This window comes from Cololabis saira, chromosome 24 (genome assembly GCF_033807715.1).
Source record: "Cololabis saira isolate AMF1-May2022 chromosome 24, fColSai1.1, whole genome shotgun sequence".
NCBI classification, from domain to species: domain Eukaryota; kingdom Metazoa; phylum Chordata; class Actinopteri; order Beloniformes; family Belonidae; genus Cololabis; species Cololabis saira.
This window is the reverse complement of record NC_084610.1, coordinates 8,547,269-8,617,571: the sequence shown is the minus strand read 5'-3', so window position 1 is coordinate 8,617,571 and position 70,303 is coordinate 8,547,269. Positions and strand designations below refer to the sequence as shown.

Here is a 70,303-nt window from a genome sequence, read left to right as displayed (position 1 = left end):
AATATAGCAAACAGCACTATATAGATTTAGTTCTTTCATCAATCACTCTATTCCTTTGTGAGAGAAGAAAGTACATGTTAGAATATATTTTTTGCAATATTGTCTGATTTAATTGTAACACCTGCAAATCACTGAATTACTAAGCATTTAAACAGGATTTAACATATCTCATGACTTCTGTGTTTGCTGAAATAGGGTCCGTAACTTGAAAAATCTTTACTTTACAAATCACAGACGCGGCACATTTGCACTGGATTAAAATCACAGACGTCCCCTGAAACACCGGTGATGCTAGTCCTCTGCAAATACGGCAGGACTTGAAGCTAAATCTAAAAAGTGACTGACTCTGTATCCACAAATAATGCTTAATATGAGGAATATTATCCTTTTTTGGATTGAAACAAAGTTGTACTCACATATTAGCAAAGCCTATTAAGAGGTGATTGAAAACAACAGATGTTGCTTATCCCAACAGATGTTGCATGCGTGATGCATCACACGGCTCCCGGGAATTAGAGCCCAACAAAATGTCAGAAATATAATAAAAACTGACAAAAATTACAAATGACAATCATAATCTAATAAAGAGAAGAATTATTTCAAGTGTTGGCTGTGAAAGGTGATTCTACACGCTGCTAAATCATGGGGTGTACTTACTTTTTCACACTTTGCTTTGATATTTTGGCTTCATTTTGATTTGTTAATTAAATGAAGACACAGAAGACCATAAAGAAAAACAGTAGGCTTAATTGGGCAAACCAGCAAGCCACTTTAGCTTCTTAAAAACTGCTCAAAGTTTTTTAGTATTTTCACAAAATACCAGGGAATCATGCCATGGAAAAAGCAGAAACCCCCTGTTAGCAGTGTTCTTGTTGTAAAGTCATCATCATGTGATCTGGTTCAAAGACCTCCACCTCAGTTTCACCCAGTGTACCGCTCATAGTTAATGAAAAGTGCAAAAATCCTGGTGTTTTTGCAGAATTTGGACGTTAAGGTCACCCCACTCAACCCCACTCACTCAGTAATGGGTAATAATGTGTTGATGGTCAACTCATATGCGCACATACCCATATAAATACAAAAAATACACATGCACGATGCAGATCAGGACCCGGTCAGGCAATGTCCATGTGCATTGTGTGGGTTTATAATTAACGCTGTGTGTACCAGGGTTTGCACCCTCTTATGTGTATGCATGTGTGTGGCAGAGGCATGGTGGGATCGTCCCAGTTGGAAAACATCCAACAGCTAGGTTTTTTGGACCATAACAGGATCTTTGGTTTCGTGCCAGGTCATGTCCTCAAAGCAGCAGACTGAAACGAGCATTAACGAGCAATGTGTTAGAGGACGGTAACGAGACGACATGACAACTCTGTGACACTGACCGAGAACATGAAGAGCAGAGGATGACTCAGGACTTTTAAAATTGATGAAAAATCTAAATGGAAGGTGCTTTTATTTGTACTTGTTAAGTGTATGACACCAATGCTCAAGTCAAAGAATGATGTTATGTCTTTAATCTTCTAATATGCAAGTTTAAAACAATAAACAGTATTGCTGTAGTTGTTGTAGAGTTGTAGTTCTGCACAACAAACGCCAGACAATATAAAAATATGAATTGTTTGGAAATCATGCATTTTAATTTCATAAAATAATAACAAAAGAAAATGCTGCTTAAATGAGTTTGCAAGTTATTTCAAGGTCACATATCCAGAGTCTGAAGAAACTGGTGAAGTCTTGCGTTAGCTGCTATACACTCCTTTAATCTCACCTGCTGGGTGTAAGGTGGCAGTTGGAGGAAGTCTTTTCTGTGTTATGATTTCCCAACAAAATGTTTCATATTATTTTAAGTCTTTGCTCTTGTCTCATGCAAATTGTTGTTTCAGGATGTAATTTGTCTCACCGACCAGTAGGAGCATTGTTGCCCATTTGTCATGTAAATAGTGACTCCACAAGTCTTAAAACTAAAACTCTGGCTTTGAAGTCTTTAGATATGTGTATTTATGTGTTTATTTACAAAGTTGTCTCGGATAGCATATTTTTGAATAATCTGGTTACTTTTAGTATTTATGGCTCAGTTAGGCACTGTTAGGCCACATGTATCCCAATGTTCTTGAATTTGGCCAAACTTGGGTTTTTGGCAATTCAGACATAGAGTTTAATCTCAAACAGCAAATAAAGCAAACATGCAAACTCCTGTGACATTTAATCATGACACAAATGGACCAAAAATAAATGGTTAGTGCAAAAAAAGCTGGAATTTGACAATTTTGTGATCAGATTCATAAATCAAACGGTGAACTGCCCGCACATTCAGCTTCCAGAAAATGATCGAATCTCTTACATACAATAGGGGAAATTTTGATTAAAACAAGCGATCGAATAAGGAGATGAACATTTTCTTACTAACAGAGTGAGAGAAAGTGGTTTCCCCGTCTACTCCTGCCCGCAGAGATGAAAGCTCGTATTCAGTCAACAGCAGCGGCAGCATCTTTGCCCTGAGGTTTTTCCTCCACCTACTGCTGTGGGCGGAGGATTGCTCCTGTTAATAACAGGCCGGGGACGAGGCAGTCCCAGCAGAGCAGGTTTGTCACCAGCCAGAAACAAACTTGGAAGATGGTCTTGGAGAGAACTCAGAGGAGAACAAGTAAGTGGGATACTAACCTGTGTACCTTTTCTGCCTAAAATGAATTTCTTTCACAAGTCTAATTATGACATTGTCTTTAATTAGTGGTTATTCCCATTAAAGCATATCAAATTTAGTCATGGGAGACATTAAAATAAGAAAATACAAAGAATTAATCAAAGTATTGCACACAAGAAATAAAAAAATAGATATTCTTGTGCTTCAACATTATTGTTTAGACCAAAAAAAAAAGGGAAAAATATTACTTTGTCCACAATAATGTATGTTTCAATACCACATTCACTGGAATTTAGTACAACAAAGAAAATCCTTTGAAGTATTAGATCAGAAATAATAATTGAAAGTAATCAAACCAGCAAAACCTCATGAGTACTAAGTGTCACTTTCATGGATTTCCAGTTCAGACTGTCTATCCTACATAAGGAACATCAAAAAGAATAGCTGCTATAAATATAATCTACAATCAAAGATGATTATCGTCTCGCTATATGCTTCACCTTGAAAATGATTCCCAGGCTCCTTTAGAAGAAATCCATCAATCACATTCAGATTCACCTTAAACGTCTCCTGAGTGAGTCTCTCAGTGTTGCTATAATGAAGCACGGATCGTAAGGTCAGACCAGTGAAAACTGGCTTATTGCATAATGTCCCTGCAGGTACAAAACTTGCTGGACTAAGGTTTTTCTTAAAAGATCAAACAAGTACAAAAAACAACCTTGAAGAACTAGAATCTGGAAATAACTAAATGTGTTAAGCCAGCATTCCCTTTTAAGATCTCGCCAAGATTTCCCCGGACATGGAGAGGGTTGTGTCAGGAAGGGCAACTGATGTACAACTTGTGCTAAATCAATATGCAGAGCCCAATAAACTGCTACTAAGGGGGGGAAAGAGAGGAAATACGTTTCTTGCTTGCAAGAAGCAACAAGACCTCTGAACATAGAGATGAAGTTGTTCTAATATGCTCTGCTGATGCTGCTGTTACTTTAACCCCGTTTGTACTCCTTAGACCAGAACACCGTGCTGAGCTCAGGGCAAATACTGGAAAACAGGAATACAGCCCTGTATTGTGGCAAGTAGTAAATAGTATTACTACCTCAAATTCTACCTGTGATTTTTACTGGAGAACAGCTAAGATGTTCTGCCCCTCATCTGCATGTATAAGTTACTTGCTCCAGGTAAAGTCACCCAGAACCTCACATACCTTCATCTGAACGCACCTTTTGTCCAGATTCAGTTTTTTTGCATCTTAAATGTTGAATTACACCCATCTGCAAGCATTACAAAAAGAATTACAAAAACTTACAAGCCCGATCGGCAGAGGTGTCAAGTAACAAAGTACAAATACTTCGTTGCCCTCAGATTCCTGCAACTAAACTTGGATGTACATTCCAATAAAGGTTAGGATAAATGATAACATGCCTCTGAAGTTTGACTTTTTGCACCATTACAATACTTATAGGCAACTAGTCATCATATCTCCTGCTCTCTGAAACACATGTTAATGCTCAATAGTACACATATATGGTTCTTTAATATATTTACATTATACTAAGATGCATTCATTTTCAATGGCTTTTGTCCTTAATGGCTTTTTCCCCCTTACATTACTTTTACTTTTATACTTTAAGTAGTTTTGAAACCAGTACTTTTATACTTTCACTTGAGTAAAAAACTTAAGTTGATATTTCAACTTCTACAGGAGTATTTTTAAACTCTAGTATCTATACTTCTACCTGAGTAATGAATGTGAATACTTTTGACACCCCTGCCGATCGGAGCCTGATCACATCTGACAAGCTCTTTTTCTGAGACATCAAAGGACCTCTGTTACTCTTTACAAAAAGGACCAAAATACATGTGTCAAACACACAGTAGCTCAGTTCTGGGCTGATCTACATGGTGAGAAAGCGAGATTTTCAAGTGTTTAAGAGAAAATTTGAACCAGCTGCACTTCCAGCAGGTGCTACAAATCTGTATCCTATTTGACAAATGACGGTATATTTCCATCCATCATTGCTATCCTAAGGCCAATTCATGGTTTATTCATCTGTGTGTCAGTAAATCCACCCAGAACTGCATACCTTCACTAAATCTTCCGCCCATGTCAACAAAGGTCTCGGGACATCGGTACACAGTCCAAAAATTATAAGCAAGCAAGTTTGTATGCACCGTAAGAAAACCGCTTTTCCAGTAAAACCAGGTGGACATTTGCTCACTAAATAAAGTATGTTTATGTAATAGCTATTTTTGATGTAAACCAATAGTCTACTTCATTAAAACCATGTATGAGAAGGTTTTTTTTAGGTAACAGAAGCTCTGACCCGGGGAGACAAGGACATTGGTCTTCTGGGCAGTCCCCTCATGCATCACATTATGTTGGCATTAGATACTTTGGATCCCATTACTTGTAGACGGGGAGTCTTGTGTTGGACTTGTGTTCGGTCACATGCAGCTCAATCTGCTGCAGTAGGAAGAGCTTTCACACACACAAAATTGCAGTAACATCCAGTCACTACTGTACTATTATAGTCAACCTCTCAGAAACATCTCTGGCAGTCTGTCTATGGGCAATTGCACAAGTAAGGTCAAATGTTAAGTCCTGCAAGAATGTTTGAGTGATATTTCTCTTCTTTTGCACCAATGTGTATTACTCGTGCATGGAATGAGTCTACTCGGCAAACTACATCCACAATGACAGTGCAACATGTAATTATGGTATGAGTACCACCACATCCCAGTCCAGTCTGCATTATTCGGTTATTATGGCTGCCTAAACCATGGATTGCCCCTTCATCTATTACTTTTACTAGTTGAAACATGATCTACTGTATTTCATGAGATTCACTCTGCTTTTTTTGTGTTTCTTGCAGAATCCAGATGATTCAGCTTTTCTTTTTGAGGCGTCCTCACGCGAAACCAAGCAGCAAGCTGCTATCATTTTGTTAACTGCTAAACCGCAACCTTCGCTGAGTCCTAAAGCTGACTCAGCAGCTGTTTAGACTATATTCCTGAGCATCTGATGCACGAGTGTGGAAGAATGTCAAGACGACCGTGTTTCATTTGTCTTACAATCGCACTGATTGGCTGTTTTCCATCCGCTTTAATTTCAAGAGAAATTCAATCCTGATTTAATTTTATGTACACTGAAAAAGATTTATCTAAGCGCCTGTAAATATAACATATTTAAATCTGTGATATTAACAATTGAAAATTAAGTTTGTTGCTTTTACATGAATACATCTAGTTTTGAACTTAATCTGCATTTGTTTTAAAAACAAGACATTGTGCATTTTTTCCTTAACAAGCAGTATTTATGTAAAATGTACTTTTCCTTTAACAATTGTAATCTATTGGGCAGATTGACCAACGTTTAGATGAAAAATGCTTTATTTGTTTAAATAGAACACCACAAATTAAGGCAACTTTTTCGCATGAGATTTTTATGTAGATCAAGAAAGACTAGTCTTTGTACTTAATTTTTAGTATGTACAAAATTCATTTGCAAGTAAAGTCAACTTAATCTTTGCAAGTAAAACTTAATTATTTTCTTTCTTTTTTTCCTTTTTTTTCTTTTTTTCCTTTTTTTCTCTTTTTTTCTTATTTTTAAAGTGAACTTAATTTTGATAAATAAAGTAAACTTAACACAATTAAGTTGACTGTATTTGCAAAATGTATTATTTACATACAAAAAATTAAGTACCGGTAGTTTATACAAAGACTACTCTTTCTTGATCTACATAATAATCTCATGCAAAAAGTTGCCTTAATTTTAGTAGATCAAGCACAATATTTGTAACAGTTTACTAGATACACTTTGCAGGGTTGTGCTCAGCAACTCTAAACTTAGTTTGCTACAAAAGTGCTGAATCATGGCTAACACCATGGAATTGGCGGATATCATCGTGGTCGTGATCTACTTTGTCCTGGTGCTGGCCGTGGGCTTCCTGGCAATGCGAAAAGCTAACCGGGACACCGTGAGTGGCTACTTCCTGGCCGGTCACTCCATGAACTGGGCCGCCGTCGGAGCGTCTCTCTTCGTCAGCAACATAGGAAGTGAGCATTTCATTGGACTGGCTGGATCAGGCGCAGCGAGCGGGTTCAGCGTTGCAGCATGGGAGTTCAACGCCATCCTGCTGCTCCAACTGTTAGGCTGGATGTTTGTTCCTGTCTACATACGGTGTGGGGTGTACACGATGCCAGAGTACCTGTCCAAACGATATGGAGGGAAGCGCCTGAAGGTGTATTTTGCTGCTCTATCTCTTGTGCTGTACATCTTCACCAAACTGTCTGTGGACCTCTATGCTGGTGCTCTGTTCATTCGGGAATCCTTAGGGTGGAACCTCTATCTGTCCATTTTCCTCCTCATCGCCATGACGGCGGTGCTGACCGTCACCGGAGGTCTGGTTGCTGTCATCTACACAGACACAGTCCAAGCATTTCTAATGATCGCCGGAGCGCTCTGCCTAACAGGCATCAGCCTCTTCAAAGTGGGAGGATTTGAAGGTTCCCACCCCGTCTATTGCTCCTTGTTCTCAATTCATGCATTAATGCAAAGTGATACATTCGATTATGCTAATCTTGTCTTTCTCTGTCATTTAAGGTTTAAGAACCAAGTACATGCAGGTTACTCCAAACATCACGGCTATCTTACCTTACTCATCTTCACCCAATCTGACGGATTTTGAATCCTGCAGACATCATCTCTACCCGAAACAAGATGCTCTGAAGATCCTGCGGGGCCCGATGGACCAAGACCTGCCCTGGCCTGGTTTCTTACTAGGTCAGACTCCCGCCTCCATTTGGTATTACTTTTATTTATATATTTCTTTAATCTACTATGCTTCAGAGTCTTTTCTCTGACTCATCTAAGACTCTCAGGGGCTTTTATTACAGATAGATTAATTCCTTCTCAGCCATGTCTTATGAACCATTAGAAGTGTGTGGTGGCCCACTATTTTCCTTACACTCGCTTATTTCTTCTTTATTTGCAGCATTTTTGGCCTCTGCTTTACACCAGATTGTGTAGAGGCAGAAGTCAGTAACAGCTCACGTGTATAAGAATTGTAAGAATGGGAGTCTGTTGAAAGGATTGCTCCTCTGTTACACATTCAGCTCTTGTCATCAGAACACAAAATGTAAAACATACAATCCACTGACGTAACGCTTCTGAGTGGGTCGTAATTACCCTGGGCAGCCACCCTAATTCCTTTCCTCTGTCATACAAAGAATTATGCTGATTCCTGTGGATTCGTCTTTGTTTTCCCAGGTTACAATATGGGACAAATGAGACAATGCTTCTGGTCTCCATTTGATAGCCTCACAACTAATCAGAGAAATGACGCATGTGTGACGTTGGCAGAGGGGGAACCAGATTGGTATCAACAAACAAAATCTGAAATGGTTTGCAGGGGAAAGGGAGCGCCATTGAATGACTGTTGTTGCTTTTGCAGCAAAAAATTGTTGATCCAAGGTGATATTAGCAATTCTGCAACTATCTTTGCTCTTGGATAATTCATGACTCGTTGCATTAAAATTGGGTGCCATTTGAAATGGCTGTGAATGGGAGGAGTTCCCAACCCATCAGGCTATGTTGCAATGGTGAATCTTGGTGGGTGAAATCTAATCTCTGTTCCCTGAATCACTCAGTGCGGTTACATGCATATCTGAATCAAACTATTGGGCAACAATCTAGCTAAGGACTAAAGAAGTATTAAGAAGACGATTGATTATTGAGTGAGGTACGTTGGACTCTGCGATGCTAGGTGTCGCCACACGCACTTTTGCGTTGGCGTTTTTCCGGTTAGTTCTTTGTCGTTGGTCTTCTTCTTTGGTGTTCGTCTTCTTCTTGTCCTACTGTGTTGATATTCTGGCTTTCGCGGTGTCGTCACTTCCTGAAGGGGGAGTCCCGGGGCAGTCAGTCAATATCGGTCAGATTAAGGCAACAATTCGACTTTGTGTTAGAGCATGTAATTGTACTGATTGTTTTTGCTCTATATGACCTTTTTTGTCACGGTACTTTGGAAATTATACCACCTCAGTGGACCTGAAAGGCCAACATGCCTAACTAACTCAAATCTTCCTCACTGTGTGTTCCAGGTATTGGTGTACGGATCAGGTGATTGTACAGCGAGTCCTGGCAGCAAAGAACATTGCTCATGCCAAAGGGTCCACCATCATGGCAGGCTTCCTCAAAATCCTTCCCATGTTTATCATTGTCATCCCAGGTAGAGTCATGAATTATCTTTTCAATGACTTACCATTCAAATGTTGGCCTGAGTTGCTGACCTGTATATCAACTTCATTCCAGGGATGATTTCCAGGATCTTTTTTGCTGATGAGTTGGCGTGCATCAGTCCAGAGCACTGCATGGATGTCTGTGGCTTAAAGGCTGGTTGTAGCAATTTGGCGTACCCTCTTCTTGTCAAGAAAGTGATGCCTGTCGGCCTCCGTGGGTTGATGATGGCCGTCATGATCGCCGCTCTAATGAGCGACTTGGACTCCATCTTCAACTCTGCAAGCACCATATTCACTCTGGATATTTACAAGATGCTGCGAAAGCAGGTGTCGTCCAAAGAGCTTGTGATCGTTGGCCGGCTGTTTGTGGTTTTCATGGTGGCCGTCAGCATCGCCTGGGTCCCGGTCATCATTGTGATGCAAGGAGGCCAGATGTTCTATTACATCCAAGAGGTGTCAGATTACCTGACTCCACCTGTAGCTGCGCTCTTCCTGCTTGGTGTCCTGTGGCGTCGTTGCAATGAAACAGGCGCCTTCTGGGGTGGGATGGTCGGGTTCACCCTGGGATTGGTGCGTCTGATTTTGGCATTTGTTTATCCAGAGCCACACTGCACTGAGCCTGATGAGCGCCCATCTTTCATCAAAGATGTCCATTTCATGTACGTGGCAGCCTTCCTGTTCTGGGCATCAGTGGTTGTGACTGTTGTTGTGAGTCTCTGCACTCCTCCACCCAGAATAGAGCAAATCAGAACAACTACTCTGTGGGGGTTGAACGAGCGAAAGAAGCTAGAGAGGCAAAAAGAGGGTGGAACTAATGATGACATCAATACGTTGGACCATCTCAATCGTGAACCCTTAAATGTCAGTGGTGGTGTTATTGAAGAAGACTGTAATGGACACACAAACAAGCTCCACAGCACAGAAATGAATCATGAAACCAGTGTCACAGCCCAAGATCAGGTCCAAAATGGCTGCTACACCCTAATTTCTGGCCCCAAATTGGTAGAAGAGAGAGAAGGGAGAGGTGAGAGTGATCGTGGGAAGGAAGTGGAAGACTGCTTAGGTGGAGCAGAAGGTGGAAGATGTATGAACACTTTAGAGTGGCTATGTTGCCTCAAGGGAAAACCTTCTGAAGTCCATGATCTTACTGTTGAAGAAGAGGAGAAGGTTGTGGATGAGCTCCTTCATGAACCTCCAGGAACCAGAATCATGCTCAACACCGGGCTGGGGTTGGTTTGCTCCGTTGGGATCTTTCTCTTTGTCTATTTCTCCTTTTAGGCTCAGAAATGTGATCACATGAGCATATTCACCATGAGAAAATTCCCCTTTTCTTTTAAACATTTTGTTGAAATTCATTATAGAAAAGATCACAATCTATAAGGTTTAGTTGATTCTCTTTGATCAGGTTCTGTTTTTAAGGAGAAATGGATCTCACAAATTCGGGTCAAGGGAAATAGTACTAATCTTTATGATGGAGTGATGAAATACTGTATATATGCTGGGTTCTGCCTCTCGCCCAGTGATGGGTGGGATAAGATGAAACAAGTATAGAACACAGATGGATAGAGAAATTACCACATGAGTTCACTGGCAAGTAAAGGATATACTCAGGTACAAGTTACGCAAGGGTCCTTTGCTTTGTTTATCTCTATCTAATTTCCCACCCATGACATGAATGGACATAATGAGATTTTAATTCAAATATTCAAACTGAACAATATTATTATATTTTAATTCTTCAAAAAAAAAGCACTGTGCATGTTGTACCTCTTTGTGTATCCAAGTACTGTATGACCACCACACAAAGCTCTTCATTGAGGTTTTTGAGCATTTGCTTATGCACAGCTCTCTTGAAAGTCTTGATTCTTTTATTTTTCAGCCATTCTGGTGAAGCTTTGCTGTATTTGGGGTCATTGCTCTGATGCAAGACTGAGCTTAAACCAAGCTGGGATGAACAGATGTCCTCACATTGACTTCTAGTGGCATACAGAGTTCTTGGTGCTCCACTCAATGACATAAAGACTCCCGGGTCCTTTGACTGCAAAACAACCCAAAATCAGCACCGCTCCTCTGCCCGGGCTGAAAGTGGATGTGAGTTGTTTCTGCTGAAACGCTGTCTTTGGTTTTTTCCAAACATGAGGCTGCGCATGAAGACCAAACATCTCCACTTTGATCCATCTGTCCATAGTTTTTGAGAAATAATATGATTTGCTAAGGTGCAGTTTTGTGAATGTTGCTCCTGTAAGCCTGTCCAAACACGGTGCACCATGCTAAGTGAGACCTGTCGGGTCTCAGGTGTAACTATTTTTTATTTCTCTGGGAATTGCAAGGTCTGACCATGTCATACAATTGATGGAACATCCATTCCTGTTTAATGTTAAACTCTAAACAGTTTGAAAAGTGTTTCATAACCTTTTCCAGATAGATTATGATGCAACACTTGCTTCTCTAAGACCATTGTTTATATCTTTCCCTCCTAGCATTGTGTTAACATACACCTGAATGCTCCAGAGCAGCCAATTTGCTAAAATGCCTGCAAGGGTGAGCTAGAGCTGAGTATTACCAGCACTTAAATCTTATAGAAGCAACAAGGGGATACATTATTGCCCACAGTTTTATTTTATTTTTAGTTAAGTTTTTGTGAAATAAATAATGGAACGATTATCAAAGTTGTGTTATCCATGTGAGGCTGTACTTGCCTTATAGTAAGAGCAACTATGATCAGATGATTTTTATTTTATATTTACACAAGACCAAAAAAAAAAAAACCAAATGATTAAAACTTTTGCACATAAACCCTGGTATAGCCTATTTTTCTGTGCAGGCACTTCTATCTATAACAAAAGTTGTGCAAGAAACTCACATCAAACCATGCTGATATTTTTTACTTATTTGTGAGATTTTTCTCAGGATACGCAGAAGTGGCTCCTTTTTACCCACAACTGTGCTTCATAACTTCTGAAAGTCCTTTCAGACTGTTTTGCACAAGAAAAATAAAGAAAGATTCATCAAGATTGATATCTTTTTTCCTATTTCCAGTACTCTATCTTACACTTGCCCTCTAAAAATTACTATTTTTTCATAATGCCTACACTGCATTGTATCATTTTGAAGACTGTCAGGATGCTCTCTTCCCGTGTTTTCCTTTTAGTCTGCATTGAATCGATGGATGAGACAGTAAGATAGAGACAAGAGTCAGCTTACCTTTAACAGGGATGAGGTGATGTGTAAATATATTCTCAAAAGCATTTTATGTGAATACACAACTTGTTTAAGTAGGAACTTGTATGTTTGGAAGTCTAAAAGTGGCAACCCAGCCGGAGTTGACTGAAGACCACAGAGAACATGACTCTGCCTCTGCAAAGTTTGCTCGTGGTTAAAACCCAACAACCTGCTCGGAACCGGCAGGGTTTCCATCAATCACCTCTCCAAACCAGGAAGAACTACGGATTAAGATGTTGCATTGGCTGCATAGCTTGTCGGGCAACAACGTGATTAGAAAGTCAGGGGGTCTATGCATGTCACCAAAACCAGCACTTATTTGCATAATGGTAAAAAAGGGGGGGGAAAACAGAACTTGCTCTTTAGTTCAGTTGGTCCAGTTGAGGTTTTATGGCTTCCCACTGTGATGAATTATTGAAACCTGTGCATATGGGTAAACTTACGATAAGAAGGAGATCAGGAGGTGGAGAAAACAGCAAAACTGAGTTATGATTCATGCCACATCCTGGTTTCAGTTTAAATATTGGTATTTAATCTGCATTTAAAACTTATTTTAGTGAAAGGCATAAAACAAACATGAAAGCTGCAGAGTTCAAATTGGGATTAATATTATTAATTTCATTAATTTAGTCCTGGTGGATCCCCAGTTAAAATGAACATTAGATGTCATAATAATCAGCTGTTTCATCATCCATAGTGAGCAGAGAGAGCAAGGACCGCTTCCCACAGACCGTCTTCTCCACCTCCGTGTATTTATTAAGCCTTTCAGGAAGTTTGAAGCATAGACCAATTATTCATTACTGATTATTTATAGTATATGTTATTTAAATCCAGATGTATCCAAACAATAGTCCCCTTGAGTCAAAAGATCTTCAGAGAGCCAATCACAGCTCCCCCACCAAGGACTGGGAGATCCAAGTCCTGAGTTTAAACCCTCTGTGGATCCCCCTCCGAAGTCTTTCACTTGATGTCTGACCTCTGTTCTCTCTTCTTTCCCTTCATTAGCAGATCATGTGTCTTTGTTTATAGCATGTTGACTCACCACACGCTCTCTTGAGGTTGAACTGGAGTCATTAGTCCTTAGCGCTGCTAAGACTAACAGGCTCCACTGGGACCCGTAGTTACTCAGTCCACCTCACGAGCCCTGGTCAGAGTTTCCTGCAGGTTGGGGAAGCCCATAGACATTTATACATATACGTATATATGTCTATGGGGGAAGCCTACTGTACCACCGAGGGGTGTACCACGTAGGGTTGCCATCTTTCAGAAATAGAAATAAGGGACACCCCGATTTCAGCAGCGCAGGCGCCAACAAAAAGGGACATCCCCAGAATTTCTAAACTGCATAGAAATGTATTTATTTTATATGAAAAAACAAAACGCTTTGATTTAAAGTTTAAAGTGCTTTAATAGCATTGACCTTGCATGACTGTACAGGCAACAAATCATACTAGCAACTGACATAGCCTCCTACGCTATGTATGTCCACATCAGCCAAGATGTAGAATATACATACAGGTGAAGAATATGGTGTAAAAGTTAATTTATTTCAATAATTCAGCTTAAAAGGTGAAACTAATACATATATATTACTGTACATAGTCTCATTACAGGCAAAGCAAGATATGTTAAGCCTTTATTTGTTATAATTTTGATGATTGAATTGTTTATTGATTTCATAATATATTCTAATTTTTTGAGATTTTTTATTTGGGGTTTTCATAAACTGTTTTTCCGACCTTCACCTGTATATTATGACATAAATAAATAAGAGCATAATATGTGTCTGTATTGGTTCAATACAGAACGCAACTTTTAATTCCCAATTACGGAACAATTCTGTATTTCAAGGGACGGGTAGAAAGCCTAGTACCGAGTATCCCGGCAGACTGGCAGCACTTGTGTTGGATGTCGTCGGCTAACGGTCTGATGAGTCAACTTGAAAGCCTCTTGACATGATCACAGCTGAAAAGTCACTCAAGAGGACCCGGCTGCTTTGAGTGGTACAAACCAGTGAGAAAACAGGCTGCTTTTTCTGGACTTTACCTTACATTACAGGCAAGATAGCTGCTTCAGGCTAAAACTAAAAGTATTACTGTTATATTTGAGTGTACTGTGTTGCAGTGTAAGGTCTCAGCGGCACATTCAAATACAATTCAACCTCAATGCCAAGATCTTTTTACTGACTTTAAAAAAGATACAAATACATGAATAAATAAAACTGGATTTAAGAGTGTATGGACGCTCACGGAAAAAAGAAACTGGCTTGCCTTTGAAAATGGGAGGAGAGCTTTTTGATGCAACACACCACCACGAGTGGAGAGTACCAAGATGCGAAGAAAATGCACATCTGCTTGTTGCCCTAAATTGAAAAGAATAAAGCCAAAATGTAATGTAGGGCTATCCTTTTCAATTGATTTAGTGTCAAACATTTGAAGATTGAACATTCAAACTTCAAACATCTATGCTGCTATGTTGTTGTGAAGTTAGTTCACCCAACTGAGTACGTACATTTTGCTTGACTTTCCATGCTAGAATCTCAAATCCAATGACCATTTAATTGCTTTTTTTTCATAGCATAAGTTTGTTTCCCCCCTACTTCTAAGTACACACGTAGTTGCTTGTGGATGTGAAACGTAGTGATGAAAAACAAAACAACATTTTGAACCAGGCTCTAAATATGTTTATTTTTGCTGCAAAGTTGGACATTTGAGATTGACTCACTTTTCAAGCCCCTAGTGGTCATACAAGGAACTGCGGGTCTCATACTTCATTGAACTCAACCAAGAAAACTGCATGCAGTGATAAATATTCATTTCAGAGGTATGTGCTTCTTTCCTTATCGACACACAATATGAGTCCCATTGCAGCGATATGTGTGATCTCAGTTCTCTTTGACAACAGATTCCAGTTAATTTATATCAACTTTTAATTTATAATGAATGTATTTACATAAATCCTGTCTTTTAATAATACGTACAGCTTTTCTTGTTTTTCAGAAGCAGTTGCAACAAAATCCTGGCTTTCTATGCCTGGCTGCGTGAGAACACATTGCTGCAGATATATGAGGCAGAGAATCCTTTGAGTGCCAATAACACGCCATATGTGCCAAGACTCAGTCTTGGACAGTCCTTCCCCAATTCAAAGCCTTCTCATTACTAAAAATGATGCCATTTGATAGGAAATGACCCTCTTGGAAAACCGTTATTTAGATTCAAATAGCTGTTGATTTGATTTCAGATTTAAGACTCTAGTCATCAATTTTAAAGGATTTTATGTCATCTCGGCATGTGGGCCTACAATGCTTGTATAATCCTGTGTAACAGATTTTTAACATTTGTTTTCAAAAGCACATTATGAAAAATGCGACAAAAAACAAACCAAAACAACAATGGAGACTTTATTTGATTTTCACCAGGATTCGTTCCTGTAAGGAGCAGACAGATTTCATGAACTGAATGATTTTTGTTCAGTTTTTTGATTTTTGAATGAATTAACTATTCAAACAACATTTTATTTTAACTGTTGATTTAATTTTTTGTCGATCCGTCTGTCAATCTCACGCTCCATTGTTCCCTCACTCGTGAACAAGATCCCGAGATACTTGAACTCCTCCACCTGAGGCAGGACTTCTCCACCCACCCGGAGAAGGCACGCCACCCTTTCCCAGTGGAGAACCATGGCCTCGGTTTTGGAGGTGCTGATTCTCATCCCGGCCGCGTCGCACTCGGCCTCAAACCGCCCCAGCACATGCTGAAGGTCTCGGTCTGATGAAGCCAACAGGACAACATCATCTGCAAAAAGCAGAGATGAAATCCTGTGGTTCCCAAACCGGATCCCCTCCGGCCCCTGGCTGCACCTAGAAATCCTGTCCATAAAAATTATGAACAGGACACTTGAAGTGTCCTCCTCCTCCTCCTCCAACATTTTACAGTAAAAAAAGGGAAATTTACTATGGTTATAAAAACCATAGATTTACATACATGCTCAACACTCTAATACAAATGAATGTAAGACAAGCAACCAACAAAGAGTAACACAGATAGACATGAGTCTACAAATGCCATACTACACTGATGCTCCAATCAGAATTTGATTTGATTTTGATTGATTTATTTGCACATTTTTGAAAGGAGAAAAGAAAAAAATACAATGGAGTTTAGAGAAAATTAAAAAGAAATTTAAAAAAACAAAACAACATAAAAGAAAATGTGCTGGAGAGGTCAGAAACCTGAGAGGTCTTATCGAGTGACCTCCCCTCTATGATACACTTTAGACAGTAAAACAAAAATACTTTAGAAAAAAAAACAAGATAATTGAATAATAGTTCAAATAAACATCTTAAAAAATATGATAAAAGGAGCAGACTGAATGCAACTCACATGCCAATGTAACACCACATGTATCATCATTTCCATCATATATGGCCTGTCTGAGGAGTACATGCAAAACTATTACAGCATATCAAATAAACAATCAAACAGGCCTACTGATGTGACTGTAGGCTAATGTGAAGGTATGGACAGCACACTCACTTAATATTATTATTATTATTATTATTATTATTATTATTATTTTATTTTTATTATTTTTACTTTTTTCATGTATTTTGTATTATATTGGTGGTTACTGCTGTACCTGTTTGCTCCTCTTCCAGCAAATATAGAGAGAAAATAACAAAATGTGACATATATGGTCCAGTTAGTGCCCTCCCATTGGCTGGTGCCCCTGGCCGCTCGCCCGGTTCAGTACAGGACTGTCTCAGAAAATTAGAATATTGTGATAAAGTTCTTTATTTATTTTAAAAAAAAACAAAAATTTCATACATTCTGGATTAATTACGAATCAACTGAAATATTGCAAGCCTTTTATTATTTTAATATTGCTGATTATAGTTTACAGTTTAAGATTAAGATTCCCATTTCAAATTTTTTGAGATAGGATATTTGAGTTTTCTTAAACTGTAAACCATGCTCAGCAATATTAAAATAATAAAAGGCTTGCAATATTTCAGTTGATTTGTAATGAATCCAGAATTTATGACATTTTTGTTTTTGTAATTGCATTACAGAAAATCACAATATTCTAATATTCTGAGACAGTCCTGTATATGGATAATCGAGCCTAGATTATCCATATAAGTACCATTATATTACAATAACTGTGGGGTTTTGGGTGCTTTTATTCTGAAAGTCCCGGAAGTGCCCGCGGCCTGCGGCTCAGCTGCTTGACGCATGCGCGCAGCTTCATCTCTGCCTCCGCCGAAGAGCGAACCGACGCAGTTGGGTTTGCATCACCGACCATCGAAGCTCAAATCCAGGAATTTACCACCATTTCCAATCCAAGAATAGAATTTCACAGCGTCACCTAGAACTCTGCAAGCCAATGAAATAACTGACGTCAACATAGTAACCGGCTGTAGAGGCAAAGGCAAACAAATAACATCAAACCCGGCAAACAAAGAGGTCCTTTTTTCCAACGCCAACATTTTTCCTCCATATTCTATAGTTATGAGTCATGTGGCGGTCGAAAATGCCCACGGTCTAGAGCAGCAGGTAAGTCGCGTCAGTGAAACGTGCTGGATGTTCATATTGAAATGTGGGACGACAGCGGGGATAAACATTAGCTCGCCGGCTAGCGCGATGCTACCGTGCTCGCTGGCTTTGGGTGCGCTTCAATTGTTGTCTGCAATGTGGCGGCGGGGCGGGGTGAATAAATGCTCACGCATTTTCACGTCTTAAGATTTTACGAAATTATTTAGGACATTTTAACGTTTCAGTATTTATTTCTACGTCTCTTAAAATGCGTGAAATATGTTGATTAAAATGAGAAAGCAAACAATAAATTGCACCCGCACGGCGCATGCGGCTCCCCCCGGTGAGCGCATTTAACGCACCCTCCAACTATTATGTTCCCTGCGATGGTCCTGCAGCTTGAAAACAATGATAAAATGGAGGTATGGGACAATGAAGCAATGCGGAATTTGACATTTTAGCCCACTGGCTGTGATATTATACTTGGTATACAGTTTTCCTTATGGTTTTTGACTGCGTCCTGCTCGGGGAGAGACAGGGGAGAGAGAGGAAAAAAAGAAAAGATAATTTCTTCTGCGTCACCACAAACGTAGTCTGGTCTGGTCAGCCAGTTGGACAGCAACAGAAAAATACACCGTGTCCTCAAAGGAGATTTTTAATCATAGATTTGGCTTATTGTTTGTGGAAAAAAAAATATGCATGAACGTAAAAATGTGTTTGTTTGAGACATAAATGAAAATGCCAGGGTTTCCCTGGGCAACAGTGAGCGTTGATGCTACAGCATCATATCCTCCTCCAGATCAGCTGGAGCTGGTTCAGCATCTGAGATGCATGTTTGGTTTCAAATGTGGAAATGGGATGGAGACATGGCGACACCCGAATCTCTTTTCATCGAATTTGAATTTGTATTTTCTCAAATTTGTCTCTTTCCTCTGTTTCTAAGCAGAATTTTTATTGTGTTTTTGTTATCCTTTAAAAAATGAATGACAGTGTGGAGTTCCAAAAACCCAGTTTACAGAAAGTGATTAATATATGCAACTTAATGGTATGTTAATGTGCTTTGTATTGCTTTTATTTCCCCCTATAGTCTGAGGGAGAAAAAAATGTTGCCTAGAAGCATTTAAAATGTGGCCTAATGGCAAATAAATACATTTGAGAAGAGAAGTGTAGCTTGGGTGGGTGGTGGATGGGGATGGGATGCCCTGGCAAATTTTTCAGGTAAACAATGATGTCATTGATGTTTGTGAGCCTTATCATTCCTCTTCCTTTTTTAAAGTTCTCCAAAAAGAGGACAAAGAATAGGAAGACTTATGAAAATAACAGTGTTACAGTGTGGGGACATAATAAGCTTCTAACACCAGGTATCATGTCATGATTTACCATATCCTGGCTGGCCGTACCCTTTCACTTCATGAAAACCGTTTCTCTTGAAATGGATCTGGTTCCCTTCCGATTCACAACCAATCAGAAGAGTACAGAACTGACCAAGCCAATTGTAACAGAGCAAGGGTGGGCTTCTGTAAGGCCGCGTTCAGACTGCAGGCAAATATCCGAAACTGGATGACTCTTTTGAAGTCTGAACAGTCCCAAACCGCATGAGATCCGATTTTTGCAAACCAGATCGAAACCACCTCCGGGAGGTAGTTTCATATCCGATCCATATCTCATTTGGGCAGATGCGTGTCAGTCTGAACAGCTCCAAACACTCAGATCGGATATGACTGTCCCAGACGCTCCAAACCACCCGCCCATTTCCAGTTGTGGAGCTACTCATCCTTTCACAGAGAGCATGTACAATCTCTGATGTCACGTCAAAAACTATTATTTGTAGTTTAAGTGTTGCAAATTATAAAAAAATAAAGGATACCCATTGCCTTTGATCGGGTGGGCAGGACGCACGTTTGGGTGGACACAGCCCACCCATGCCCCAAAACCAGCCTCGAGTTCCAGTAACAGAGGTCTGACGGGAGGATTAGAGTGAGATGGGGCAGTGTCAAACGATTTAAAATATTGCACAGTGTATGCCCAGCTTTACAGGTATGGAACAGCATGTGAGCTGGCTCCATATTGTTTTTGATGTCGCAATTACATGACTTCACACAATACACGCGCTGGGTGACGCCTCCGCTCTGACGTCGTTGCTACGGCAACCCGTCAGATCAGTCAATGATGAGGCCCAGTCTGAACAGAGCCAGATCCGATATGGACACTTGCTAAAAACAGTGTGGACAGTCAGCCCTGAAAATCGGATATGAGAAGGAATCAGATATGAATCAGATTTGCCTGCAGTCTGAACGCGGCCTAAAAGCAGCACCAAGGTTTTTTTTTATTTTTAAAGCTTGCACATCTTACCACATTCCAGCTTGACCTTTTAAAGGCTAGAGTGTATCCTGTCATTCATTGTATGACATGACGCATCGTGTCTTACAGGAGTGTCCAAGACGCGCAGAATTGCTAATAACTACTTGAATCAACACAGTTTTACTGAAAGGGTGGCAACAGCCATTCAGCGATGTTCCTACCTCCCTTCATACCATTTTTTACCTCTTGATTGGTTTTAGTTCTATCCAATGCAGTCCAGTAGCAGTTTCTGCTGCGTTTGTTGATGCTGCCCCTTGGAAACCAAAGCTGAATCCAGAGGAAAGGGACCAAATCTTTGTCTTGAATAGGGGGAACAAATCTGCTCTCAACTGTCCAGGCTGCCTTTTCTCGACTTTACCGTACATTACATTAAAGTTGAACCATCGGTTCTGATCTGAATTTTTAAAACATCTTTTTCTGTTTATTTTTGTTTCTCCAGCTCGCTGTCCTAGACTTAAGTGCCCCAGATGGACAAGGTGGAGGTACTAACAGTAAGTAGCCAACATGCTTTTATTAGAAGTGTCTAAAGCTTTTTCTCTTCTCTAAAGTAAATTATGGAAATTAAACTGTTCTTTATGTAGTGTACTTTAAATCTCACTGATTTAAAACATAATGTGTGATATTGTAATATTCAAACAATTCATACAACAAATCTTAGGAAATAACAAAAAATAGCTTAATGTGGCTGTGTCAAATTGTAGTTTCCTAATCTTTTAGCCTGATATTTCCAAACAAAAGTAATTAGCCTCAAAAAACCCATGTTGATATTCTTTCAAGGAGATTAATTTAGCACAGTATAGGGTAGAGCTGTAAGCAAAAAAAAAAGCACAATGTGGTGCTTAGCAACATGAATGTGCTGCGTCCGTCTGTACTGTCCTGTAATATCAAAGCTGCCCAGTTGCAGATGTGCAGCTGGTGCTGGCCTGGACAGTCAGGGCGAACTAACATTCTGCAAGGTCAAATTCAGACTCGTGCTCTCAAAAGTTCCCTGGTTTCGGGGATAATGGCCTTTTATTCTGCCACTCCAAATCACAATTAGCTCACCACACCAGCTATAAAATATTTATAGTGGTTATATCGCTGCATATGTCTTTGTTTCAGGGCGATACATTCCTCCGCATTTACGGAACAAAGATGCACCCAGGAATGGTGAGTGGGCTCGAGCTACTGGGTTATATTTACAGAGGGAAAGCACGAGTCTAGAACTCCATAAGCTATAGTACAGGTTTTAAAAAGAGAGCATTCAGATCACACATAGCTTAGCTTATCTTAGCTTGCCACCCACAGCCTTGCCTCTATTTCTTTATGTATTGCAATGTTTGTTGCATGTTCCCACGATCATCTATTGATCAGTGGAAAAAACGGGAAACTGGTGGTATGCCAACTGCTGGCAAACCACCTTTAAAAACATTGGTTGTATCTGTGTGACCAGTAACTAATGCATTTGCAGTAACCACAGGTAAACTAATGTCTTCCTTTCTAGTAGGAAACGCCTTCGCTGCCGGACGACAGGGTGGCTTCGCCATGGCGCCTGCAGCTAACTGTACGTTCCTCTCTTCTTTTAAATACAGAGTTTTGAGTAGTTTTGTCTTCATGACACAAGCACAGCTGCTGCACTTACAACTTGGGTGAACTTTCAGACACAAATCACATTTATTTCCCAGTTTTTAATAGTCGGTTAACCTTGAATTTACATGAAATAGAATTATAAAGAGAGGATATGCCTGGGAACTTCATTTTTGAAAAAAAACGCTCCTATATTGCAAAACAAAGAAGCTGCAAGTGATGCTTAAGTTTAAATCTGCTGGTTGTCCATGTTTTTTGGACAGTGATCTCCAACAACTCGCGTGCCGTCTGACTAATGACAGGAAGTTGCAAGGAAGCATTACATAACTTCCTGTGCTGTCTTTTACAGCAACAAAGAAAAATTAACGTTCAGTTTATTAAAATCTCTGGGTATTGGATGATGCATGAATGTAATAGCTGCACGCTTATTTTCGGCAGAATCTGCAAGTGTTTCTCATCCATCCATCATTCTTGGAATGAGAAGAGAAAACAAGACTTTGTCTGATGACTTAATGGCAATCTAGTCATTCCACATACGATTTTTTTTTTTTTTTTTTTTTTTTTTTTTTTTTAGAAATCCTTTGAAATATTATTCATACCCTTGCACCAAAACTAACTGAAACATAGCTTGTGTGAGATAAAATATGTTGGTACTAGGGCTGGGGATCGATTCAAATATCAAGAATCGATTCCGATTCTTAAGATTCACAATCGATTATCCCGATTCGATCCGATTCGATCCGATATTGATTTGGGTTACTGTTAATAAAACTGTTTTTTCAGCTGTTGCATGAATTATATGACTGTCTAGTTATGCAACATATTAATACTAGTATTATATTGAGATTCAACAGCAAGTATTGGCAGCTAATGATGCTGTAAGGACCAATCAGCTCCCAGAATGCTGATAGAACTACTTTCAGAAACATCATGTGGGTCAGAATTATCAAACAGATCCAGGGAGGAAACGGAGGACGAAAGAAATCGCTTTTATTGTTTCCTCATTTATGAAAATTTGGTTTTTAACATTTATGCAAATGTAACCCCAAGACAGTATATAAAGCAAAGAAATGTAGACAATTTATGCAATTATAACTGAAAACTTTAATGTTGTCATACCTTTAAACATATTTAAAGGCAAAAACATGGCACCCATTATTCTCCTGCCCAACAAAATATTCCTTTTTTGGGCATAAACAAAAAAGTACCAAAAGTTGTAATATAGTGATGAAAAAGGAAAAAAAATTTTTTTTTTTTTTTTAATCGATCTTTAGACATATGAATTGATTTTTAGGAATTAATATGAGAATCGATTTTTTTCAACACAGGCCTAGTTGGTACAGATAGGGCTGAACGATTTTTTGAAAAAAATCTAATTGCGATTTTTTTTCCTCAATATTGCGATTGCGATTTAATATGCGATTATTTTTTTCAAGGTCCTGTTCTCATGTATTTTTCAACTACACAAGCAATCAATCAGTCTGTTTTATAATAAACAATGCCAGATTTATTTAAAGCACAGATTACAACAATAAAGAAAACAAATCTGTGACTTTACCTCTTTAACACGTCTACACACGTCTGTACACACGAGTGTTATGGGTCGTTCTCTCTGAACCCAATTGCACGACACCAGACCGGGTTAAACTTTAGCCAAAACGATGCGTAGTTTAATAGAAAAACACAGGAAAAACTCCCACAGGGAACAAAAAACCTTCCTCACCGGGAACTCAGAACTTCTTCATAAATAACTCAAAATCACAGAGAGAAATAAAAATCACCAGAAAACTAACAAACAAACCAACAAAGCTCACAGATTTAACAAAACGAACCAGCAATGAACAACTTGCAGCCCCGCTGTTTAACTTCTCCTCCGGATGAGCTGTTGGGCTGCAGGTGTGGTTTAAGGCTGATTTATGGTTCCGCGTTACACCAACGCAGAGCCTAGCCTAGCCGTAGGTTACGCGGCGACGCGCACCGTATGGGCGCGTCGCCGCGTAACGTACGGCGTAGGCTCTGCGTCGATTTAATCCGGAACCATAAATCAGGCTACTCAGCGCGACTCCACTGTCCGCCGGCGCACGCCGGCTCGTGCTCGGCACCGCGCACAGTTCCTCGCCGACTCCGCGCTCATATATTTAATACATTTATAAAGCCCCGCCTGGCCGAGCCCTAACACTGAGGCCATGGTAGATAGGTAACACGCAGCACTGTTGACTTTTTTTCGCTGCCGGCAACGTGACCAGATCACGTGACTGGTCAAATCGCAGCCTTTGCGGTTAGAAAATCTGGTTTTATCACATCGCGATATTATCGCAAATGCAATTAATCTTTCAGCCCTAGGTGCAGATCTTTAAAGGTCTTTAGATACTATTAAGATAAAGTCAGCTGGCTGCTCGCGTCTCCTGTCTCTTATGTTGGCGACTTCTTATCCATGCTCACAAGAGCTGCAGGAGTTACTGACCTGCTGTCGGCCCATATCGAACTGTTCATATCCAGCGATTTCACCTTTTTATCATTTGGGATTTCTTTCTTGTCAGGTATTCTCTCACTGAGCGTTTGGACAATTTTATAGTAGATAACTGCAAGCTTTGCAGTGTCATTAATCTGAATGAGCAGCCTTCAGCTGTTTGATTTCCAGTTTCCTCTCATCTCCCTTTCCCAAATTTGCCGTGTTCCCGAACAAGTGCTCTGATGGATTGTGGTACTCTAGTGCGTCAGCGAGGCACCGCAGAGCAACTATGTCGTTAATTACGTTACTACATATCATCAAATTACAACACTTCAAACCATCTGCTTTGTTTCAGGGTCATCACTGGCCGTGTGTCATAAACAGGGAGGTTAATGGTTTTAATATTTTGGAGACGCTCAGATAGACCACCGTCATGTGAAATTGGCAGCTTCTGTCTGAAAGGCGTAGCTTTTACAGCAGGGGTCACCAACCCTGGTCCTCGAGGGCCGGTGTCCCTGCAGGTTTTAGATGTTTCCCTGCTTCATTGCACCATGATACAAGTGACTGTGTCATTAACAGAATTGTGCAGCCCTGGATGACAAGCTGGTGACGATGATTAATTAGAATCAGGTGTGTTAAAGCAGGGAAACATCTAAAACATGCAGGACACCGGCCCTCGAGGACCAGGGTTGGTGACCCCTGCTTTACAGTTTCTTTCATTAAAAAAAAAAAAAAAAAAAAAAAAACCCAACCCTGAATCCACAACAAAAATCCAAATAAAAGTAATACTTTATTTGTTTTTCATCAAATTATATTCCCTTTACTGCCCTTAATTGTGTCATGTTATTTTAAAACAACAAAAAAGGGAGTCCTTGTATAGTGATGCCACTTCAAGGGACTAAAACTGGCAGCATTTTGACTTTAGTTGTAATTAATAATGGATGATTAATAAACCTTGCAGGTGTGGCAGTGACTGTGTCTGTTAGGGTTCATTCATTCATCTTTTTAATTTCCTGTTTTTTAAATCCTTCTTTTCTTCAGATGGCTGGGATGGAGGGCGAAACACCTTCGTTAACGGCTACCATGACAACCGCATGGCTGGCAACACCTTTAACCGCGGTCCGCCTCGGATGGAGCGGGGAAGAGGTGGCGTCGGAGGGGGTGGTTTCCGTGGCAACAGGGGCGGAACCTTCAACCCCATTAACCCCGCACAGCCAATGACCTTTGGTGGGTATGAAATAAACGTGGGGTTTAAGTTGATCGGAACATCAAACATTCTAATTGTAAATCAGCTCGGTAGGTTTTGTCTTCATCACTTATGAACATAAAATTCTTCGTTGTGAAGTTGGGGCCAAAATTTGTATCCACCTAGCAGCAGCAAAGATTAAATGCATGAAAATACCAAGTCGTATCTTTGGAAATTAAATTACTTACAATTAGCCGTAACTAGAATTTAAACCCTGGCTCATTCACAAGTTCCAGCAGGATATTAAATGCTTCATATCATAATAATCATTGCATATTTTCCAGCTTAAAGATTATTTCTGCTTTTGTCGGACTGTTGTTGAAGACTATTCTTTTACTGCTGAATATATTCAACTATTTCTGACAGTCCATTAATTCTCCTGTCAGACGCAGGTGGCTGGAACACCGCCAAGGATGCTTATAGCAGTTTCACTAACAACCGAGGGAAGTCTGCGTTCTTCAACGATAGAGGCAACGCCAACAGAGGAAGGTGAGCACCGAAACAGCCTCCAAATGAGGATAAAACACAAGTCACGTTTATTTCAAAAGAAAACTCTGAGCAGCATGCTGTTGGAAACTAGAGCTCATCAACTTCTTATCTGACGGTTCTTTTCTGCCACGCTCAGGTTTGACCACGGTGGATTTGGTGGTGGCGGCGGCGGAGGAGGAGGTGGAGGAGGAAACAGCCGCTGGGTGGAGGAGTCCAGAGAGGAGGGAGACTGGTCTAAACCCACACCCCGAAACGAGCGCCTTGAACAGTGAGTCGGTTTTAACCGCTTTCAGTTGTCAAGCAGCAGCTAAGTTGGACAACCTAGTAGGTTTTGTGGGTAAGAAAGTTTAAAAACTTCCTTAGTGGAATTATTGGGATTTGGAATTTGGTTATTTCAGTTAGATTCATCACCAAGCAGCAGATAACTATTATCCCTCAGTATCATAGTCAAATAAACAACACCTATGGCACATTTTTGGAAATGTTCAATGCATTCAATTTTGTATTTATAGTTATTTCAAACCATACGAAGTCTGATAATTATCTGCATTTCCTATATAGAAAATAAAATAACCATTTACTAATTGTGTTTGGCATTCAAATGAGATTAGAATAATGAAATCAAATGAATCTATATTCAATTCTCTAACTGGGATTATTTTGTCTCTGCATCTCTAGTGAGTTGTTCTCCGGCAGTAACACCGGGATTAACTTTGAGAAATATGATGACATTCCTGTTGAGGCTACAGGACAGAACTGCCCTCACCACATCGAGAGCGTAAGCTGCTTGAAATAAGATAAAAGGACATTCAGGATTATTTTTCATGACTGTTTACAGAAACTTTTTGTGCTCTCTGTTGTGGCCTTTATAGTTCCAAGATGTGGACATGGGTGAGATTGTCATGGGCAACATCGCTCTGAGTCGCTACACCAGACCCACTCCTGTTCAGAAATATGCCATTCCTATTATCAAGTCCAAGAGAGACCTCATGGCCTGCGCACAGACGGGTAACATTAATATAATGTCTCAAGACACAAAGCGAGGAAATATAGTGATGTAGTAGGTTGTTAAATGTGTGTTTTTATACGAGTTTGACTCTGTGGTTTCAGGCTCTGGGAAAACTGCAGCGTTCCTGCTGCCGATTCTCAGCCAGATCTACACAGAGGGACCAGGAGAAGCTGTTAATGCAGCTAAAGCCTCTGGACAGGTGAGAAGATTGAGCTTCCCAAGTAAAGCCAGTTAATTTCCTCCTGATTTTTAAAATAGAGTTCAGCCACCAAGTCCACTGGATAACCCACCAATCAGACAGAAGAAGAGGATCTACCTCCGTCTAATAGGGGGACATTTCTGGTGATTGGCACCCTAACCCCCCCATTACAGAAAATATACATATAGAAGAATTTGAGAATCCTTTCTAAAACATCTTAGCATTTAATACAATTAAAGTAAAACCGAAACACATGCAGGGATCAACAGTGAAGGATGGAGCGTACTAAGCTGATACAAGACGAAGAAATTGTAATTTGGCTTGTGTGCTCAGCGCCAGGTGGCTGTTTAAGTCTCTTGAGCCTTTCTGTCAGTCTTATGAGATGAAATTTCCTAGAAAAAGCCTGTGGACGTCTGTCTTCCTTCAGGGCCTTTCCTAGTCCTCTTAACTTTTAACAATCCCCCAGAACTGTTTGGTCTAAACATGGCAGTTTAACCATCTTGTAAAGCTCTCTTGCAGCCAGTTTCACTAATATTAAGAGCCTGTTGACAGATTTTTATCTCACCGTTAGTGACCCATTGGCCTAATCAGTCTAGATAAGCAACTTGTAGCTTGTGATATATTAACCTGAAGCTCGCACTGTGTCGGTCATCGAAACCTATCATGCACTCGTGTCCGTCCTCAGCTACCAGCTGCTGTTAGGCCGTAACCTGTTCTTCTCATGTTGCAGGAGAACGGAAAGTACGGCCGTCGTAAGCAGTACCCCATGGCCCTGGTGCTGGCTCCCACCAGAGAACTGGCCCTGCAGATATATGATGAAGCCAGGAAGGTATAAACAAACGGGCATAAGTTAAAATAACTATGTATAAATGACTTTGCATCTTGAGCCGTACTCCTTTCTCCTCTTTAGTTTGCGTACCGCTCCAGGGTGCGCCCCTGCGTCGTGTACGGCGGAGCGGATATCGGCCAGCAGATCCGAGACCTGGAGAGAGGCTGCCACCTGCTGGTGGCCACGCCTGGAAGACTGGTGGACATGATGGAGAGAGGCAAGATCGGCCTGGACTACTGCAAGTAAGAAATCCTCAAAACAGCCAGCGATGCTGAAGATGAAAAGGTATGATGTTTGTTTTTAAAGTTCTGTCTCCTTCTCTGCTGACTTCAGCTACCTGATCCTGGATGAAGCAGATCGCATGCTCGACATGGGCTTTGAACCGCAGATAAGACGCATCGTTGAACAGGACACCATGCCGCACAAAGGCATCAGACAAACCCTGATGTTCAGTGCCACGTTTCCTAAAGAGATCCAGGTGTGTCTGAGGCGGCTGCAGAGATCAGTTTCTCCCGTTCACCCCTGAGCTGCTGCCGGTCATGTCGGTGTATAATTTCAAAGAAATGAAATACATGTTTCTCTTTTCTTTTCTGTTAAACCCTTTGTTTGCTCCTCTTGCAGATCCTGGCTCGGGATTTCCTGGAGGAGTACATCTTCCTGGCGGTGGGCCGAGTGGGTTCCACCTCCGAGAACATCACTCAGAAAGTGGTGTGGGTGGAGGAGAGCGATAAGAGGTCTTTCCTTCTGGACCTGCTCAGTGCCACAGGTGAGAGCATCCAGCATACGCGTCTGAGTTCGGATGTTGCCACGTTTGGCATGTTGTGAGGTATTGCATTACAGAATTTTAATGGCAAATTTATTCGCTCTCAGGTGTGTTTATTCAGTTGAAAGGGTGAATTTTTAAACGGGTTTGGTTTGGGTTTGAACTTAGTTTTCTTAACTTTTGCTTCTGTTTGGACCCTCTGTGTTTCCTGCCTTGATAACGTCTGCAACGTCAGCTTAAACCACCACCTTTTTTTTTTTTTGCTTTTCATTTAATTATACATTTATTTCCTAATAAAATGGAAACACTTTATATTTATTTACCCTCTGCAACCTGAGCTTAGTTTTCTAGATCTTTTTTGAGCTGTTGCAAGCGTACACTAACACACAGAGCAATTTTATTCCACCTTTGTTTTTATCACACCGTCATCCTCGTACCTCATGACATCACATGTATCATGCTTAACACAGTCCATCAGCGCCCCCTATTTCTTTCAACCATTTCAAAAACATTTGGAAAATAAATGTCATTTTCTGCTGTCACTACTGTCAAAACAGGAGTGCAGATATTTCTAATTAGCATTGCAATGGCTGTAGTTTATTTCTAAAACATTACATTGTGAAGCTATTTGGACTTTTGTCATGATTGGCAGGTGGATTTGAGTCACCAGATTGTTTTTAGTTGGAATTCACTTTAATGATTGTAATTAAACCTATAAAGATAGAGACGACTCAAATTATTTTATCACTCAGTCTAGAAATACCGCTTCTGACCACACGGGGGCAGCATTTTACAGAATGTTAATAGCAGGTACTGAGACGCCACATGGGGTCAGAAGTGTATTGCTATACAGAGTGGCTTTAACATGACAGGTTTTTTTTTATTATTATTCTCCTGATATATTTGCATTCATCTGATTTAATTAACTATTTTAAAGTGTAACTCTTAGATATCGCAGCTCTACAATGTCACACACGTGGTTGATCACTTAGCCGTTTTTCTTTGGGTAATCAATGTTATTGAATGAGTCAAGCCATTAAACTTCTGTTAAATTTGGAATATTAGATATATTAGACATAAAATTTTGGTGTGGTTTTATCCCAAGTCATCCCCAACGAGGTACAGGACAATTCTGGAGACAACATAGAAAAACCCGGTAAGATCCCCTATCAAGAAAGTCATTTCATATTTCTGCTTGACCTCATTATCCCTCTCTGTCGGTGGAGAATCCATTTTATTCCGTTTATTTAGGTTGCGTGTACCATTTCACAAGTCCGGTCTGCTGAGATGAAGTTAAATATGCCTGTTTGCTTGTGTTTACAGTTCAGAAGTTTTTATTTGTTTTCTGTACAGCATGTTGCTGTGGTGTCTTCATGTCAGATTCATAGCCTTGATGGTAAAGTCTGGTCATGTGGTTCTCAGGGTGTCTCGATGCTTTCATGTCTCTGTTGCTAACAGTAGATACACAGCACATGTGGGGTAATGAGTAAAACTGATGGGGTAAAACAGAGGGGGATGAGCACAATGACCAAAGTCTTTCCATCAGAGGCTTTATTGATGCCTGCATGGAAGTTTTAATGCTGCAGATGCTGTTTAGCTTTATTTTGCTGGTTACTTTATTTCTACCCACATTGCATCCTCTGCTGCATTGTTTTATTCATATAAAATCATAGATTGTAATGTTACGTGGTTAGTTTTATCCAAGAAACCTGCATGCGTCACCCCCACAGACACCCTTTCATATAGATGTAGGATTTTTGCTGTGAAAGTACACCTAGCAACTGTTTTGATATCCTGGAGCAACAGATTTTGCTCTTATGCTTTAGAATAACTGGCAAATATTCATGTGATTTCCACTCCGGTGTCAAAATGTTCTGTGTTTGCTATCCAGACATCACAGCCCATTAACTAAATGTCAGGTCTGTGGTCTGGGCTGTTTGTCTGGCATAAAGCCTGATCTGGAAGTGAAGTTTCCCCGTTCCCTCAACTTTAAGTTCAGTAGGCACCTTGATCCAGAACAACTTCAACAAAGATGTCACAGTTTGCACAAGATTTTAAAAGTTCAACTGAATTTTTAATATTTCATCCAAACCTAAAGCAATGTGTAAAAAAGTAAAAGTTCAGATAGGGGTTTTTTGTAGGATTAACTGCAGGTGTCTTGTCTCTCGGTTGACAGGTAAGGACTCGCTGACTCTGGTTTTTGTGGAGACCAAGAAAGGCGCCGACGCCTTGGAGGACTTCTTGTATCGAGAGGGCTATGCTTGCACCAGTATCCACGGCGACCGTTCCCAGAGAGACCGGGAGGAGGCCCTGAACCAGTTCAGATCAGGAAAATGCCCCATTCTGGTGGCTACGGCGGTCCGTAACACAATAAGTTTGTCTTCTGACTCCTGCTCAGATGTTATTTTCTGTGTTTTGTAATGATTCTGTTTCTATGTCCTCAGGTTGCAGCTCGGGGTCTGGACATCTCCAATGTGAAACACGTCATTAACTTTGACCTGCCCAGTGACATCGAGGAGTATGTCCATCGTATCGGACGTACAGGACGAGTCGGAAACCTGGGTACGGCGGTCAAAGTTATTGCCGCCCTTACTTACAAAGTTCACAATTTCTTTTTAACCTATTTGTATTGTGTACATGTTCATAATAGGTTTGGCCACGTCCTTCTTCAATGACAAAAACGGGAACATCACTAAAGACCTGCTGGACATCCTGGTAGAAGCTAAACAGGAAGTTCCCTCCTGGCTGGAGAGCCTGGCGTATGAACACCAGCACAAGAGCAACAACAGAGGGCGCTCTAAGAGGTGCACATGCACACAACGCTGTTTACAATGACTGCGTTTCCATGCACTCAATAACCCTTTTAAAACCCGAATATTGGCAATAACCCGAATTTGCACGGCCATGTAAACACCAATAACCTCTTTGAATAACCCGAATTTGCTCATATTCGGGTTTTTAAAAACCTGAATATGACCCCTGGGTTACTCCTTTTAAAACCTGAATATTCGGTCATGTAAACGCCAAACGGAATATCCCCATCAAACGGAACAGGAATTTGTTTTCTGCGCATGCTCTGTTCACAAGGAATCCTGGTCTTTTGAGTCCAGGAAGTTCTTATAAACACGGAGAAACACAAGACCACGCCAAACTTTTGGAGTGAGGAGGAGATTAATCACTTCATAAATGTAATGAAGGATATGAACATTTTGGCATTTGTAGACGGTAGAAAGCAAGGGGATAGCCAGATTTAAAAGAAGGTGAGCGAAAAGTTGCGCGAAGCAGCATTTGTTTTGAATTTGGATACAGGAAGAAGAAGCGGAAATTACGCTAATTGCATCATCACGTTTTCCGCGCGTCGCTGGTTTGATCCAGATATCCCAAATGATTAATTACCATGTAAACGGGGATAACTCTGTTTGCTCACGCATGTAAACGGAATATTCCGAATGTTTCAGTAACTGGAATATTAGCAATAACCCGAATTTTGACTGCATGTAAACGTAGTCAATGTTTAAATGTTTCACTTGAAGATACAAACCTCCAAAACATGCATTTGGTATTCCATTAAGATCTATGTGTTTTGTTTTTGCTTGTTTGCTTTTCCCTTTGTCTTTTTCTCTGTCTCTCCTTTCTTCTCCCTTCTCTTCTCTCCTCGCTCATCCCTTTCTCTCTCGTTTCTTCCTGCGTTAATACTCACTTTATTTTTTTTTTCTATCATATTTATTTATGTAGCTTTATTTTATTTTTTTGGTGCTCTCTCTCCTAAAATAACCATTTTTTTTTCTATCATATTTATTTATGTAGCTTTTATTTTATTTTTTTGCTGTCTCTCTCCTAAAATAACCATCATTCTAGAAAACCATCATACTCATACACACCACACCTGTGCATGCATACACGCCCACATATAAGAAGAAATCTGAGCAAAAACATTGATTTTGTTGTTTTGGAAAAAAAAAAAAAAAAATATGAGGGGAAAATAAATGTTTGATCTCATCAGGTTCTCTGGCGGTTTCGGAGCACGTGATTATCGCCAGACGGCTGCTGGAGGCAACGTGGGAGGATTCGGAGGACGTGGAGGACGGAACCAGGCAGGGCATGGAGGAAACCGTGGCTTTGGAGGAGGTACGATTCCTGCCAAATTAACTTTTTCAAACAGCTCACTCAAAGATTTAAAACCATCATTGTTTACTTCCAATACTACTCGAACGAATTTGCAGCACAACATGAATTTGGAGACGAGAGAAACCCCTTACGTTCTTCTTCTTTTTCCATATTCTCAGTTGGATTTGGGAATTTCTACACAAGTGACGGCTACGGAGGCAACTACTCTCACTCTCAAGTGGACTGGTGGGGCAACTAGGTGTCTCCATCTCCTTGTCACTCCTCTCTCCTCCTCTTACACTTCATCTTTTCCCCACTGTCGTCTTCATCTTCTCTCTCGTCACCTCCATTTCTCCTAGAAGCCTTCCCTTGCATGTTATTAAACTATTTATACTCATCTCCGTAGGGCTCCATTCCCACACATTCAACTTTTATTTTATTTAGTTTTAGTTTTCTTGTGCTCTCGGTTTCTACCTTTGCGTTTAGAAAGGTTTCTTGTCTTTCTTAATCTCACCTCTTACTAAAGGCCACATCTTAAAGGGAATATTGAGTTTTACTTTGTTCATTTTTCAAAACTGACCACAGATTTGTGTCGCGACGAGCCGTCGACATCTTTGGTTTCAGTGGATCATTTTCCCTCTGCGACTTTTATCCGGCAGGAAGTTATAGCAAGTTAAAGTTCAAGTTGTTTTGAGAGCCCCTAAGATAGGACATGTGAAGATTTACAGTGTGTGGACTTAAAACAGCTGTAGAAAAAGCAATTTCTTTTCCTTCATTTTTAGATTTGAGGTTTAGTTTCATTGTGTTTTGATTTATTTTTTTCTTTGCACTTGCCCAAAGCCGACCAGGCTCCCTGTGTAGCTTCAACATCTTTGTATTTAACGCACGGCCATGTTGTAAATTACTGGCCCAAAAACAAAGAAGAAACTTTTCTAAAATATTGAAGTAGGCAAAATATGTTTGCATATAAATTCAAGTATAGGAAATGGCTGAGGTCTCTTTCACCTATATGATAAATAAATAAGAGGCCACAGAAACAGCAAAATAATTTTCTTTTTTTTTTTGTTTCCACCTTTTTAAAACATTGAAATATTGACTACTGAGGTCTCAGAAGAGGAAATAAACAAGCGGTGAGACACACCGAAGTCCTCTAGAAGTGTAAAAGCCAGCGGAAGATAGAAGCTGTTTCCCACTTGCACTTACGCAAGCCAACAGTCTTGAAACATTTCTTTGTTTTAAGCGAAACGTTATTATGGAGAATCATTTGTTTTTGTACTGTGCCTTTTAAGAATTTGAAATCTGTCTCTTTATTTCCGTTGTTTTTATCACCATAAAACCGTAACTGGCTACAAGTATAGACCAAGGGTGACAAAAATGATATATATTTATGTCACATGTGGGTTTTAACATGTATTTCTTCATTCCCATTTGGAAGGAAACAAACTAGGCTTGAACTAAATCAAACCTTGGCAAAAAAAAAAACAAACAAAAAAAACTAAAACACTTTGATGAGGAAACTCAAAACAGTTTCTCATGTCTAACAAAGTTCAAATTCCTCAGAAGGACTCTTGAACTGATTCCCCCAAAGCATATAACCTCCACAGTCAAATACAACTTTAATGTTGCGTCCTTTGGAACGACTGGAAGTGGTCAAATAAAGATTGGATTTAAAGTGATAATTACAAGGTAGATAAGCATCATAGGCCGCAGTGGTTTTATGCTTTTGGGAAACCAAGTCTTTGACCTTTGCGTCACACCCACAGCTCGGCTGTGAGCTCGCGGTTTGATTTCTCAGAGCCATCGTGTCACTAATTGTCGGGTGACTCGAGCCACCGAAACAAAAACATCCACACAGCAGCAGTCATTCTCTTCGCTGAAGTTGGTCTGAGCTCGTGGTGTCATCCAGCAGCGATGCTGAGGCCTCTTTTTTTGGACATTTATGAATTTAAAACCTTACATGGCTGTTTCTGCTGTTCAAAAACAAAAAAACAAGGCATTTGGACCCAAATTGGATGAGTGGCTCTTCATCTGACAGGCAGTGTTTTTCCATTGTGCAGCTTAACAGTTTTCTGCTGCAGGAAGGCGTGATATTTAAATGATCGAAGCAATGCTACCTGTAACCCTTGAATTATCTTTCTGAGACGACAAACAGAGGAGAGGATCTGAAGTAAATCATGCTCTACTTGGTTCTCTGCTGGAGGTTTTGGCCACCGCCATCAGACCAATATTTCACCTTTAGAGGAAGAAAATAAAAGTGGCAGTTATTTGGTGCCAATTATCATGAGACGCTTGCTTGGGAACTGGACTGAGCTACTTAAAAAAACTAAAACATCAGCGACGGGCCGCCTCCTGCAATGGAAAAACACTGCTGGTGCCACCAGGCTCACTGGAAATCAGATCTGCTTCCACCACAAATTTTGTCAACCTTGTTTGTCCAAATCTTCTTTCAAGGACAATACACAACTTAAAAAAAAAAGAGAGAGAGAGAAAAAAGTTTAACAATTTCATGCTCACTCTATCCTGGAGAGTTAAATGTAGAGTCTTATCCGAGATTTAAAAAAGAAAAAAATCATTATTAAAAAAAAAAATCTTTCCAGTTTATTTGTTAGATCTTTCAGATCTTTTGAGGTCGGGGTGAAATTGAAAAAAAAAAACAAAAAGAGGAATGCAGAGAGAGCCGGGGCTTCCTACGGATATGACATGATGCCGAGGCACCTTTTTGGCCGTGCACCATTGCAGCTGTAACGAGAAGTTTTCTCACATCCAAAGTTAATCTTTTCTCACTCGAAAGCCAAAGAGAGTTATTTAACAAAGGTGCATTATTTCTGTTCTTTCTACACTTTCCTCCGCTTCTGCTGGGTTTGGTCACTTTTATAATGAAATCACTTTCTTTGCTGTACTTAGTTTAGTTAATCCAGATTGGCAACCACACAGGCAGCATGTGACACATTTCAATACAGTTTTCTAATATTCAGTTTCTGTCTACGTGTGTGCAAAAATTGTAGCCATCATTCACTGATAGACAGTGAGTCACAGCTTATGTCTGCTAAAAAACATATGGCATTTCATTTGGTAAATTGGCTAAATCATGCTGGTGGAAAAATGGCATTAACAGTGTCGACGGCATTAATGATCCATAAATCCTGCGGTTGACCCTGCTTGGCTCTGCCCTGAACCGAGACCTCTGCACCCACGATACCCGATCCATCCCCGATTGAACCACTAACGGGAACTCCACTGTACGTTTGGATGGTTCAGTGGTCCAACCCCCCCACTGTGTCACCTAAAAAAGAAATAACTTGTGATCTAGTGGGGAGAATTTTCCATTTTTATCCGGCTCTTGATTAGTTTTGTTTACACAAAGAACTTGGATTACATGTAAATAGCAAAACTCTTGTTAAAGCATTAGAGGAATTTCCATAGGAAGTGAATGTGAAACAGTTGAAGTGTAGAAAATCGCATTCAGTCACTCAACACTGGACCAGACGGTGTCTGGTAGGCTTTGTTCAGTGGGCAATTTGAGCTCATTCCACAAATGAATTAAATATTTAGACTTTGAAGTAATTTTGTGTTCTAACCTAAAAGCAGACTAGATAGCAAAACCACATCTGACCACATGGGGGCAGCATGTCACAAGAAAACGGAGAAATTGTTATTAAAACACATGCTGGACGGTATTGACATGGGTTCATTATGCCCCGTGTGGTCAGAACTGTTATTGCAACATAGAAGCTTTAAACGCACAAGAGGAAGATTTACTAATTAATGCTCACACGGCTGACCTTCTCAAATTGCCCACTGGCTTTGACAAATGACAAAGCTGAACCAAGACAATAAAACATATGCAAGTGTTGTTGTTGTTTTTGGTCAAGAGGTTAAAAATGCCAAGCGAATAGATATAATTCTATTGCTGGCTTTGGTAATGTTATAATTATCGGATTTCTTTTGATGATTATTATTATTATTTGTTTATTTTTGACTTTTCAATCAAACCAGTCTTTTCTTCGAGTCCATTTCCCTCAAGTACATTTTTTTTTCTTTTTTTTTTGAGGGAGTTTAGGGAAACTAGTTGGCTATAACACCATTTTGACGACTTTGAGGCTCAAATATCAGACTACAGGTCTTATTCGGATACTTTGGGAACTTATGGAACAAGATCTCTCGCTTGGTGAAAGGAAGGAGAAACTTCCAGCGAGTTGCTCCTTTGGTCGTAGGACAGACAAAATCAGAGAATTGTCTTGCATCTTCTCTGTTACTTTATTGTGATACAGACTTAACTGTTGCGCTGGTTGAATCGTTTCTAAACTTGTTGGCCAGAACTGATGTCTCAATTGAAGATTTTAGCATCTGTTAGCCATTAAGTTATTTATTTTATTTTTTATGTAGCCACAATATGAGGACAAATGTAATTTTTCTCCTGCAGCAATGGTGGATAGTCGCCGTCTTAGATTTCTCAGAAGTGATGTGAAGTTTGAAGAAAAAACCAGCATGAAGTCAGAATCTGTAATGTTGCAAATTGATGCAAATGACAATCAGTTATGAAGTTAAGTTGGAAAAAAATCCCTCTAATGTAAACAGAAGTCTTTTAAGTTGAATTTTTTGAACAGGTTTGAAGTAATCTTTTTACAAGTAGAGGTTTAATCACTTAGCTGTCATGACAACATCTTTCAAACCTGCACCTCCATTGAGTCTTTCATGATGGAGAACACAGACGTGCAGATTGTTACTTTACGAAATCCTCCTTTTGTCAATTCCCTTTGATGATTAACGGTTTGAAAACTGTTTAAAATGTTGATACCTATCGAATAAGACGAATTTGATGCCTGACTGGATGATCGGCTGATGCTGTGGACATCATGTCGGCATGTTTACTTGAATCCATCACTGATGTAGCCTCTTGTGGTTTAATTTAAATATGAATCTAGTTAAAATATGAGCAATGTGAAAAATAAGTCATCTGATTGAATTTGATCCAGTTTGCAGACGTTGCTGTGCCTTCTAACGGCCACTAGGGGGCAGTGAAGGAGCGAGCACATTGCTGGCTGCTGCTTGTGTTGATAGTTTTTCACTTGTGGACTTATGAAAGGCTGTTGTTTTTTCCATAATATTTATACATCAGCCCTGTCAAATAGTGTTGTTTTTTTTTCTGAAAATTATACAAATATGCAATGTACTTTTCAAGCACCTTCATTTTGTCTGTCAGTTGTTACCAGAAGAACCGTGTTAGAGCAACATTTAAGTACCACTGTGCCCCCCCCCCCCCCCTCAAAATGTTCCCCCGGGCAACAAACTTCAGAGAGTGCAATAGAAATTCAGTTACTCGTGGCCTGCTTTGCATTTGTGCTCACAAAATGGATTTTGCTTTAGTTTTGGAAGGATTTTCTTTTAATTTTCTCTTTATTTTTTATTCTCTATCCTTTGTTTAGGGTAGAGCACAAACTGAGTGAAATCAAAGTGTGAAACGTGCGCAGTGCCTTTTACTGAATGACTGAATCACTGACTCATGAAAGACTGAGATACATTAGTTAGGGCTGGGTATTTTGTTTTGAGTTTGATGTTTAATTCTAGATATTGATGAGGGGTGAATGATGCTTCAGGCACTCGTAGGTTTTAACGGGAGATCTCCACATGTGAATGTCATACATGGACTACCTCAAGGTGCGATCACATTAAGAAACGAGGGGATTTGGAAGAATTCAACGTCCCCCAAAAGCCCTGTTTTTGTTCTGTTTTAAAAGAAAGCATTCATATTTCACCCGTATGCTACCTTTCCACCAACTTTCATTAGTCGTAGATATGTAGTCGTACTAATGCACAGGAAAATATAGAAAAGCTAAAACTGAAAACACTAGTGGCACAAACAAATAAAGATACAAGTTTCTTGTTGAGACTTGGGTTTTTGTGCCAATGATTTTCCATTTTTGAGTGAACTCTCCAGTGCCAAGACATCATGCATGAGAATGTCGGTCCGTCTTTTGTCTGCTAGTCTGAGTCTAGTCGACGTCTGTGAAACTGTTGTTAAAGCATCTTCATCAGCTGTTAATTGGCAAATGCTTACATGCCTTTGGTATACATTATCTGCGCCATGTTATTGGTGTCACTGCGAGCATGTTAGGGTTGATCTGATACCAATGCAGGGTCCAATTCAGGTCTGTGTTAATTTTGTTATTAATACATTAATTTAAATGATTTGTTAGGACCGTTTAGAGCATGCTCAGTTCATTTCCTGTGAATGAAAACTCTTCAAAAATCCAGCACTTTAGTTTTATGACTATTTAAAAAAAAAAACAAACCTTTTGAGGCCTTAAATCAACATGGATACCCAGCCCTAATGTTGCAGATGGCTTATTCAGTTTGGCTGAATTACGTCATTGCCATGGCAATAGCCACATTGACCCATTGCCGTAGTGACCCTGTGGTCACTTCTATATAAGGAGTGCGTTGATAGAGTTGGAGATCAATTAATGGTGCTATGCTCCCATTGCTGCGGCCTGCAGGCCCCTCTGTAGTAAAAAGACTTAAAGTCCCAACAGAGTTTTGCTTTCGTTGATTTAAAGATTGTTTTTACCTTTTGAGTTCTCTGTAGCACGTATTCTTCATGCCGTTGAGAGGTTTGTTTGGCTGAGAGTGATTACAGTGTAGCACAGCCAGGTGTTTGCCCAGTTTAACGTGGTGTATGTTTGTTTCATGGAGAGGTTCTTACAGATAGGAAACTGTTGCTTTCTTTTTTTTTCTTTTTCCTTTTTTTTTTTTTGTTTTGTTAACATCAACTGTAGGATTCAGCAGTTTGCACAGAGTTCTCGTACCTACTTTCGCTGCTAGTTTGTGTAATTTATCGAGCATTTTTAATAAATATTTATTTTTATAAGCCTAATACAAAAAGTTGATATTTTACAAAGTGACTTGACCAAAAGACAGTAAACAAAAACACTGGCACTTGAATGTTGAATGTCATTGGTATGAGTGAAAATTTCTATTTTTCTGGGGTAGTGTGAGCTTTTTAATAATAAAGATTCAGTGAGTGGGGCTTTTGCCTTCATTATGTCGCTGTAACGGGACGTGTTACATCTGCTATCACTGATATCAAAATCAGCTGGCCACGTGCACATCTTTGCATGTTGCTCAGCGGCGCTTTGACTTGATTTTCCGTTGTTAACCAAGCACAACTGGAGCCTGAGCAGTTTTATGAAAGGGCGGAATAAGAAAAGTAGGCACCCACTGAGCTTTTTTTTGGTCTTTGTTAGCGTAACAGAATCGCTGGCCCGCCCTTTAAGTTTCATTAACCGCTGTTACGGTGTCTGCATTTGAAGCCAATGTCAATAGAGAGCCTCTATGTACAAGCATGTGTACATTATTTTATCTTCATCAAAAGTAAGAAAGTCGTGAATTCCATCCAGCATCTCCCGTCTGAGGGGTGGGCTTTGAAAAGTGTTAAGATTTGAAAATTGTTGGAAAACAACATCTTAAACAAACAAACAAAAAATGTTCCAAGCCTTTTCTTATTCCTACTGTACTCCTATTTCCAGTGCAGCTACAACCATAAAAATAACAATTATCCGAAAGCTTAAATGCTATTTTTGAAATTACATGAAAGTCAATTTGGGCTCCAAAGGGAAAGGCTGCACTTATTATTTTCCTGTAGGTATGATGCCTAGTATTAAAGGTAGGGTAAGCAATTCAAAATGTTTTTAGTTTTTTTTTACCAAGAACAATTTGTATCACGTTCAGTGAATATCTCCTAACCATCCAGTAGGCACTCAACTTTTGAGTAACACAGAAAAAAATAAAAATGTAATAGACATCCCTGGCTCTGGAAACGGAGTGGGGGGAGTTTGCTTTTCAAACCACAACAATCACTGCTCAAGTTAGTCAGGACGAGGTCTGAGCTCATATACAACAGATATGATGGGATGTTTTTTCACTGGGATCACTGGAGGGAGAGGGAAGGAGGAGCTAGCTCAGACGTGATGTCATCCAGAAATCACTTACCCTACCTTTAACGGGATTGAGGCACTTTTAAGAAGGAAAATGAGCAAAGCGTCTGTATGGGTAACGTGCAACGATGAGCACATGGAGTCACCTGGAGTTGAGGGTGAAGCGCTGGTTTTGTTACGGGTGTGATGGTGGCGACTATGAGGAGAAACGCCCCACGCAGTTACCTTTAAAGTCACATTGGACAGATCCATCAACCTGTTTATAATTCAGGTTCTGTCGCCAATAATATTAAGCTACATTCAACCAAAAAAATAATAATCTTCAATTGGAAAACAAATTTGAGGAAATGCCAAATATGCCAAGGTTTGGATTAAAAAGAAATTTACAAATGTTATGATCAAAGACCATTTTGTAATAAAATAAATAAAAAAAAATAACATGCAGTACAAAAAACAAGTATCCAGATTCTCTCCAAGTCAGTTTTGTTTTTCTTTTGTTTTAATTTAATTAATTCCCTTGTTGTGAAAGTCTGGCTAGTGGCCGTCTTCGAAGTCTTCATCACACAGAAGTTAACTGTGGTTCTCTTGCTATGTTGTTGTGGTTTGCATATTTTCAGGCGGCGGTGTGTTCACGCGGTCGGTTTCTGGCCACTCAGGAATGACTTTTACAGAAAAGTTAGCTTTTTTTTTTTTTTTTAATTGCAGCTCATCTGTATTCATCTGTCTTGCATGAGAAAAACACTGCAACTCTTAAGTGTCGGCCCATGAAGTGCACACACCACTTTAGTCACTCAGTGATTGATTAACGTGTCCAATGACTGCAGTCCAGAATCCAAATTCATTATTGGATCAGAGATCTGTACAGGAAGCGTTTTACACTTTAAAAAAGGCGTTAGGTTATCTAATGCTCTATTTAGGAGTCGTTGCTGTTTTAGTGAGGAAATTGGTGTAAAAATGGATTTCTGTTGTCGTTACTGAACGGCCAGACCCTCCAACGTGAACCTGCACCAGCGCCGCCTGTTAGTTAGTATTTGCTTTATGTATTAGTTTAGCGGTTGTGCACGAAGAGCACTGCACGATGAAGAAAAAAAGATACAAAACAAAAAAAAATACTGTGCAACTATTTGGATTTTACCACAATTAAAGGTTTGGATTTGCAGATGTGATTGTTGTTTTGGTCTGTTTCTTCGTGTGTGTGTACCTTTTTTCTTTTTTTATGAGTAGGATTTACATATTAAAAACACAAACAGCATCTGATATCAAGTTTTAAAGGTATTTATTCAAATTTGAACAGAATCTAGAGCATCAAAATAAATGAAAAAAAATCTGGTTGAATGAAGTTCACTTCTAATCCTACAAGGTCACTTGTATACTTTAATCAACAATCACTAAAATACTGAAATCTAAAGTTGCAGCTGCAGTTTCTAAATCATGTTACCCATCTTTGCTCAGAGCTGGACGGAGATGTCAAAACCTCCCAACTCCACTTATATATTTATCTGTATTTGGGTAAAGGATAAAGGCATGTTTTAACTACCGCTAAACTAAAGCAAACAGAAAAATAGCCTCTAAAGTCTTAAATATCCAACACTTGCGTGTGAATTATCGAGAGCCTGTGATCTACTTAAAGCATCCCAGCTGCTGCAGCCAAAGCAAGAAGACAAAAGTCCTAAAATTGCAGATGAAGTGAAAATGTATAAATGTAATTTTATTGACTTCACTGTCACGGCATTGAAACACAAATGAATACAATTTAGGAAGATGCTACAGGTGTGGAGTGTTCTTAAGGCATGTAACATTTCATGCTGCATTTATAGAAAAATAAATATAAAAAATTAACCATTGAGCAGGTCATATTGTAAAAACCTTGGTTCATTTGTTCTGTTGTCCAGGCTCAAAAGTAATAAATATAAAGCCTTTTTGTTGTGAAGTCATTTTAATTTCTTTTTCAAAGCCACTTTTTGTAGCAATAAAACTTGTGACCACATGGGGGTGTAGAGAACTGTTGTGTTGACTAAACAGCCACAGACAATACTATAATACCGGTACTTAGGAATGGTCCAGCATGGCTTGTAACACAACCTTAACCCCCCCCCCACCTAGACTTGATTTAAAATATTCAACAAGATAGATGCTCATATTGATATAAACGGATACAATTTGACAGGTAAGTATTTGAAAAAACAAGGACATTTTTAACCGCTCAGTAATTTATAAAGATGAGTTATTGGCTCCAAATTTCTGAAGTCAACAAAAACTAGCTTTTAAAATAATCAGCTCTATTTTAGGCTAGATAAGCATTCCTTTTTGGTGAGATGATCACTCACTAAGATGCTTCTCGTGAAATAAAAAAGGGGTTTTTGATCGGCAAAGATGGGGAGGGACAGACTCCTCATCCCAGCATTTGATGCAGGTCATTATCAAGTAAAATTTTCAGCTTTATAAAAGACAAATATTACATTAGGTCTTCAATGACATTTTATCCCAGTGTTCTGGAAACTGTTGCTATAAATATTTAATATAAAGGTAAAGTGCATGTATTTCCTGGTGAGGCTTTGGCTGGAGGCTCAGCCTTCCTGTTGGTCCAACTATCAACATTCAGAGACGGTCAGAAATGAAAATTTAAGGCTGGCGATTGTTATTTCAGCTGCAAGTCAGCCAGAATACTGTCTGTCAACACAAACACGGGGGAGAAAATCCCTCATATGCTGGCGGCGTTTTCAAGGTCCTCTCTGATCCGTTGGTCCTCGCTGGTGTCTGACCAGAAGTTTGGGTTTTCTCCGTACCATTTCACTGCAAAACACAGACATTGAATACTTGGTGTGAAGGAGGAACCCTCATGTGAACTTCTCAGCCCGTTTGGAGCGGCTGGTGTGTTTATTACGGTACCAGTCTCTCTGATGCCCTGGGACCAGGACACTTGTGCTCTCCAGCCCAGCTGCTGCAGCTTCTCGCTGCTGATCGGATAACGGAGATCGACCAGCGGCCTTGACACCAAAGAGCAACAGAATACGTCACCAGAAATTTTGATATTCACTTCCTGATGTGCTACATTCAACGCCAATTTACTCACCTGTCTGGGACAAACTCAAGCCAGTCTTTCAACTCAGAGTCCGGGACGTTCTTCACCTTGAAAAGAAGACACAAACGACTACGTGAAGGCGTCCGCTGTCCACTCCGCATCTGACAGTTTTGTTAAAGTCAATAAAAACCTGTGAAATGTCCCAAGATCTCCCTGAGCTCACCATCTTAACCAGTTCCTGCGCCAGCTGAACGATGGGAACCTCGCAGCTTGTCCCCACGTTGTAAACTTCCCCCACCAGCCCTTTCTCCATGAGCAGCAGGAAGGCGTCGACGGCGTCGCTGACGAACAGGAAGTGGCGGGACTTGGGGAGGGTTCCCTGAATGGTGCTGCAGCGGAGAGGAGTGAAAAGATGATGTGAAAAACATGCTGGATGCAACAACAGATCCGGGCGGGTTTAAACACACCAACCATTTCTTGTTCATGTGCAGGAGGGTCAGAAACCGGGGGATGACCTAAAAGATAAGGAGATTTAATGCTCAAATAAAGTACCGTATTTTCTGGACTATAAGCCGCTACTTTTTTTCAGAGGTTTTCAACCATGCGGCTTATACAAAGGTGCGGCTATTCTGTGGATTTTTCTTCCACCGCTCGGGGCGCTCTAACTGGAATTAGAATCAAAACTAAGACAAAATAAATGCAAAGAACAATACGCTACTTCTTCTTTAGCAGATAGAAGCAGATTTCAAACAGATAAATAGATAAATACCGGTTATTTTCTCTTGGTTCTGTCCCGTTTTAATCAGCAAAGTTGCTGCCGTGTTAAAAGACACTGTTAGAAAAGGACCTATTTAGGTACAAACATGTACATCATTTACAGTTCAAAATCCTTCCGTACATGTAGTAAATATCTAATCTAACAACATAAATATCTGCAGCTTGCATATCTTTTTCTTTTTTTTATATAGAGCGGATGCGGCTTGTATATCTTTTTTTTATTTTTTTTTTTAAAATAGAGCGGGTGCGGCTTATAGTCCAGAAAATACGGTACATAAACGTGACTTCTGATGCTGGACATGTTTGAATGTAGCTGTATTTGACTTTATTTCACGATACCTTCTCGGTGTACTGCCTGGGCCCGTAAATGTTGTTGCTCCTGGTTATGATGATGGGAAACTGGCGACATAATAAATAAAAATGAGTCAGACTTGAGCTGGGAGCAAAACGGACAAATCTGCACCCGTTTACCTGATACTGGTCCCAGTAGGATCTGACCAGGTACTCCGCGGCTGCTTTCGTGGCGGCGTACGGGTTGCCGGGCCTCACCGGGCTGCTCTCATCAAACACCTGAAGAGGAAACAACGCCAGCTGAAGTCAGTGCCTGATCCGTCAGGGCCGAACGTGCAGCCGAGACGCCAGCGCGGCCTCTGACCTGGTCCAGACCGGCTCCGTACACCTCGTCGGTGCTGATGTAGATGAAGCGCTGCGGCCGGTGCCGGGCCTGATGGGCAGCCGTCAGTAAGACTCTGGTCCCTTCCACGTTGACCCGCTGGAAAATGGATGGAGTCTGAAACGAGGATTCTTGAAGAAAAGAAAAAGAAGAGTTGAGTAGCTGGAGGAAAATCAACTAATTTTAATATTGAATTTTAATAACTGCTTCTTACCGACGTGAGTTTTCGCCGCTAGGTGAAAGATGATGTCAATCTTCTCTGTGATGAAGATGTGATTCACCAGCCGGGAGTTGCACACATCTCCCTAATCAAAAGCACAAAAATTGTTGGTTTTTTTTTTACATTTAACAAAGAAAATTACTTATCTCATCCCCGAGCTTGAAGTTCTATATTTGGGTGTTTGAAGTAACTAAGAGGTCACAAATTCTGACATAACACAACCCTGTGGCATAGTTTTAAGGAGTCAGAAAAAGTCCTTTTAGTACCGTATTTTCCACACTATAAGGCGCACCTTCAATGGATGACATATTTTAAAACGTTTTCCATAAGGCGCACTAAATATATGGTAAAATACCGTACTATAATGGCTGGGGTTGAGTTACGTATCTACCTGAAGAAGCTGCGCTACAGGAAATTCTACAAGATCCTACAGCACATGCAAAAAAAACAAAAACAAGAATAAAAGTACCGTAAGTCAAACTTTATTAACAAAATAAAAATCAGCTTTGCTCCATCTCGTCAAAGTCGCCATTATGCGAGTCAGCGTCGCTGCTGTTGTCTTGAACGTCTGTGACGATTCCTGACATTTTTAGCGGCGTTACTTCGGCGACACAAACTACATTACCCACTGTAATGATCATATATAAAGGCGCACTGCATTATAAGGCGCACTGCCGGTTTTTGAGAAAATTAAAGGCTTTTAGGTGCGACTTATAGTGCGGAAAATACGGTAGGTGGTTGTGATTTATTTGGTACTTTGACGTCACAGACCCAGAAGTGGGTGGAGTCTAGCAGTATCTGACCCCGCCCCCTTTAGTCTGCTGCAAACAACCATACAATCATTTAGGGAAGTCAGCTGTTTTATTGTATCTTCGTGGTGTTCCACAAACATTTTATCAAGACCTAAGAACATTGGGTCAACTATTTAAATATATCCATAATAGTTTCCTTTAATCTGCAAAGACTCCAAAGCTTTTTACCTGAACAAACATGTAGTTAGATCTGTCTTCAATGCTCTCCAGACTCTTGGGGCTGCAGCAATAATCCAGCTGCAACATGACGTTAATAATGTGAATATTCTGGTAATAAAAGTAATAACAGAACAAATATCCACAGCAGAGAAATGGACATAGATGATAAAAACTTACATTATCCAGGTTGATTATCCTCCACTCGGGGTGTCTGCTCACCAGTGAACACACCAAATGGGAGCCACTGCAGAAAGAGATGGAGATATAAACCCTTAATCTGTACAGCCTTATCACTGCAGCAGCTGACACATTCCTGCTGCTTATGTTATGTCAGAAAATGCATTTATATGATCTCATGTTAGTAGCCTCGATCTCCAACTCCATCTGAACTCACATGAATCCAGAACCTCCAGTCACCAGAACTGTCCTGTCAAAGTCCATCGTCTGCTCCTCCGCCAGCCGTCACTTCGCACCAAAGTTCAAATGACATTAAAGCTGAAGAGTTGTCATACTACTATATCGACATAACTAATTAACGCATTAATCCAGGAAACAGAAGTTTCCTTTTCCTATCCTTTCCTCAGACAGTAGAGCCATTATGCTGCGCAGGCGCACTACAGTAGCAGCTTGTTTTGCGCCGATGTTGACACGTTGAAAGTGGGCGGGACATTTAGTGCACGGCTGAAGCGTTCTACATTGTGATTGGTTAAAACGTATGACGCAAGAAAGTAGGACCCTTTTGATTGGGTCAATCCCAAATCACTCAAACTGTCACAGGTCGCGAGCAGTGAGTGGGCAAGTTAACGGTTTCAAGTCAGCTCACATTAAAGTGTCACATCCGGATATTACTTTCAAAATAAAGTGCATTTAGCGGGCATTAAGATTTGTAACTGCATGAAATTGAACTTAACTGTGACTTGGCCTTGCTGGTCCCATTCAAATTCAGTTTAAATAACACTTAATTCATCCCCAAAGACAAGAAATAATAATAAATAATACTCTTATGTGATGAATGTAAAGTGTTCCAACAACTAAACAAGAACATATAACAAATCTCAAATTGGGAAGTCAGTCATTGCGTGAGAGTAGGTTTTTCTATTGTTTTTTTTAATGTTATTATAAATTATTGCAAAGGGATGAGTGTGTGACGTGTAATTCTCACACTTGAGAGGATCACGGCCAGGGGCGTCAATTGGGTATGCCAAGGTATGGCAGCCGCCACACCTTGGCTTCAAGGGTTAAATGTAAATGTTTGTTTTTTTAAATACATTTATGGAATAACTACAAATGCAAATCAGAACAACATGATCGATTTCACTAGTTATTATACACTGCAAAAATTCAAAATCTTAACAAGAATATTTGTCTTATTTCTAGTTAAAATGTCTAATTTTTAGTCTCTTTTTAAAAAAAATCTCATTACATTTACGACAAGACTCAAAAACAACCATTTTCACCTGTTTCAAGTACATTTTCACTTAAAATAAGTAGAAAAATCTGCCAATGGAACAAGATTTTTTTGCTTGTAATGAGAAGATAAATCTTGTTCCACTGGCAGATTTTTCTACTTATTTCAAGTGAAAATTTACTTGAAACAGGTGAAAATGGTCAAATAACAAGTTATTTTTCTGGTAATGACTCTTGTTTTAAGTGTAATGAGATTTTTTGACTAAAAATGAGACATTTTAACTAGAAATAAGACAAATATTCCAGGTAAGATTTTGAGTTTTTGCAGTGAGCGAGACTGCATTTGAAAAAGTTCAAATTTTCTTGACCACACAGATAAGCTCCATAGCAGACTTCTGTGATGAGTATTAGCTGGACGTGTTGATTGATACTCTAGTTAAGTTCTGTGACTCGTAACTTTGCCATACCTTAGCTTTGACTGAATTGACGCCACTGATCACGGCTTGCCAAGAAATCTGGAAACCTAGAGAGAAATACATTGATAAGAAATAGTCTATAATGTTTAAAAGTGGGACAAACAAATCAAAGGTATAACAGTTAAAAAGAATTAGAAATCCCCAAATGCTTTTATTATGGAGCCTAAAGGTGTAACTTCCGGTTTCTCCGTGTCAAACTGCGGGGATCTTGACGCTGCCCAGCGCTCTTCTGACTTCGTGGCTCATTGAATCGAATAGGTCCCATTTATTTGGTCAATATCGCCAAGCCGCCGTAGGAGGAAATGTCTCCATTAATAGCGACACTTGTAGGCCTGCTACTGCTCAGTGGGGACGTTTGTGGGAAAACTGTGACGGGAGTTTTCCGGAGCGACGCGGCGCGGCAGCAGCGCGGCCAGTTCATCACTAAATTCATGTACCAAGGTAATGCAGATGTTGCAGATGTTGCAGCCGCTGCTAACGTGTCAGTCCAGCGGTGACTCGGACACTTCAGGTTCTCTTTCTTCCTCAGGACTTTGGTTAATAACTATTTTGACTGTTATCATCATTTACGTTCAATTACAGTTATAATTGAGAGAAATAACTCATATTTTTCATGGGTGCTCTTTAAAATGTATCCCAAAGGGACATTTTCCTTAAGAAGTTTAACATTTTCTGTGTTTCAAAGCACATATTTGGGTGTTTGAGGCGATTGCCAGTTCATAAACTCGAAGAAAACACTTTACTTATTCTGGAAATGTGTCATTCAGTCAACTGTTGAGATTTTCACAGGTTCTGTGACGTCACAGACCCGGCTTGGAGGAGATTTATCTCTCTTCTCCATCTTTATTACAAGCTGTAACATGTTGTGTTTACTGTACTTTAACAGCAGGCACTGCCCATGGAAAAAGTGGTGGAGTCACCGTTTATCACCCTGATCAATAAAAGCTAGTATCTTTGAAAACTGAAACAGATATGGACCAGGGGCCTCATTTATAAAGCTTGCGTGCGCACAAAACAGGGCTTGAAAGATGCGCACGCTAGGGCTGGGGATCGATTCAAATGTCAAGAATCGATTCGATTCCGATTCTTAAGATTCAGAATCGATTATCAAGATTTGATTCGATCCGATTCAATTCGATTCCGATATTTGTTCCATTTTCGGTCTATTTTGGTTTTTAATTTTTGAGCATTTGGTTTTTAGCATTTTTTGCCAATGTAACCCTAAGACAGTATATAAAGTAATGAAATATAGACAATTTATGCAATTATAACCTAACAAAAAAAATTTAAAAAAAATCGATCTTTAGACATATGATTCGATTTTTAGGAATTAATATGAGAATCGATTTAGAATTGGGAAATCGATTTTTTCAACACAGGCCTAGTGCACGCCACCTTCTACACAATTTAAAAAAAAAAAACTTAACAGGAAAATGTGTGTATCTTTACGCAAACTTTAATCCTAGCGCAGGAACATTTTGAAGATATGGGGAACTGGTGACGCAGACGGTGAGGTGGTGAAATGAAGCCAGATTCATGTCATACTTTTAATGTCATCACATATCAGACTTACAATATAATAGCGCTGATCGTGTCCCTCTGTGTTTGAAGCTCAGCGTCAGTCAGGACGCGGCCACTTCCAGCTGCGCCATGCGCTTGGATCGCTCTGGTGCTGCTGCTGCAGCCGCGGTGCAGGACACGCCGTGCCGGGAACCTCCGCGTCACCCACCGCGACAACTGGAGAGTGACTGAGGACAGAACCATAAGTGCTGGGCCACTCTCCTCTTGGCCTCCACCTTCAGATCGCACCACTTCTTTTTTATTTCTGCCACAGATCTGTCCGTGGCACTCACAGCGTTTAGCACAGCAACGACGTGCTGCCACTCACTCGCTTTCTTTCTATTAGTGATGCCACTACTGTGACCACCAAATAATGTGGTTTTCCTGCCTCCACCTCATCCACAACATCTCGATCTCGGTCTCCGTGAAATTTAGTGGCACAGTGGCTCGACACGTCTCATTCATCCTGACTCACAGCAGAAACAGACTGCAGGATCACGCTGTGCATGCTCAGCAAGCTCATTCATATGCAAATACAGTCATCATGTACTTTGCATTGACCATTCATGGTAGAAAGTGGGCGTATAGAGGGCAGGGTATGAGGCGAATTCACCTGCGCAACCTTTCAGGTGGACTGTGATTTATAAAGCGAACATTGCGTGCAGATGTGCGTGGACACGTTTTTATAAATCAGGATTTTTTTGTGCGCACGCCATTTTCGGCTTTTGAGCGCACGTACACTTTTAGTATGAATCCCACGCACTCTTTTATAAATGAGGCCCCTGGACTTTGCAGTACTGTTTAACTAAAAAAAAAAAGGAAGGAAAAAGTAAATAATGAGAGCCACATGGGATGATTTGCAGCATTCAAGCCTTGTGCTTCTGTAGGTGAGAGCGGCGTGATAGTGTGCCGCTTGGACAACCCGGCCCTGGCTGTGGAGAAGGAGTCCCGCCTGCTGGTGTATCAGGATATGGACTCAGACCTGGACAACCTGAGCTGCTCCGACCGGCTCGGCAGAGCCCGCTTCACCAGTAAGGACCAGCGCTCTGTGATGCACTAATACTGTCTGAGATGATGCAGCTGCATTGATTCCTTCTCCTTCCATGTCCTGTAGTTCCTCTCAGTGAGGAAGAGCACAACAGGACGATCCCTCGTCGGCAGGCCCCCACGGCCTGGCAGGTCTTGTACGCGGACAGATACACCTGTCAGGTGAGAGGAAGTCAAATCCACACTGAATACAGGAGGGATTGGTTCAAGAGGTTGGGATGGTGTTGTGAGTATTGTTGGCTGCTTCTGACTCTGATATTGATGTTTTTGTCTCCAGGAAAGTGCAGTGATTCCGTCTATTGGCGATCTCAGCTTCACCGTCCTGCTGTTTAATGCCGACTCCGCTGGAAACCCTCTGGAGCACTTTAGTGCAGAGGAGGCAGGTCAGAGACTCACTCAGGGTGTGATTTCAGCACATTATTGTGTGATAGAATATCTAGATGCAGTTTCTCAGGGTGGCGTAATTAAAGGGGACCTATTATGGTATCTAATCCCTATTTTAAACCGGCCTTGAATGTCTTAAAAACAAGCTTTTGATTGTTTTTGCTAAATAAATTAGAAATTCAGCCTCTGAGCCATGTCTTTATCTTCCCATTCTCTTTTTTTAATTTTTTTTATTTTTATTTATTTTTTTTAATTTTATTTATTAACATACAGTGCAAACGATGACAAAAGACAGCATCTGTGTGTGTGTGTGTGTGTGTGTGTGTGTGTGTGTGTGTGTGTGTGTGTGTGTGTGTGTGTGTGTGTGTGTGTGTGTGTGTGTGTGTGTGTGTGTGTGTGTGTGTGTGTGTGTGTGTGTGTGTGTGTGTGTGTGTGTGCCGTGTTTGAGTGTAAATAAGGTGATGAAAATAGATACATAAATTGAGAATATTGATTCAAGAGTGAACAAATAAATAATTATCATATAGAGTGGTGTAGCATGATATCATATAAGTATAGCATAATAAATATAGTAATATCCTAATATAACATAATTTGTATAAAATATTATAACATATAACCAAATTATATCACCATACTATTATATATAACAATATAATACTATAGTTTAACATGCCAAGAGATTTCATAACTTAATATAATAATATGAAACAATATATCATGATAATGCCAGAAATAATTATTAGAGTTAGAATTGGTCATTTATGTTTTGCAATGAGGGGTGAGGTCAGACCGGGGCGTCAGGGAAGTGCGCAGGAGGCCCATTCTATCTTCCCATTCTCTGACCTCCTTCTCTATGCGGGATTCTGAGTGGGCGGGGAGGCTATGATAATGAGGCACTGTGCTGATTGGCTGCCTGAATGACGCGATACACCGCTACGAAAAAATGGCGGAAGCTCCGGCTGGTGGAGTAAAGCCTAAATTATGGTTCCGCGTTAAATCGACGCAGACCCTCCGGCGTAGGCGTTGGTGTAACGCTGACCCATAAATCAGCCTTTACACCGTGTCATAACTGCATGCGATGCGAGCGTCAGCAACAAAATCAATTCCATCCATCCATTGCTTTATTTTCTATTGGACTGTCCTAACTGTCTGCAGCGACGCAGCGACACAGCCCTGCGCGCCGGGTTGAGCTGAACATTTGTCGGACGCCCTGCTTCTATTTTCTTCCTGTCGCTCGCATTGAAAGCCGGTTGAAAGCGCTGTAGGAAACGGTCACGGATGAGGAACGGCTGATCAAGTTAGTTGAAATGAGAAGTTATCTCTATGATTCCTCCTCATTTCACTACAAAAACCTCAATAAAGTGGCAGCTGCTGGAGGGAGATGGACAGAGAGTGTCGGATGTCACGCAGTGCTACGTGATAGTCAGACACTCGCATGCAGTTACACGGTTTTATATTTGTGGGCGTGGTTTGCATTTTGGTTACGTAACGAAAATGAACAGAATCTGAACGGCTCGTAGATCCACATCACACTGGATGGATCATCCGGGCGGCTGTACAGACACTGCAGAATTTGGTTGCTTTCCTCCTTCTCTGAGTTGGCAGGCTGAGGGGAGACCACTTTATATATGTTAAAGCAAGAAAAAACCTGTTTTTCATAATAGGTCCCCTTTAAGTTTTAAGCAGATGAAACCAACCCCTTTCTTATTAATCACTAACTTAATTTGGCCCCTCAATCCGTCTTCATTTCATCATCAAAATCATCATTTTCTTTTTTCAAAATGATGAAAATTGCAGGATTATTCGCTGGGTTCTAAAGATGTTCTGAACTCTGCACAGGTTTATAACAGTTTGATTGTTTCAGGACTTCAGCGGTCGAGCCGACTCACATTGTTCACGAGTCAAAAATTCTTTCTTGATGCATCTTTGTCCCTCAGGTCTACACAGCTTCTACTTCCTCCTGCTGCTGGCCTACTTCATATCCTGCTGCATCTACGTGCAGCCTCTGCTCCAGGCTCTGAGGAAGGGCGGTCCCATGCACACCGTCCTCAAAGTGCTGACCACCGTGCTGGCTCTGCAGCTCTGCTCCGCCCTCTGCAACTACATCCACCTGGGCAGGTACACCCAGCCCATTCCTTCTACTGCTTCTGGAATTTCCTGATTTTTATTTCTTTGTTTACATTTGTGGGGTGACCTTGGATGTAGAAAACCACCAATAAATAAATTGTATTATTATTATTATTATTATTATTAAAAGCTGCTGGAAATGCAATGCTCGGTCCAAAAAGAGTTGGAAAGTCAAGTAAAATCTGCATTTAAATGGAATGCTGTGATTTGTGAATCACATAAACCCATATTTACATTTTCAGTAGAACATAGAAGACATATGAATTGTTTAAAGTGAGACATAGCTCCATTTCATGAAAAACAGAAGCTTACCTTAAATTATATCACAGGAACACAGCTGGAAGTTCTGTAAATGCAGCGAAACATCTTGGGGGTCACCGTGCAGCTTAGTAGGTTAATGTTGATATGGCTGGCTGCTCAGAGAGGGAAAGTCTCTCCGAACTAAAGACGTGAAGAACTTCAACCGTCTGCAAAAAATTATTCTACTTATTGTGAAACAATTTCAGAATAATATTCCTCAGCACAAAATTGTTGCAGACTTCGACTATGTCCTCATTTACGGGACATAAAGTTGTTAAAAGATGCAGACAATCTGGAGAAATCCCTGTGTGCCGGGGACAAAGATGAGTCCCTTGAGCTCTTAGGCTGCACTGCATTAAAAATAGACACGATTCAGTCGCCGAAATCGAAAAATGCCGCCTAGAAACACAGATTCAAAGAAGAAGCCGTATTTGAATACGATCCAGAAATACAGCCGTCTTCTCTGGGCTCATTTGAGATGGAAGGAGGAAAATGTATCTTAAAGCGATGTTAACTCCATCGGTCTTCATCAAACTGAATCATTCTGGTAAAAAATGTACAGTTCCTGAACATACAGATGAAGTATCTCAATAAACAGTGTAATTACACACCGTGACATGTTTAATTGTTCATGTCTTTGTCTTAAAGGAGGATTTATGAATTTCTCTGCAGTGTTTTCTGACCGTTCCTCGTCTTCTCTGCAGGTTTTCCAGAGACGGTACTGGTCTCCCACTGATGGGCAGCCTGGCCGAGCGTATGTTATAACTCCTTTTCTATTTATATCCACGGTCCGGTGCTTCAGGCGGCACCAGCTCACCATGTTTCTAAAAAAATGTTGACAAGACTTTAAAATGGCTAAGTTAATACATACAATGACATATTATGTTAATTTAAGTAAAAAAAAAAAAAATGGAGAGTGAAGTTGATGTCGAGGCCTGAGACAAATATATCGATTTCTGATATTAAATGTATAGATATGAAAGAAAAAGCCCAGACATTCACTATGAACTCTTACATTTGTGAGTTTATTCTGCGCGTATTCGTGACCTGATCAAAGTTTACTTTTCAGTTTAGCAAAATCCAAAACCACAATATCATCATCAGCATCTGGACTTTGCATATTTGCATTTTTCTTAGAAATTGTTGAGTCTGAAAAGTCAGAATTTTACTTTATTTTAGTTTCTTTTTTTCTTTGCAAGATTTGCAAGTTTAATCACAGACATTTAGAAGTGTTTTGCTCTTATTTGGACTCTTCTGCAGTTTTACTTTATTTAATATCGGTGTTTCCGTCAGACGGCTCCAACATGCCGTCGTATGCACCAGTATTGTGGTTTTCACGGTGTTTCTCCTCTCTTCCCCGGCTGCCGTCAGTCTTGGACATGGTGTCCCAGGTGTCCATGCTGTACCTGCTGCTGAGTCTGTGCATGGGCTGGACCCTGAGCCGGGGCCGGAAGCCTCAGTCCCGGCCCCTGCAGTGGGAGCAGTCTCCCGCCTCCACGGCGGTGGCGGTGGGCGGAGTCGTGACACAGGTACGCAGCAGGAACCAGCGGGATGGGGGAACGCCGTCAGAGAAGAGGCAGGACTCACCTGGTTGTTACATGCCTGTATTTCCCAGGGCGTGCTGCTGCTGTGGGAGCAGTACTCGGTGTTGGAGAGTGAGCATCGCAGCTACCACGCCCAGCAGAGTCTGGCAGGTCTTCTCCTCATAGCTCTCCGAGTGTCCCTGGCCGTCCTGCTGGCCTCCGTCCTCTACCAGATCATCTCCACGGAGCGGAGCACCTTGAAGAGAGACTTCTACCTCTGCTTTGCCAAGGTAACAGCTAGGCCTGTGTTGAAAAAATCGATTTTCCGATTCTAAATCGATTCTCATTTTAATTCCTAAAAATCGATTCTTATGTCTAAAGATCGATTTTTTTATTTTTTATTTTTTTTTAATAATTTTTTATTTTTATTTTATTTATTTATGTTTTTTTTTGTTTTTTTTTTTTTTCATCATTACATTACAACTTTTGGTTCTTTTTTTTGTTTATCCCCAAAAAAGGAATGTTTTGTTGGACACGAGAATAACTGGTGCCATGTTTTTGCCTTTAAATATGTTTAAAGGTATGAAAACATTAAAGTGTTTTGGGGTTACATTTGCAAAAAATGCTAAAAACCCAATGCTCAAAAATTAAAAACCAAAATGGACCGAAAATGGAACAAATAAACGGAATGTGGGAAAAAATAAAACCGATTTCATCCGTCTCTGTTTCCTCCCTGGATCTGTTTGGTAATTCTGATCCACATGATGTTTCTGTAAGCAGTTCTATCAGCATTCTGGGAGCTGATTGGTCCTTACAGCATCATTAGCTGCAATACTTGCTGTTGAATCTCAATATAATACTAGTAGTAATATTTTGCATAACCACAGTCATATAATTCATGCAACAGCTCAAAAAACAGTTTTAATAACACTAACCCAAATCAATATCGGAAACGAATCGGATCGAATCAAATCTTGATAATCGATTCTGAATCTTAAGAATCGGAATCGAATTGATTCTTGACATTTGAATCGATACCCAGCCCTAGTAACAGCATCCCGCCGCAGCGCGTAGACTCCGTACCTGCAGCTGCTCACCTGGCCTCCGTGTGCTCTCCCGCTCTCTGCAGGGCTGCTTCCTGTGGTTCCTCTGTCACCCCGTCCTCGTCCTCCTGTCTGCGATCTTCAACGAGCACCAGAGGGAGAAGGTTCGAGCACACAAGAGCTTTTACTGTTTAATGGTTGCAGTTTACGGTATATTTGAAATGACGGATACTCCGCTCACTGGCGTATCTTCCCCGTCCGTAGGTGGTGACAATCGGTGTGATCATCTGCCAGTCCATCTCCATGGTGATCCTCTACCAGCTCTTCCTGTCTCGCTCTCTCTACTGGGAGGTGTCGTCCCTCTCCTCCGTGTCCCTCCCGCTCACCATGTCCAGGGCGAACCACAGGGGGCACTACTGAGCAGGGAGCACCACGGTTACCAAGAGGGAGCGAGTGAACCGAACTTCCCGCTGCGTCAGCGTGAGGACGATTAGACGCTGCTCCAACTCTGCAGGAACCACTTGAAAGCAGGTTGGGAGAACAACCAGACGATCACATTCACTGCAACGCTCTACCTCTCATATCTGACTGCAGCCGGCGCCGGGATCGCGGCGCAGGGAGGAAGGCAGTCACTTCAAGACCACTTTGGGGTTTCCTTCAGCTCCTGGTGGCACGCTGGATGTGAAATTCACACGAGGACAAAAATGCATGAGCTGGTGAGCAAAGCAGCAAAGATGTAGAGGCCGAGGGACAAGGCAGGATGTATAAAATCCAGCCTGAGATCAGGATCAAGGACAGGATGGATTCAGGGATGCAGCTACGAGTCGTCTGCTGGCACAACACACAACAAAAGCATGCTTGAATTCAACCTGTTCAGCTCACAAACCTCTGAATCTGCCAGAGATATTAGGTACGAAGGAAGAAAAAGCTTTATTCAGCCTGAGGAATAACAGTGAGTTTAACTTACTGTCAACATAAAATACCAAAACCAAGAGCCACTTTTAGGATGAACTGAAACGATTAGGAAAAACGACTGACCGCTGGAAGCTTTGGACTGAACACGGAGAGATGCAGCATGAGCTCTTAAAGAAACAGAGACGGGTTTACTTTCCAGTCGCCAGAGGGATATTTTTGTAGTTAAAATGATTCCCTGCACACCCCATACAGGTTAAATCTTCCTTTCATGGTCGGCAAAGTTATGAACTGACAGCATGGGAGACCAGAGAAAACCTTTACCTGTTTGTAGCTGCGACACTGCATGACTTCAGCTATTTTCTGTTTTTTTATATTTAATAAAATGGGCAGATCAGGAGAACTCATACCGAACTTAAAAGCTTTTCCCAGTGGTGGATTCCCATCTCCACTTACAATTTTTTTAATACCATTAGTGCCATTAGTAAGGCAAATTAAAAAAGACTCGTTTAAGGGCCCAGTGAGGCCTAAACTGTGAATTCCCGTACGTCCTTGTAGACCAGTTCTGTGAGTAGTCCAGAGAAAACAGAGTAGAAGCTGCTGCTGCTCGTGAAGGAGAAGGTTTTATCAGCTTGTTTTAGATATTTGGTATCTCAGTCATCTCATTAATGGAAAAAAAGGACAATTATTGACTTACACACCTGCTAGATTTTCTCCTCCTCCTTCGGCTTTTTCTCCCGTCGCCGGATCGTTGGAGTCCACATATGGACATGGTGTAGGCACATCCTTCCCCCCTTATCCGGACTTGGGACTGGCCGGGGCAATGCTGGGTTTATTGTCCTGCCCAGAGACACTTTGGCACATACCGACGGCCCGTTACGCTCCACCCCCACGTTTGTAGAATCAGAAATCCTGCTCTCTGTTTAAGTGGAGAACATGTCCTGTCATCTGATGCACTTTGTTTGTCTGCACTGTGCCATCTCCAGCCGTCACCTCGGTTACGTTACGCTTGAATATACAGCTTTTGTGGGGGATTTATTTATCACATAATGTTCAAGCAGACTTATTTTAGCTTTTGTTGGTTGGTTTGCACTGAAACAGTGCATGTGCCAATTATTGTGTTCTGTATTATTTTTAAATTTGTTCGTACAATGACAATCTTGTATTGTGAACACTGTTTTTAACACGACGTAGTTCATCTTTAAAGCTACTCTACGGACTAATACCACGTCTGACCACAAGGGGGCAGATGAATCAGCTGTGGTGACAGAAGAGTCACTGAAACTACTGTGGTATTGGTACTGTGGTATTGCTGTGGTACGGTCTTTTGTCCCACTGGACAAGCGCTTTGTCTTTTCCAGGGGGCTCTAGTGTGAGCTTTCATGTGATATTCTGCCACCATGTGGTCAGATTTGATATTGCTACGTGGAGGAGCTTTAAAATTTAGAGTCGTGTTATAATTCAAGTACATTATTGTTTCAGATGGGTTCAAGTTTTATATTTATATTTCCATATATTACTTTTTTTATGTGGCCTGTGGAAACATGGTACCTCTGATCATGCCAACTGTTTAATAAAACACATTTCAAATAAAAGTGTCTTTAAAGCAGCACTATGTAACTTTTCCACCTTAATCTCATATTTCCAGAGTCATTGTGATGGTACATCAACTTCCAACAGGTTTAATGAACCTCTGTCATGGTCTGAGGGGTCTGTATCGCCTTCACTGGCACTATGTAACTTTGAGGAGCATGGTAGGAACCCTGCCACACTAAAAAAACACATTTTTACGGCTTTGACTGCTTTACGGCATACGTCACTTCCCCCTCCTTCCCGATTCGTAGTCCAGACCAAAGCTGGGCGGGGCGTGGAGTGCAGAGCTCAGCAGAAGCTGGTATCATGGCCGAAGCAGCGAAAAAAACGAAGAAAATAAAAGTTTTATCAGAGGAGGTGAAAAAAAGAAAGCGGGAGAGTAACAAGCTAAATGACCGGACAAGAATAAACATTGGCCCGGCGTTCACTCACTGGAGTGAGATGAAAGACGAGGAGGGATGTCTGACAAGAGAGACAGAATTGTTATGACACAAATGTAAATGTAGAGTTCTATGTTCAATAAGAATCAAAATTAAGTGCAGGGCTGATCTGCAAAATATAAGGAATGGTCACTCAGTTATTCAAAGGTTATAAAGTATTTTTTTATTTTGTCAGTAAGTATGTTGGACTACTAATTTGTGACGAAGTCCCTCTAAAAAATGTTTGTAGTTTGGGGCGCATTATCCGGCTGAAACAGGACAGGGGGGCGGGGGTGACTTCACTAATAAAACCAAATTGAACTTAGTGATTTTCAACATCGTCATATTATATTGTTTAGCCAAAAATAGATACATTACCTCTTCGCTATCCATCCTGCAAACGACCGCTGAAAACAGAAAAGTAGTTTTAAAAGTCCGTCCCGTCTTCTCTCATCAAAACAAATGCAGCGACGGGGAAAGGAGTTTTCCGGCAGTACGCGCTGGTGCTCATGGGAAATCTAGTGTTCTTTCTGGTAAAGCACTACCGCTTTTGTCCAAATGAGCCGCCAAACTCAACAAAAGCTGAAAGTTACATTGTGCTGCTTTAATTCTCATGATACAAATGCAGCTGTGACTATTCAAGACCCAAGGCATTAAGAAAATAAAAGTTGAGGCGACGTTGAGGCGACGTTGAGGCGACGTTGAGGCAACGCAGACCACACGCAGACGGAGAAGGCTGTGATTGGTTCGCTTGGTAGCAACGCATTTCCGGTTTCCCGTTTGAAGCAGTCGTGAACTTTCAGCGCTCTTTTCTTTGTGTATGTGTGATTTTTTTTGTTTTTGTTTTTTGCACAATAGTTGTCCTTATCTCTTTGATTCACTGTGACCGGAAAAAGTCGGATAAACTATTCAGAAAAAGATCGCTAACTAGCGGTCACGGGGGGTACTGCACCACGACCAAATGGAGTGACGGAGAAAGGCTGAATTAAGGTTCTGTGTCAAACCAACGCAGAGCACACGCCGTCACCGTGACGCCGTCGTGAACCCTTAGGACTTCTCCGTTGTGTCAGTGACGGTGTCAGTGACGGCGTCCACGCAAACCACACGCCGTAGGCACGGCATCGTTTTGACGCAGAACCATAACTCAAGCTTAAGTCCTAAGGGTTCACGACGGCGTCACGGCGACGGCGTGTGCTCTGCGTTGGTTTGATGCAGAACCATAATTCAGGCTTAAGTATCTCCCAGCTCTCACAGTCTCTAGTGACTATCCCCTGAAGTCGGCCGCAGTAACACTGGATTCCCATCTCCTAGGAAAACTGGGTATCATTTTTTCATTTTATTCAACCAAGTGATGCATTGACAATGAAGAAACTAGCTTTTGGAGATATAGTGAAAATCATGGCAAAGGAAATGAGAAAAGGTCACCATTCAAAAGACCAAGCAAAACAAAAAGTAAAATCTTGAACTCATTTAACCTCCATAGATAGATTTACCTAGAGTACTATAGAGAGAGAGTGGTGACAACTCCATTCACTGCAATGGTTCAGTTTTTTCACAGCAATGGCGGAGCATGGAGCCCCTCGGAAGTTCCCGGAAGTTAGCGCAAGCTAACTGCTGCTCAATGGAGGAGCTGGTAGGAGCAACACTTGTTCGAGGTAAAACGTTTAAAGAATGACATTTTCGTATCAGTGGGGCATCGGAATTAAATTGACACGAGTAATTAATATGTTGGCGTATTTTCTCCGTATAGATTAGAGGATTTAGAGAATATTAACAGGTAAAAGTTTAGGCTAGCACACTAGATAACCATAACAACCCGTGCAACAGGCTGATAACTAAATTCTGCTCTCTGAACAGACTATAACAACCCTGTCCATTTATACTAGTAGCAAGGTTAATGTGTAGGGAGTGTGATTGCAGTTATACATCAATTTAATATCATTTAGGCTGCGGAATGACAGGTAAAGCTTATGAGGATGAGGACGGTCTCCTAATGTCTCTCAACACCGCATTGCTCTGACTTGACTGTGGTTCTGTTTAATGTAATTCATGTCATTACTGTGGTGTGTATTAGACAACTTGATTTTTTTTTTTTTCAAGAGATCATTATACTATTATAACTGGATAAACAACCAAATCACGTAAACGTTACTAGGTGTCTACTGTGTACTGTTGTAGTTCTGGTACTAATACTGATACTTGTATTTCCTCTCCTGGGTTGCAGGAGGAGGGCAGAGTCCAGAAGGAAGCAGAGAGACAGCAGAGCATCACTCTCTGCCCTGGTCCAGCACTGTCCTGGTCCAGCACTGTCCTGAAGCACCTTCAGCTGTTTTGGGGTTGCCTGATATTCAACTTTGTTTAGGTCTTGCTTCGTCTTGCGTCTTGCTTCCAAGTTACATCTTTTGTTTTTTCCTCTAATTTTTTCCCTCCAGTTTGCAACCTAACTTCCCTTGGTTTGTTAATTGTTTTCCTGTTCTTTCTTCTATGTTTTTAATAAAAAAAAAGGCTCAAATTTCCTAATGGTCTCGTATTTGAAAGTGTGCAAAAGTGCAAATGCATTGTTGGAATGTGATTACCTCACGTATTTTTTTGTTGTTAAAATCTTTGTCTGTCACGGCTAAATTGCTCCTTCCAACTTTAGCCACCCAGGCTGGCTTTTCATCTGTGCCTGTCTTTGGGGAAGCCAACCATACGGACGCCTTTATCTGACCGATTTGAGCATCCCCATGCAGCACAGTGTATATATATATATATATACACATATTTTTTTTTTTATTTATATTTATTCAAACAAGCCATTATAAACACAATACTGTTATTAAATACAGACACATGTAGATGCACCAAAACATTAAATCAAATGCAAAATACAAATAGTTTACAAAACTACATTAACAAAAGGAATAACTGGTGATCACAAGATTGTTTCACCTTGGTGTGCAAGTGCATCTCAGTTGTCCGAGACCAGACCACAAAAAGTGGTCTAATATTACTGTGTATATCATCATTTCCTGCCCTGAATCCGCGGTCCCTGCTGCTGGAGGGGGATCCGTCCATAATTCCTCAAAACTGAAAATGAAAGTAGTAGGTCTATATAGTTTGTGCAACAGCGGACATTTGGACAGATTGCTGCTGCCGTTCCGTCGTCAAGTTCAATGCTGGAAACTCATCGGGTTTTCTGATCTGAGAAAAGCAGCTGTAGATTTTGTTCCCATCTTAATGTTGTACCACAGTCCGAGCCGGGAATTACAAGGTGCGGAGGTTTCCACCCGCAATGAGGGTCGTCTTAGTCTGCTACAGTTTTTGAAGCTGCTTTTATTCCCTGCGTGTTGTTGCCTTTACTTCTAACCTGCGATGTCGCTCTTTTAGAAAAACCGAGGCACTGAAGAAGTTAGAAAAATATAAAAGGCCTTTATTAAATCATGGCTTAGAAAAAGTTAAAATGCCTAGAAAAAGTTAAAATGCCAACATGTTTCGGCCATGTAGGCCTTCCTCAAGGCAGATAGCAAAGACAGAGGGGTCTCCTTCAGGCAGCTCTTTAAACACAGGTAAGAAGTCACATGATCAGCTCAGGTAAGCAGTCACATGGTCAACTCAGGTGGTATCTATTAACCTGGTAGGAACAAACAGGCACATCAATCAGATGCAGAGGAGACCAAACAACCAATCAGCATAAGCAGCAAAGTAAGTAACAAACAGCAATACGAACAGTAATAATACAAAAGACAATCAAAAAAGAAATTATAAAGTAACACTTTTCAAATGCTTTGAAGGCTAAAGAAAACCTCCCAAATGTTTCAAAGCAGGAAAATAGACCAAATTAGAAAAATGTTTCAAGGAAATCTTCTAAAGTTATTAATCATCTAAAAGTAGACAAAATATTTCAAAATAACAGACCAAAAATATATAGGAGGACTAATTAATCAAACAAAAGATAAACTATATGTGATGTTAAACAGGGAGCCCCAACACTTACAAAAAAGGTGAGAAGTCCAGTTCACCATTCAGACCTGAGTAATAGCTTTCAATGTGTAGATCCAGAATGATTCTCTCTGTAAGAGCTTTTTTAATCTGTCTCCACCCCTTATTGAGTTTTCTATATGCTCTATGCCAGATATCTTTAAAGAATCACAGCTGCCATGGTTAGCTTCTTTATAATGTACTGCCATTGGATATAGTGGGTTGCCAGTTCTTATAGCATGTTTGTGTTCAGCCAATCTTACCTTCAGTTTGCGTTTTGTCCTGCCAATATAAAAGTTACCGCGCCAGAATAAAGGCTGATTTATGGTTCTGCGTTGATTTAACGCGCAACCATAAATCAGCTCCCGAGCCGGCAGGCAGGCACAAAATCCCGAAATTTTCGGAGCAAATTTCTTAACAGGCGTAGCTACAACTGTTAGATTTCATCTATTAAACCAACATTTATCTTCCTAAATGATTTATTTCAGCCAGCGGTAATTCTCCAGAGTTTTGTTTGTCTGCACTTGTGTTTTCACAATAAAGCTTTGAAAAAAAAAGCGCTGTCCTCCTCCTTGAGCCCCTGAATACAGACTACCGCTGCCTGCTGGTATGGAGGGGAATTACCTCTCACGCATGCGCAGAACGTACGTGCTAGTCAGGCCGTCGGGTGTCGTATTCGCGGTGTGTCTAGTGAGCCCGACCCACCCCGACCCAGGCGACACGAGCCGACACAGCAGTCGGCAGAGAGCGGGCGACGTCGGGTTGGTGTGTCAGGGCCTTATGCTGTCACTCATGATGCCACGCCCCTCTCAGTTGATGCCACGCCCCCCACGCCACATCGGGGCCAAAAGTCTGAACCTGAAAAAAAAAGATTTGAAACTGAAAAAAAAGATGTGAAACTGAAAAAAAAGATGTGAAACTGAAAAAAAAGATCTGAAACTGAAAAAAAGATTTGAAACTGAAATAAAAAGTTCTGAAACTGAAAAAAAGATCTGATACCGAAAAAAAAAATTTAAACCGTAAAAAAGGATTTTCAGGTTCAAATTTTATTTTCAAATTAGCAAAACTTTTGGCCTTGATTTGGCTCCAAAACAATACTCTACTATGCTTGTAACACCACGTTTTCCCACTTGAGTTACAGTTTGTAATCGCACTGGTTGACAAATGAATTTATTTTGATCTGTCGCACCCATGTGATCAAATGTTGTATTACTACATAGAGCAGCTTCTTGCCCTCTCAAATCTGTCCTAAACTACCAATGAAACATTCATTTTCGATTTATTTTCATAATCAGTGTTTGCCCTAGATCTCATGAATAGTAGGAGCCAAAATGGAGGAAATGGGGAGGCAGCATGTCTATAAATGTCTTTTATTAAACAAAATGCTTCAAACTCCAAACAAAGGCGAGCATCATTTAGAAGCACAAGAGGATGGAGGACAAAATGTGAATGGACTCGCAGGGGAAGGAGTAAAGACAGGACAATATGTAATCATGAAACAGATGAGATAATTTCTAAAAACAAGGAGACACGGGTGACACAAAATCTGTACCAAAAAAACAAAACATCAACAAATATAACCCCTAAAATCAAAATAGTCAAACAACAAAATGGAAAACAGAATGTATAAATCAAACAACAAATGGAAACAAAAAGAATTAGAAACCCTAGCTTGTGACAAAAGATCCTTTTCTCACGCTGGAGTGGCAAAAGGAAGTGTTTCTTTCATTAAGATTTGTTTTCACATCCAGAACTTATCATTTGGAAAATAGGTGTTATCTGTGAGTTCCTCAAAAGGTTAACTTTAAAAGTAATGAACAGATGTGGCATCACATAAGAATAACATGTCTTCAGATAACATTACAGTATAAAATGGACCACTATATTATGAAGGGGAAACCCCCACATCTGTCTGCAGTGTGGACAGAAGATAATGTGGTGAATGTGAGCCGTGTAGTACAGTTTATAATATGTATATAATAAAATATTAACATCAACAAAAAGCAAATCATAAGATGATTGATAAAACCAACATTTATGTTACAGTTTCAGAGATCATCACAGTTTCTGCTAGGTCTCACAACTCAGTGGAACAAGGCCAAACAGCGACATTACCCTGCTGGGTCAATCCATCCCAAAGTGCTGAAGATCTGGAGGTTCGATGGTATCGTGGCGATTGCTTTGATACCCCTGTCATGCTTCGCAAGGCAAGAAAATTTGTCCATGAAACCCAGGAATCTTCATATAATGGCAGAGTCTCATTTGGCGTAAAAAACGCAGCGTCCGGAGGGCTGAAGACGGGTGATGTCAGCCTGAAGCTGGTAAACGTTACTATTGGAGATGAAGGAGTTTACACGTGTTACATCAGCAGGGACTTCTCACATGATAGCACAACTGCAAGTCTGAGTGTCACAGGTGAGTAAAATGAATGCGGAATGAGTTCACAAAATTAAACAAGGGAACTTTTCATCAAATGTTGATCCCTTTTTTTCACCTGTTTACAGTCACGGGAAACCCCCCGCTTCTGTCTGCAGTGTGGAAAGAAGATAATGTGGTGAATGTGAGCTGTGAATCTGAGGGCTGGTATCCACAGCCGGTGCTACGCTGGTCGGACGGAACAAAAGATCTTAACCGTGAAAATCCAATGTACAGCAGGCTCTCGTCGGGTCTGTACTCGGCCCGGAGCTGGGTCACTGTCCCCACGTCGTCTGAGGTGTCCTGCTCAGTTGGCCTCCATGATGAGCACATGCAGAGGGCCAGGATGCGTCTGGAACATTATCAAAGGGGTAATGAAAATTAGAAGCATCTTTGCAACAGCTGTATCTATTTTAGTGTGAAATCAGGAGAACAACAATTCAGATTTTTTCTAATTTTTTTATTTAGACTCCTTGTCAGGTGGATGGGTGGCTTTTGGGATACTCTTCAGTATCGTATTAGCCGGCCTTGTACTAAGAGCTGTGTACTTCAAAAAGAAAGGTACATTTCTGAGTCAAAATACATGAACTAAATGACAACATTTTAAAAGTGTAGCCATAATCTGTAAATATAGGAACTTACCAAATTCAGACTTTGAAACTTATACTTATTACAAGACCAGGCAGAGATGCCTGAACTAACTGTACTTTTTGTATGCTTTTTGTAAACATACAAAGTTGAAAGGGTTTGCCTGTATGGACCCTATCCCCACTTTTTTTAGTCTTGACAGTGGCTTAAAATAACAACTCATTTTGGTGTAAGTCAAATGCCCCAAATTCTAATTTCACACAAGTACATACTTTTTTGCAAATACATGTTCTTTTTCAACTCAAAACTGCTTTAATTGCCATTGTTCTGGTCCTAATGGAAGTTTGCTCACTTTATTATCTAACCATAGACCTGTGGTGGTTTTAACAGAATATTCCTGTAAATCCAAATACTGCTTCAATTATAACTGTTATGTAAACGTCAAGTTTGCACTCTTAATCTTTAAACACCCAATACATAAACAAATATAAATTCAGAAACAAATACAGGTAATTGATGACATTCTTAAACAGATCCTTAAACGGATGAGAGTAAGCTATGGAAACTATCTGAAATGAAACTGTGTCATTTTACTTTTCTGTTTCAGGGATTAAAATCACTAACTCCAATGAAGGTAAGAAAAAAACAGATTCAAGAATTCTTCCCAGCATTTCTGTAAAACTTGCATACATGTGATACTTCTGCACCTAAAGTGTAATGACTTCACAAGCCCAGATTTCAAAAAGCCTCTCAGATTGTGACACTTTTTCTTTAACAATGTTAATTCAGCACATTATATAGCCTTTTTTTAAATTACAAATTTCTTTTCAAAACTACTGACACTGATGACATTTAACAATCATAATTGTACTCCTCACGACATGAATTTAGCAAACAATAAATTCTTTTTTTCTCTTTTTTTCAGAGAGTGAAGTACTTTTACCTAAAGGTAAGACATGAGTGAAGTCAATTTTCTCAAAATCAAAACAGAACTTTGCATATTAATTGTTTTATGTTCTTGTTTCTCGACAGAGAATCAAACGCTATCAGCAGCTCGCCAGTGCTACGGTAATAATTGATCTAATTTGACCTATTTTGTTTTTTTCTGTCTCTGTTTTGTGGGTGTTTCTAATCAGATTTTCAATCTTCAACAGTAAATGTTAAACTTGAGGACCCAAAAAATGAATTCATCACAATGAGAGGTAATAAAGTGAGGGACAGTGGTAAAGATTTTCCAGATGGAGATGAAGTCACCTGTCTCACAGCTATCAAAGGAACGCCGGGCTTCTCCTCCGGACAGCACTACTGGGAAGTTTCTTTGGGAAATGTAAACGTCCCAGAGCCCAAAAGGTCCTGGTGGATAGGAGTTACGAGTGAAGCTGAAATCCCTCGGAGATCAGATTTTTCTCCAAACACATCCAACGGGTTCTGGTTTCTGTCTTCTTCTCCCGAAATAGAAAACACTTTACAGTTTAACACAGAGCCAAGGATATGTCTCCCCATTCAGTCGAGACCAAAAAAAGTTGGGGTGTATTTGGATTATGACAAGGGAGTGCTTTCTTTTTATGATGTGGAAGATGAAAGGTTAATCGGCTCTTTGGCCACTGTGTTTATTAAGGAAGTGTTTCCGTTTTTCAACCCTGGGAAAACTGACCGTGCACATATGGAGATACTACAAAGAACAGAGCAGATAAATGATGCAGATACAGAAAAGCCAACAGAAACGCCATCAGAAACACGTGGCGAGGGAGAATAAATTTGGTTGTTTCTGCATCTTCGCTAAAGCCGGTGTAGGTACTTTACCAATTTGAAACACCGATTTCATTTTTATTCAAAACAGTTAAACTGTACCTTCATAGTCATAGTAGCACATGTTTAACTACCTATATATCAAATGCATTTTTAAAAATAATTGTGTATGATCTGTTCTGCACTACAACAAACAAATGGTTAGAAAATATACAATCACCTACAAAATACCTCCAAGTAGAAACTCAGATGAAAAACCCAATTATCCTGGATGTTGTGGACCATTATCTCTGTTTAACACACATAGATATAACCAGGGTGCGATTTGTGAAAAAACCAGAGGGGGGGGGGATAATTTTGAGAAATATTTTTATTCCGAAAAATTACCACACAACAGCGGGCCAACAGTATAGGCTATATGAAAACTTGTTTCTTGTGTAAACCTTACACTTAAGCTACATAACGTAGGCGGTAGGCCTATTTTGAACATGAACTGAACCACTGCATTTGCAGAAATATTTTCTCCTAATATTGTTTTTAAATGTGCTAAATAAAAATAAATAAACAAAATTCATATTTTTTTAATTCTTTCTCGATATCAGTTTAACAGAAAACATGGGAGCTGCAATCAGCAATGTCAGATCTTGTTTCATCTTCCGTCGCATTTTTTCTCGGGATTTTTTGGTTGTGATCCTGTAAAATATGAGGATATGCTGCTCTGGATTCTTTTCATTCATTTTTTAATTCATTTGACTGACTGTATCTTTTATTTTGGCGGGCCGGAAGTCGATCTTTTGGAATGCAAGAAAATCCGGTTGGTTTTCAAAATAAAACTGCTTTCTGTGGGCGCGACTCGCTCCCGGTATCAAAATCACAGCACAAGCAGAATAAACACGGACTCTGTGTATTTTGGTTTGTTATTACTTCCTAATAATTACGATGTAATGGTGAAAATACTTTGGGCGGGGGGGATACATTTTTGTCCCCACCGAGGATAAAAATAATTCAGCAGAGGGTAGGACGTCAAATATATATTACAATACAGTTATTATGCTGTTGCAAGTCCAAACTTATTGTGTGTAGTCAATTGACAAATCATTGTGGGACACCTGTTAGTCTGCCTAACTCTGAAAGTTGAAAAAAAGAGAGAGAAAATATTGGTTTAGTAAAGGTAACCGATTTCAAAGTTAACATAAGCATATATAATTAAGGTATAGGTAACAATAGGTAGCAAATGGTAGAATTCAGTTTATTTGCAATTAATTCAAATTAATTTTTAATTTGACAATTATGCTGTTAGGAATCCAGATTTATTGTTAATCACCTGTTATTCTGCCTCACTCAAGTCTGAAAGTTAAAAAAGGAAGTATCACACGTGTAAATGTACAGAATTTACATGGTTTAGCAAACTGACAACAGGTCAAAGCAATTAACACAAGCATACATTTATAATGAAGAATAGGTAACAGTTAAACAGTGATAGCCTATGACTCCAGATAGAATTTAATTTATGTGCCACGGATTTCTTATTAGAACACATTCATTATATGTTGTTGTGAGTCAGGCTTATTGTGTAGTAGTCAATTGGAAAACCACTGTCATCTGTCAGTCTGCCTCACTCACGTCTTTAAGTTAAAAATCAACAGACATATTACGATTTTATTGTTGTTGTCAAAGAATGTACAGGTTGAGTTCAAATCAATTAACACTCTAGATTTACCACGCCCCCTCTTGCATCACGTGACCTGGCACCGTCGTTCAAGAGTACCTGGCTGCAGGCAAGATGGCCGACAAGGGCGCGGCCATTTTTTCCAGCCATACCGGAATTCCAGACCGGAAGTTGGTCTTCTTCGTGTATATTACAGGCCCCCAGTCTCGCGCTCAGCAGGCACGCCGATTTTTTCCAGTGGCCAGCCGCGGTACTGCAACAAAAAATCCCATGGGGCCCAGAAAGCTTTTTTCCCATAGACCGCAATAGTAAAAGAGAAGCCTCTAAAACTGTTCACAGGACACCTCCAGCTGTAATCACCACCAATTACTAATCTTTGTATTCTATATTTTTAAGTCATGGACTTTATATCCGTCAAAAATGTTTTATAACGGCCAGAAAAGTCAAAGAAAAGTCTCTTTCTGGGCGTGACGTCACGGCTGTGCCGTGCACTCGCAAAGCGCGGTCGTGTGTGTCTCGGGAACGAGGATGGCTGAAACTAAGCCGTTCGGCGGAATAATCACTCAGAAACACATTGCATTGCCAATTTGCACCAAACAGAAATGTTTAATAGCAAGAATAATAATGGTTTGTCATTCTTGTACTTAAACATTTCCGTTGTAGCCAACGGTGTATGGTTTGTGAAAATAAGATATCAGGCAGGAATAACACAAGTCTAAGACCCTGTCCACACGTAGCGGGGTATTTTTAAAAACGAATATTTCCCCCCCTCCGTTTATAAAAACATTTGCATCCACACATAACCGAAGATCTGCGTTTTCGACCACATTCATAAGCATTCTAATGATCCTGTAGATCATCTGCGGCTCCGCG

At 40.4% G+C, this 70,303-nt stretch overlaps 5 protein-coding genes across 7 annotated transcripts; 4 read left to right on the top strand and 1 right to left on the bottom strand.

The window, feature by feature from the left end:
- Positions 1-6,503: 6,503 nt before the first annotated feature.
- LOC133424897 (sodium/myo-inositol cotransporter-like) lies at positions 6,504-10,500 on the top strand. Its single transcript, XM_061715474.1, has 4 exons — positions 6,504-7,150; positions 7,248-7,449; positions 8,744-8,871; positions 8,955-10,500. The coding sequence occupies exons 1-4, from the start codon at positions 6,517-6,519 to the stop codon at positions 10,157-10,159; spliced, it is 2,169 nt and encodes a 722-aa protein (XP_061571458.1). The 5' UTR covers positions 6,504-6,516; the 3' UTR covers positions 10,160-10,500.
- Positions 10,501-17,371: 6,871 nt separating this feature from the next.
- On the top strand, positions 17,372-41,758 carry LOC133424855 (ATP-dependent RNA helicase DDX3X-like). Of its 3 annotated transcripts, none has more exons than XM_061715403.1 (19): positions 17,372-17,658; positions 20,438-20,489; positions 21,485-21,541; positions 25,058-25,243; positions 25,649-25,751; positions 25,888-26,019; positions 26,430-26,529; positions 26,624-26,759; positions 26,862-26,959; positions 27,690-27,788; positions 27,870-28,030; positions 28,122-28,266; positions 28,410-28,554; positions 29,657-29,707; positions 30,728-30,909; positions 30,996-31,113; positions 31,202-31,355; positions 32,555-32,679; positions 32,838-41,758. In XM_061715403.1, the coding sequence occupies exons 1-19, from the start codon at positions 17,614-17,616 to the stop codon at positions 32,915-32,917; spliced, it is 2,169 nt and encodes a 722-aa protein (XP_061571387.1). In that variant the 5' UTR covers positions 17,372-17,613; the 3' UTR covers positions 32,918-41,758. The 3 variants fall into 3 exon arrangements, with proteins under 3 accessions (XP_061571387.1, XP_061571386.1, XP_061571389.1); XM_061715402.1 differs by having other exon boundaries at positions 21,482-21,541; XM_061715405.1 differs by lacking the exon at positions 29,657-29,707 and having other exon boundaries at positions 21,482-21,541.
- Positions 41,759-41,860: 102 nt separating this feature from the next.
- LOC133424856 (dTDP-D-glucose 4,6-dehydratase-like) lies at positions 41,861-46,855 on the bottom strand. Its single transcript, XM_061715406.1, has 12 exons — positions 46,650-46,855; positions 46,433-46,499; positions 46,265-46,333; positions 45,279-45,369; positions 45,047-45,195; positions 44,863-44,961; positions 44,731-44,790; positions 44,086-44,129; positions 43,838-44,003; positions 43,666-43,721; positions 43,482-43,579; positions 41,861-43,385 (listed from the first exon to the last, which is right to left on the bottom strand). Exons 1-12 carry the CDS (start codon positions 46,694-46,696, stop codon positions 43,294-43,296), a joined length of 1,038 nt encoding a protein of 345 aa, XP_061571390.1. The 5' UTR covers positions 46,697-46,855; the 3' UTR covers positions 41,861-43,293.
- A 1,507-nt stretch (positions 46,856-48,362) lies between these two features.
- Positions 48,363-58,857, top strand: gpr180 (G protein-coupled receptor 180). Its single transcript, XM_061715876.1, has 10 exons — positions 48,363-48,579; positions 50,586-50,729; positions 50,813-50,907; positions 51,023-51,128; positions 53,070-53,250; positions 54,264-54,313; positions 54,931-55,088; positions 55,175-55,372; positions 56,212-56,289; positions 56,390-58,857. The coding sequence occupies exons 1-10, from the start codon at positions 48,441-48,443 to the stop codon at positions 56,543-56,545; spliced, it is 1,305 nt and encodes a 434-aa protein (XP_061571860.1). The 5' UTR covers positions 48,363-48,440; the 3' UTR covers positions 56,546-58,857.
- Positions 58,858-65,024: 6,167 nt separating this feature from the next.
- On the top strand, positions 65,025-68,055 carry LOC133424821 (butyrophilin-like protein 3). Its single transcript, XM_061715346.1, has 4 exons — positions 65,025-65,424; positions 65,514-65,795; positions 65,893-65,985; positions 67,149-68,055. Exons 1-4 carry the CDS (start codon positions 65,025-65,027, stop codon positions 67,766-67,768), a joined length of 1,395 nt encoding a protein of 464 aa, XP_061571330.1. The 3' UTR covers positions 67,769-68,055.
- Positions 68,056-70,303: the final 2,248 nt, after the last annotated feature.

What these genes read in the sequence shown, in the direction of transcription:
- LOC133424897 (XM_061715474.1), top strand. Translation starts at nt 6,517, where the DNA reads ATGGCTAACACCATGGAATTGGCGGATATCATCGTGGTCGTGATCTAC. An exon ending in CAAAGTGGGAGGATTTGAAG is followed by an intron (nt 7,151 to 7,247) that starts GTTCCCACCCCG and finishes CTGTCATTTAAG; the next exon opens with GTTTAAGAACCAAGTACATG. An exon ending in CAGACTCCCGCCTCCATTTG is followed by an intron (nt 7,450 to 8,743) that starts GTATTACTTTTA and finishes TGTGTGTTCCAG; the next exon opens with GTATTGGTGTACGGATCAGG.
- gpr180 (XM_061715876.1), top strand. Translation starts at nt 48,441, where the DNA reads ATGTCTCCATTAATAGCGACACTTGTAGGCCTGCTACTGCTCAGTGGG. An exon ending in CGGCAGAGCCCGCTTCACCA is followed by an intron (nt 50,730 to 50,812) that starts GTAAGGACCAGC and finishes CATGTCCTGTAG; the next exon opens with TTCCTCTCAGTGAGGAAGAG. An exon ending in GATGGGCAGCCTGGCCGAGC is followed by an intron (nt 54,314 to 54,930) that starts GTATGTTATAAC and finishes GGCTGCCGTCAG; the next exon opens with TCTTGGACATGGTGTCCCAG.
- LOC133424821 (XM_061715346.1), top strand. Translation starts at nt 65,025, where the DNA reads ATGATTGATAAAACCAACATTTATGTTACAGTTTCAGAGATCATCACA. An exon ending in TCTGGAACATTATCAAAGGG is followed by an intron (nt 65,796 to 65,892) that starts GTAATGAAAATT and finishes TTTTTTATTTAG; the next exon opens with ACTCCTTGTCAGGTGGATGG. An exon ending in TGTGTACTTCAAAAAGAAAG is followed by an intron (nt 65,986 to 67,148) that starts GTACATTTCTGA and finishes GTTTCTAATCAG; the next exon opens with ATTTTCAATCTTCAACAGTA.
- LOC133424855 (XM_061715402.1), top strand. Translation starts at nt 17,614, where the DNA reads ATGAGTCATGTGGCGGTCGAAAATGCCCACGGTCTAGAGCAGCAG. An exon ending in TATATGATGAAGCCAGGAAG is followed by an intron (nt 27,789 to 27,869) that starts GTATAAACAAAC and finishes TCTCCTCTTTAG; the next exon opens with TTTGCGTACCGCTCCAGGGT. An exon ending in CCATTCTGGTGGCTACGGCG is followed by an intron (nt 30,910 to 30,995) that starts GTCCGTAACACA and finishes CTATGTCCTCAG; the next exon opens with GTTGCAGCTCGGGGTCTGGA.
- LOC133424856 (XM_061715406.1), bottom strand. Translation starts at nt 46,696, where the DNA reads ATGGACTTTGACAGGACAGTTCTGGTGACTGGAGGTTCTGGATTCAT. An exon ending in CCTACTGGGACCAGTATCAG is followed by an intron (nt 44,791 to 44,862) that starts GTAAACGGGTGC and finishes TTATGTCGCCAG; the next exon opens with TTTCCCATCATCATAACCAG. An exon ending in CCAGGCAGTACACCGAGAAG is followed by an intron (nt 44,130 to 44,730) that starts GTATCGTGAAAT and finishes CTTATCTTTTAG; the next exon opens with GTCATCCCCCGGTTTCTGAC.